Source organism: Alosa sapidissima, chromosome 24 (assembly GCF_018492685.1).
Source record: "Alosa sapidissima isolate fAloSap1 chromosome 24, fAloSap1.pri, whole genome shotgun sequence".
Classification (NCBI taxonomy): Eukaryota; Metazoa; Chordata; class Actinopteri; order Clupeiformes; family Clupeidae; genus Alosa; species Alosa sapidissima.
In genome coordinates, this window is record NC_055980.1 from 12,582,309 (window position 1) to 12,654,397 (window position 72,089).

The 72,089-nt window shown below is 42.1% G+C and overlaps 2 protein-coding genes across 2 annotated transcripts in view; both read right to left on the reverse strand.

The window, feature by feature from the left end:
• Positions 1 to 25,336: 25,336 nt before the first annotated feature.
• On the reverse strand, positions 25,337 to 52,643 carry LOC121699958 (carbonic anhydrase 1-like). Its single transcript, XM_042082531.1, has 9 exons — positions 52,550 to 52,643; positions 38,559 to 38,619; positions 35,628 to 35,648; positions 34,707 to 34,880; positions 32,364 to 32,521; positions 32,123 to 32,212; positions 31,097 to 31,175; positions 30,797 to 30,963; positions 25,337 to 26,103 (listed from the first exon to the last, which is right to left on the reverse strand). Exons 2-9 carry the CDS (start codon positions 38,617 to 38,619, stop codon positions 25,918 to 25,920), a joined length of 936 nt encoding a protein of 311 aa, XP_041938465.1. The 5' UTR covers positions 52,550 to 52,643; the 3' UTR covers positions 25,337 to 25,917.
• A 19,344-nt stretch (positions 52,644 to 71,987) lies between these two features.
• LOC121699956 (carbonic anhydrase-like) overlaps positions 71,988 to 72,089 on the reverse strand; it is a 20,886-nt gene continuing 20,784 nt past the window's right edge. The window contains exon 16 of the mRNA XM_042082530.1: positions 71,988 to 72,089. This exon is cut by the window's right edge and continues 682 nt beyond it. The gene's annotated coding sequence lies outside the window, so the exon portion shown is untranslated.

A 72,089-nucleotide genomic window follows, 5' to 3' on the forward strand; every position in this document is an offset into this window, starting at 1 on the left:
GGGAATGCATTACACCTTTGTGTTCGGTAAGGTCTGCTGTTTATTCTGATATATGGTTTGTCATGTGTTGCATGAAGAGTGTGTAGGCCTACGATATTCCACCGAGATGTATGGAGATGGGCGCAGAGAATAATTATTAAATCTCTTGAAGTTTTTTTTTTAATTATTAAATCTCTTGAAGTTTTTTTTTTTCTTTTTTCTTGCGAACTGTTTATCACAGCAAACAGTGGCTAGCTAGCACCGTTTAAAAGCTGAGAAAAGGCTCTTTCATGTGACATGTGTGATGAGTAGCCTACTTCTCGAGAAGTTCAACAGAGAAGAATGGGTGAATTTGGACGCACTTCATGCTTGTAGTGAAGTAAAGCTGAAGCGCTGCATGCTGCGCTGGAGTCTGCGGCTCACTGGTAGTTATTATAGGCAATTTCAAATCAGCGCGATTTACCCTTATAGGCTACTGCACATTACAAGATCTGTACGAGATGATCCGCAGCACTGAAGTGAGAAATGATTTAACTCTTTGTGTAGCGCATGTGAGCGGTTTTTCCCCCATTTCAACCTGAATATTGGTGGGGACATTTCAGTCGTAATTTGACATTGGTGTGGACACGTACTTCGGTCCCCACGCAAATCTACGCCCCTGGGCGTAACACTCACCCAGTCTCTCTCATGCTTTGTGTAAAGCCAGCTTGGGACTGCTAGCATGCACTGAGCGTATGCGCTTCACATGTTCGCTGGATTCCTTTCCCAGCCATTTCGTCATAAGATCCAGTTCTTGGGTAGCTGTAAGGTGAACTTCACCAGCTGCATTAGTGAACGAGGAACACCATGCACGGAAATTTTCTGGCTTATCATCAAATTGATACAGTCCGGAGCTAACCAGGTCTCGCTGTGCCAAGTACTGTGCTAATGGCTCCACCAGCGACGGCATGCTGAATGCAGGGATACACTGGGGAACATATGGCTGAGAATGCACATTTGTAGAGAGACTGACATTAGGATTCATCTCATCTCTAGTCAAATCAGGTGATTTTGAACAAGTATGAGTAGTTGTTTCAAACTTTAGGTTGTTGTGTTGGAATTGAGGAATGTCAGAATTGTCATGTAGTCCTACATGAGGTGGAGAAGCGACAGGTAAAACTGCTGATGGGCTAGGAGAATTCCAAAGGCCAATTTGAGATTGAACATATTCATTGATGCGTTTACATTTTACTTTGTCTGATTCACATTCTTCATTTACATTTAAAACTCCCTCAGCATTTTCCAGTACTTCTGCCTCCGCTTCTCTTTGTAATGTCAACATTTCCAACTCTGAGTCTAATCTTACAGATTCCAACTGATTTTGAGCATCTCAGGTGATCCTTTCTGCTTCTCTAGCAGCCTTTTCCATTTTCAATTTAGCAAATGCTGCTCTTACCTTGGCAGCTTTGGCTCTGGCATGGGCCAGCCTTGCTGATGATGTTGATGTTTTGCTGCTCCTGGATACAGACGACTTGCCACTTGTTGACATCTTGGCAACTCGAAGCCTTTTCCCTTTTGTGTTCTTATGCAGTGTGTTGAAACTCTGACTTAACACCAAGTTAAACCGTTGCCAATGAAGAGAGAGTCCGTGGTAAGATTGAGCATTTACTGACGTATGTCTTTGAATGAGAAAACACGTCACTAAATGCTCAATCTTACCACGAACAGTCAGAGTTTCAACACACTGCACAAGAACACTAAAGTATGCTTATATCACTGTTTGAATAATTGATATAATAAGCATTGAATAGCAAATGGCGGCCATCTTGAAAAATGGCCACCATATTGAATATTTTAGTGGCCAGCGCCTTTTTCCAAAATAGTGGCCCCTAAGAGAGTATCTATTATCGGATCGAAAGAAAAATAAAATAAAAAGTTTCCCCATTCAAAATATAGCATACTTCTTAATTTTGGTGTCATAAAATATAGACATAACATTAAATTGCCTAGTAGAGTGTCCATGTAGAGTGTCAATGTAGGCCTACATGTCTGCACAAATGAAACTGACAAAATGAACCTCTTGTGCGTAGGCCAGAAACAACTATATTTAAAACCACGAATGAAGAGATAGATGGATAGATAGATAGATAGATAGATAGATAGATAGATAGATAGATTTTATTGATCCCCAGGGGAAATTCAAGAAATGGTTAACGTTAACCAGTGGCGTAACAAACCAATGGTGGGCCCAGGTGCGAGAGCGCTACGCGGGCCCCATTTGATAGCCTAATCCACTGCACGGAAAAAAAAGGAAATAACTTGTTCTATTTCCAACAGATGAATATCGTAGCAAATAGTATGGCGATGGCAGCTTAAAAAAAACATTATTTAACTCAAATTTAACTCATCTCGCTAAAATGAACGTAGAATGTGGCCTGTTGCGCAAAGAAATTTGTTAGGCAGATGATCTGCTTCTCCGTTAACCGAAAGCTAGTTTTCATCTCCATTGCTGACGTGAAATATGTCTCCATAGTGTCAGTAAAGTGATAACATTATGCAGTTGCAGGTAGCCAGTGTTCACGTCACGGGAGTCAGAAAGAAGCTACCAAGACGGGCCCTGCTCTGTTTCTGTCCCTCCCAAACTGTGCTAAAATTGTGTAGACTATTTAACAGCCAGAATAAAAAAGGCTCTTTTATGATCCACACTACTTCTTACAAAATAGGTCTACTCCCATCGCCCATCTAGCTCTTGTGAAGTATGAACTTCTACAACACTGCCTACAGAGTACAATTGTCAGCAGTCAGTAACAGCATAATGTGACTTAATGGCCTGTGTGATTGGGATGTGGATTGCTCATTTATTATGAGTAGGCCTATAGGCTATGGTATGGTATTCTCTCTGAAATAATAAATACAACACATTGGGTTTGGCAAGAAATTTGACAATACTACTTTCACACAAGTGATGGCACCCCTGCATGGAGACAAAAGATTGTCCATTTTGCTTTTAGGATTTCATCTGCAATGGGAAAAAATGGAATGACATGTAGGCTATGCTTACTTTAGTGCAGGACTTGGACTCGACTTGATCAATAGGGACTCGACTCGGACTCGACGTGGATCAATAGTGACTCGACTCGGACTTGACTCAGATGAGTAGTGGACTCGACTTGGACTTGACTTGGAATTTTTTTTTAATGACTTGGACTTGACTCAGACTTGAACACTGGGGACTCGAACCTGGACTCGGACTCGAGGAATAGTGACTTGACTACAACACTGCTTAGAACCGATGACAGCTGATGATGGTGTGACAACAATAGATGCAACAGAGGATGGACCTGCAGACCGGTCTCCCTGCTGGCAAAAGCAACAGAATAGCCAGCCCTGAGGGTAGTGATAAAAATCACACCAAACAAGCTTCCTACACCCACAAAAGCTAGTATTAGCTAAGCAAAAACACATCTACTGCCACTTTGGTTTTCACTTGTCAATTTGAACACCTTTTGCACCTTTCACAGAGCTATCAATGTTCAATATATTCCAGTATTGGATTGCATTGCAAATTTGTTCTAATTGCTTGTGATGTATACTGGTCTCAGTGACACAAATATGTTTAAATGAGTCTCTGTTGGTTTGACATGCAGAGAATAAGGTTGTCATAAATTGATAACTATAGTTCAAAGAGTGCATGTTTATCGTCAATGTCTTTATAAATCCTTTAAAAGTCTACCTTAAGTGAACAGGCTGCTAAGACATATTGAACCTTCAATATAAGATCCCTCCTTTGTCCATTGAACATGAACATCGAAAAAACATTTGTATTCTTTTGCCATTTTTTTCTCCTTATCTCTCTTAAAAAAGGTTTAGGAGAAACGGGTCAGAATTCAGTAAATTCTGAAAATATTAGGAAAAATAGGACGAAGAAATCACAAGCTCGACTAGCATTCTATAAAGACCCATTTAAGTTTGTTAAGTCTTTATTCGTAATGCAGAAGAGTGGTAGTCTTTTGGAACCTAAGCAGAAGCTTGAGGAGTATTTAGAGGGAGTGCACAAAGATAGGGAGAGGTTCAGAGAGATGGTACTTCCTGCGGATATCCCACCTATTGGTGAATTAAGTAGCCAATGCGACGATAGTCCACCAAGGTGGAAAGAGGTGCAAGAAGTAATAAAACGTGCAAGGGCCCTGTTCAGCCCCGGGACCTAATGGAGTGCCCTACCTTTTGTATAAGAGTGCACCAGATGTTTTAAGATTTCTATGGCAATTAATGAAGATAGTTTGGAAAAAGCAGAGTATTCCCAAGCGGAGGCGGAGGGCTGGGGGAATATTTATTCCCAAAGAAAAGGACGCAGTGGAGATTAATCAATTTAGGCCAATTAGTCTACTGAATGTTGAAGGGAAGGTTTTCTTCAGTGTGGTGGCACGGAGACTGACAAATTACCTTGAAAGGAATAAACTAATTGATACCACGGTGCAAAAAGCTGGAATTCCTGACTTCTCCGGGTGCTTAGAGCATACCAGCATGATTTGGCACCAAATTCAATTAGCGAAGCGTGAAGAGAGACCTGCACGTTGTGTTCTTGGATTTGGCTTAATGCTCTTGGGTCTGTGCCGCATAGTCTGTTGTGGGAGGCCTTTGATTATTTCAGAATCCCAGGTAGCATTAAAAAGCCTAGTAAAAGCATACTTTCTGGATATTCAATTATGTTTTACTACAGCTGATTACACCACAGGGTGGCAACAACTTGAGATAGGAATCATGGCCGGATGTACCATCTCCCCACTTGCTTTTACAATGGCAATGGAGGTCATCATTAGGGCCTCAAAATGGGTAGTGGGTGGGGAGAAGTTGCAGGGAGGGCCACGCCTCCCCCCGATTAGGGCTTTCATGGACGACATGACAACCTTGACGTCAACCGTTCCATGCACCAACAGGTTGCTGGATAAGTTAAATAGTAATCTACAATGGGCCAGAATGAAGGTGAAGCCAAGTAAGTCTAGGAGTCTCTCAATTGTTAAAGGGAAGGTAATAGATAAGAAGTTTGCTATAAATAAGGAGGTGATTCCCACAGTTCCGGAGAAACCAGTGAAGAGTCTGGGAAGGTGGTATGATGCAAGCCTTAGTGATAAATCACAGGTTGAAGACTTGAGACAGGTCACTAGGCAAGGTATTGCAAAAATTGACAAGTCAGGGCTGCCAGGTAAGCTCAAGCTGTGGTGTTTGCAGTTTGGTTTGTTGCCTCGGCTAATGTGGCCATTGACAGTTTATGAAGTTCCTCTGTCAAAGGTAGAGAGGTTGGAAAAAATGATCAACTCCTTTGTCAGAAAATGGCTTGGAGTCCCACGCTGCTTAAGCAGTGTAGCCTTGTATGGGAAGGATATTGTAGAGTTGCCAATATCTAGTCTGACAGAGGAATTTAAGTGTGCTAAGGCAAGATTGGAAATGACTCTTACTCAGTCCAAGGACCCAGTGGTGAGGAAAGTTGCACCCACAGTTAATGCAGGGAGGAAGTGGAACCCAGAGCAGGCAGTTAAGCAAGCTCAATCAGCATTGAAGCATAGGGATATAATGGGCCATGTGCAGCACGGGTGGGGGGGTCTAGGGGTGGGTGTAAGTAAACCCTTGTGGAGTAAGGCTTCTGCAGGAGAAAAGAGGAAAATGGTAGTGGAGGAAATGCATAGACAGGAGGAGGCTGTAAGATGTACTAAGGCAGTGTCGCAGGCAGAACAAGGGCAGTGGGTGAACTGGGAAGGGGTGGAAAAAAGACGGATTAAATGGAAAGATCTATGGGGCATGGAAGCTGGTAAGATCAGATTTATGTTAGGTGCTACATATGATGTGCTCCCATCTCCCAAGAATTTAAGTCAATGGTTTGGTGAGGATGATAAATGCATACTTTGCTTGTGTGTGGGCAGTCTCCACCATATCCTATCAGGGTGCAAGGTAAGTCTCACCTAGAGGCGGTATACGTGGCGTCATAACCAAGTATTGAAATGTGTGGCAGCGGCAATAGAGGATAAAAGGAGAGAAGTCAATTCATTAGCAGCTAGTAAAGGGGTAAGGCAAATTAACTTTGTACGTCAGGTGTAAAACCGGCCAGTTGAAAAATGGGGCGGGCTGGGAAATGAAGGTTGATCTTGGCCAGCAGATGGCGGTACCTCCACATATAGTGAGTACCAAGCTACGACCCGACGTAATTCTATGGTCGGATTCAGAGAAGATAGTTTACTTCATTGAACTCACTGTTCCTTGGGAAGACAGAGTGGAAGTGGCCAATGAGCTGAAGAGAGCTAAATACACTGAAATAGCAGAGGAGGCAGCTAAGCGAGGTTGGAGTGCACGATTAAGGCCTATTGAAATCGGTGCACGTGGGTTTGTGGCCAGATCTGCTATTGGCTTGCTGTCTGAATTGGGCATTTGTGGTCGAAGTCTAAGGCAGGTGGTTAGTAACATGTCTTTAGCAGCAGAACGGGCAAGCGAATGGTTGTGGGTAAGGAGAAGTTACCCTTCCTGGGGCGCAAGCTAAGGTAAGCTAACTGGCTCATTTGTTTTGTGTTTGTGATGGACTGTGCCTAGGTTGATGGTACTTGGCTAAGGTTTTTTTATGGTTTATGGTTCAGTCCGCATCAACGGGACGGACCAACCTAGCCGACTTAGACCATGCCTAGGTTGGTTAAGGGTATTTGGATGTTTGTTGTGGTAATATGGCGGCCAGGGCTGTAGTCAAGACCACCTTTGTCGAGTCCAAGACAAGTCCAAGACCAGGACTAGTCGAGACCAAGTCAAGACCGAGTCCAAAAAGGTTCGAGTCCGAGTCAAGACCGAGTCCAGGATAGGAAAAAAAGTCTTGTGCATGACAGTATCAAGACAATCATTTTGGGTTATTATTATTATTATCTAAAAGCAAAAACAGTGTGAACACACCCAGGATTTGTAAGTGTAGCCATTCCCCTTCTCCAATATTATTATAGGGCTGTCAAACGATTCAAAATATATATTTTGAAATGAATTAATCTCGATTAACCGCAATTAATAAGTTCCTAAAGACTAAAGCTTCAACATAAATCACAAAATTAATGAGTAACCACAAAGGTAAAAGTAAAACACTTTTATATTATTTAAATGATAATACTGACACAGTAATTGTGTTTTAAAGTATTCATTTCTTAAGAAATACTACACATATGATGCTGTTTAACTCATTTGTAAATGGTGCACTGTTACTTTAAGCCCATTGTGGCCACGTTCTCATAATGATCTTTTTTTTACCAGCTCCATTGAAATATAGCTGTGAGCGACCGAGGCAGCCAGCCCACCAATTGGGATGTGAGCTTGGGGTTGTAGGTGGAAAAGGAGGTGCAGGAGAGGTTTTCAGCGTGCAATTTCTATGTATTAAATAACCAAAAGAAAAACTTGCAGGAATAGCAATCGGCTATTATTTAACAAAAAAACACTTTCAAACAAACAAAACAAAAATAAGTTCCGTATTCCAGTTCAGTATTCCAATTATCAACAATTGCAGAGCATAAAGCTACAGTAAGTCTCTACCTCACAACAGGAGAGCTGCTCTCTCTTTGCTCTCCAGGGGAACTGAGCTACCCCTCTTAAATAAGCCTACCAATTGGCCTAAATTAGCCCAAATGGGGATATTGGCTCAAACCACTCAACTAGGTAAACACTTTCACTGGACATTCACTATTATAACAAAATAACTACCTATTACAAATATATACACAATGACAATGGTGCATATTACTATGAAAATACAGGTTAATTACCATAACCAATATTCCCCACATACATAATAATAACAACAAGACGACAAACAGACAAGGCAAACACCCCTCTATCATAATGCCCCACTCCCTCCCCCTGTGGGATGTTGGTAAAAGCACTGTCCCAACGCGAAGCGCGCTTCCGCAATGGGACAGTGGCTGGGAAGCCGAAGCACCAGGAAGTGTTGTGAGTATGGTGAATGTTAACCGGTTCACAGGCGTTGTACAGTGAATGCAAATGGTAAATGGAATGACAGTGGGTACCACACTATGTGTTTAAGTTACCGGGAACAAAGAAAGACAGAACTAAAGGCAAAACTAAAGAAAAATCGCGGCAGACCAAACATTTGGTCTGACGCATGAATGAACGCCAAACTGGCGGCAAAACTCCCGACACTAACGATTAGACAAAACTATACACCAAACACACTTTACACAACATGAAACAATACTTCAAACAAACACACAACATCGTTTATACGCCAGGGAGATGTGGCGGGTGACTGTGTGCGTATGGGTGCATGTACTGTATGTGTGTGTGCAACCGAGTGGAGTCTCCCTCTCTCGCATTTCAAGAGTGCACCGAAACGTCTTTAAAGTCCGATATAGGGAGAAGGGGGAAAGTTCAACTTCTCACATTTCCCTCCACCTCTGAAGTCTCACCACCAGGGTGGCGAGACAAGAAATCCGCAACCACATTTTGCTTTCCAGGCCGATACTCAACCTGGAACCTGTATGGCTGCAGAGCCAGGAACCATCTGGTAATCCTGGCGTTAGAGTCTTTCATCCGGCCAAGCCACTGAAGAGCCTGGTGGTCAGTTTGTAGCAAAAAGTCTCTGCCGAGCAAGTAATATTTGAAAGTGTCTAGGGCCCATTTAATGGCCAAACATTCCAGTTCAACAGCAGCATACCGTGTTTCACGGGGGAACAGTTTGCGGCTAATGTAAGCCACAGGCCGCTGGTCCGATCCTTCCCCTTGGAGCAAAACCGCCCCCAGTCCAATGCCAGAGGCGTCAGTCTGGACTGTGAACGGCTGGTCAAAGTCTGGGCTCTGCAAGACTGGGCCCTGACACAGAGCCCCCTTCAGGTCATTAAAGGCCCTCTCCTGCTCTGCCCCCCACTGCAGTTGACCAGACCCGGATTTCCGAGTTAGGTCCGAAAGGGGTGCAGCGCGAGAGGCAAAGTCTGGCACAAACCTGCGGTACCAGCCCGCCAGACCCAGGAAGGACCGTACCTCCTTTTTAGTCTGCGGCTGGGGACAGTCCCGTATGGCTTGTACCTTGTCGGTCTGGGGCCTAATCAGCCCCCTACCCAGCACATGGCCCAGGTAACGGACCTCTGCTTTGGCAAAGTCACATTTCTTTGGATGCACTGTAAGTCCAGCTCTTTGGATGCGCTGCAGCACATCGGAGAGATGGCGTAGGTGGTCCGTCCAGCTGGTACTATAAATTACAATGTCATCCAAATATGCTGCGGCGAAGGATTCGGTACCTTCAAGAACACAGTCCATGAGTCTCTGGAATGTGGCTGGCGCCCCCTGCAGGCCAAATGGCATAACCATGAAGTGGAACAACCCTTGTGGAGTTCTGAAAGCCGTGTAGGGTCTGTCCTGCTTAGCGAGGGGCACCTGCCAGTAACCCTTGCACAAATCAAGGGTGGTAATAAAGCTGGCCTTACCCAGCCGTTCAATTAGATCCTCTAGCCGTGGCATGGGGTAGGCATCAAAATGGGACTGGGAATTTACCTTGCGGAAATCAATGCAGAATCTGATCGTCCCATCCTTTTTAGGCACCAAGACGACTGGATTGCTCCACTCACTATAGGACCTCTCGATGACCCCTAGGGACAGCATCTCCTCCACCTCTTCTTTAAGCAGAGGCAGTAGACACTCGGGGATTCGATACATCCTTTGCCGCACCGGAGTGGTGTCCTTCAGTGGGATGGAGTGCTCCACCACCGTGGTGAAACCCGGTTTGTCTTGGCACAGTCCTGAGGGAATGATGGCCGCTAGCTCCCTCTGCTGTTGTGGAGTGAGGTGCGCCAGGTCAAGAGCGGCGGGTGGTTGAGTAGCTGGAAAAAACTGCTCTGTACTGTCACTGTCTTCCTCTCCAACAGTTTGCACCAGGAGCTGCAGGCTACCTTGGGTGACCCGCTCTCGCCACTCCTTCAACAGGTTGACGTGGAACACCTGCTTTGTCCTCCTCCGGCCTGGCATGTTGATTTCATATGTGGCAGGGCCCATCTTGCGGGTAACAGTGAACGGCCCCTGCCACTGTGCAAGCAACTTGTTCTCCGACGTGGGAAGGAGCAAAAGGACCTTCTGCCCCGGCTCGAGAGTCCGTTGTCTGGCAGTCTTGTCATACCAGACCTTCTGGCGATGTTGCACCTGTTCCATGTTGTTCCGGACCAGCTCCGTCATCTCCTCCATTTTCTCCCTCATTTGAAGGACATGGGAAAGGATACTGTTGGTCTGGGGTGCTTTTGGCCCCTCCCAGGCTTCTTTTAGTAAATCCAAGGGCCCTCTCACTGGTCTTCCATAAAGCAGTTCAAATGGGGCAAAGCCAGTGGAAGCTTGGGGCACCTCACGGTATGCAAACAGCAAATATGGCAGCCAGCGGTCCCAGTCTTTCCCATTGGCAGACACATACTTTCGGAGCATACCCTTGAGTGTCTGATTGTATCGCTCAACCAGACCATCAGTCTGGGGATGATAGGGTGTGGTCCTGATCCCCTTAATCCCCAGTAAACTATAGACCTGTCTCATCTTTTTGGCTACAAAGGCTGTTCCCTGGTCAGTGATGATCTCTTGGGGTATCCCTACCCTAGAGAACAGCTGTAGGATAGCTTGGGAGATGGTGGTAGCTGTCACTTTACGAAGGGGAAAGGCCTCTGGATAACGGGTAGCGTAATCACACACTACTAAGATATACCGGTGCCCTCTCTGGGTTCTCTCGAGTGGCCCAACAATATCCATTCCTATCCGTGTAAAGGGGACTTCAATAATGGGAAGGGGCTGGAGGGGAAATGGACTAGTCTTCCGCTTACTAGTCAGCTGGCACACAGGACAGGATTTACAAAGGTCTTGGATCTCTTTATACATTCCTGGCCAATAGAACCTGGCAGCAACCCTCTCAAAAGTTTTGGCAGTACTGAGATGTCCTGCCCAGGGGATGCTATGACCCAGGGACAGCACTCGTTCTCTCAGCACCGTAGGCACCACTAGCTGCTCTGGCATATTCCCCTCTGACTGGTGGTACAATAAGCCATCTCGCAACACATAGCTTTCTCCAGACAGGCTAGCTGGAACACCCGTTGCCACACCATCCACACTGCTAACTTTGCCATAGGCCTCCTGCAATGTAAGGTCCTGGTTCTGTAGCTGTTCCATGTCCTCAGTAATGTCTTCCCAAGCTCCACCCCCTATTTGAATGTCCTCCCCATCCTGTTCATTCTGAAGTGTCCCCACTAGTCTCTCCCTTCGCCTTTGCCTGTGACTTTTCCTAGTCTTTAGCTTGGGAGGGGGTACTACCTCACTTCCAAAAAAGGGCATCTCTCTCAGGGAACCTGCTTCTAGGGGCTCTTCTGTCTGAGCTTTTGTCCGAGACCTAGTGACTACCACATTGACAGGCTTATTGGCTTGCACCAACTCTGGCAGTACCAAAATATCCTGTCCTAAGACTACTGGATGACTTAGTCTCTCCACAATTCCAACAGTTAGTCTATAGGTCTGACCATGCACTTCCACATATACTTTGGCCACGGGGTATTCATGTTCATCCCCATTGACACAAATTACTTTTAGGGTTCTACCAGATATACAGTCCTTTTTGTCCACTAAGTGGGGCTGAACTAAGGTTTGAGAGCTCCCTGTATCAATCAGAGCCCTCGCCACCTTACCACTCACTAGCACTGGGACAGTCTGTAACCTACCCATAACCCCCTGTTCTTGCTCCTCGCACCCTGGGAGACAACAGTGGCTACTACCTATGGGCTTTCTCGCAGGGCAGTCAGGCTTAATGTGACCTTCTTGGCCACAATGGTGACATATGACACGTGAGCGCTCTGGTGGGCGTTCTTTGGGGAAAGTGGCATGTCTAGGGGGCATGTAAGAACTTTTATCCCCCATCCTACCTCGTTCACTCGGTCTAGGACCACCCCCGCCACTAAACCCATCTGACCTACCACGGGTCAGGGGCCTGGAACTGGTCTCACTTCGGAAGTTCTTTGGACCTCTGCGGGCAGCGACAAAGTTCTCCACCAGTTCTGCAGCCTGCTGGCCAGTCCGTGGGTTGTGCTCTTTCACCCACACTCTGACATCAGGAGACAGAGTACGAAAAAACTGTTCCAAGATGAGGGCTTCTCCTATTTCTTCAACCGTCTTGTCCTCCGGTCTAATCCATTTACGAAATAAATCCTTCAGACGCTGGTACAGTTCTTTGGGGGACTCCCCAGGCCTGGCATCTGGCTCCCGAAACCTTCTCCGGTAGACTTCTTCATTTATTTCGTACTTTCCCAGGATTGCCTCTTTTACCTTGTGATAATCCATTGAGTCATTCATGTCCATGGCCACATAAGCACTGCGGGCTTTGCCACTCAGGTACGGCACTAAGTACACGGCCCAGTCCTCCCTTGGCCACCGGTAGGCAGTCGCAAGCCGTTCAAACGTAGTTAGATACTGCTCGATATCTTCCCCTTCTTCAAACTTGGGCACAGCAGCACGCGACCATGCTACTGGAGCGGCTGGATTGGCTGGCGGTGCCGGTGAAGCTGGCGGCTGAGCAGGCAGTGGTGCTGGTTGCAGCGGCGATGGTGCTGGTAGCTGCGGCGGTGGCGCTGGTGGCTGAGCAGGCAGTGGCGCTTGTGGCTGAGCAGGCAGTGGCGCTTGTGGCTGAGCAGGCAGTGGCGCTTGTGGCTGAGCAGGCAGTGGCGCTGGTGGCTGAGCAGGCAGTGGCGCTTGTGGCTGACGGCTTTCATCAAAGTCATCGCGGAGCTGGTTTAACTGGACCTGCACACTTCGCCAGCGCTGTTCCTGCTTAAAAAACTCTCGCTCATGGGACTTCAAGGATTTCTGCAACAGCGCATACAATCCGGCCATGTCCGTCTCTGCTGGCACCTCTTCATCTGGCTTTGGCTGCCCAGACACTGTTGCTCCTAATGCTGCCTCTAGCATCTCTTCCTCCCCCTGTGGGAGCTCCCCCTGGCCAGCTCGTACTAGCCGCCGGAACGCCATCCTCTGCCAAGTATGGCTTTGTTTGATACCCCGTCCACGTTTTCCACCTCGTCCTCGTTTTCCACCTCTCTTATCCAGTTTCTCAGGCTGCGCTACACATCCCACCGCTGCCACCAAATGTGAGCGACCGAGGCAGCCAGCCCACCAATTGGGATGTGAGCTTGGGGTTGTAGGTGGAAAAGGAGGTGCAGGAGAGGTTTTCAGCGTGCAATTTCTATGTATTAAATAACCAAAAGAAAAACTTGCAGGAATAGCAATCGGCTATTATTTAACAAAAAAACACTTTCAAACAAACAAAACAAAAATAAGTTCCGTATTCCAGTTCAGTATTCCAATTATCAACAATTGCAGAGCATAAAGCTACAGTAAGTCTCTACCTCACAACAGGAGAGCTGCTCTCTCTTTGCTCTCCAGGGGAACTGAGCTACCCCTCTTAAATAAGCCTACCAATTGGCCTAAATTAGCCCAAATGGGGATATTGGCTCAAACCACTCAACTAGGTAAACACTTTCACTGGACATTCACTATTATAACAAAATAACTACCTATTACAAATATATACACAATGACAATGGTGCATATTACTATGAAAATACAGGTTAATTACCATAACCAATATTCCCCACATACATAATAATAACAACAAGACGACAAACAGACAAGGCAAACACCCCTCTATCATAATGCCCCACTCCCTCCCCCTGTGGGATGTTGGTAAAAGCACTGTCCCAACGCGAAGCGCGCTTCCGCAATGGGACAGTGGCTGGGAAGCCGAAGCACCAGGAAGTGTTGTGAGTATGGTGAATGTTAACCGGTTCACAGGCGTTGTACAGTGAATGCAAATGGTAAATGGAATGACAGTGGGTACCACACTATGTGTTTAAGTTACCGGGAACAAAGAAAGACAGAACTAAAGGCAAAACTAAAGAAAAATCGCGGCAGACCAAACATTTGGTCTGACGCATGAATGAACGCCAAACTGGCGGCAAAACTCCCGACACTAACGATTAGACAAAACTATACACCAAACACACTTTACACAACATGAAACAATACTTCAAACAAACACACAACATCGTTTATACGCCAGGGAGATGTGGCGGGTGACTGTGTGCGTATGGGTGCATGTACTGTATGTGTGTGTGCAACCGAGTGGAGTCTCCCTCTCTCGCATTTCAAGAGTGCACCGAAACGTCTTTAAAGTCCGATATAGGGAGAAGGGGGAAAGTTCAACTTCTCACAATAGCCTATAGCTAGTCCACAAGCTCTAATATTGTTTGTACCACATGTATTGTACAATATTAATGATAAGCATGATATTAAGTTGGTATAAACAGTTTTCATTCCTTTGGAAATAGAAGCATGTAATGACATGATGCTAGCTAGACATTTTCTGTTTGCAATTAAAAGTGAATGATGAGCCTGAGCCAGTCACCTAGCTATCTGAATGGAATGTGTTTCAATCGGCATAATATGTGCTTCATGTAAACAAATTATTGAAGACTTCAAGACTCACCAGTTCCATTACACAAAGGCAAAGACAACTCTTCATATTTTTGTCCATTTTTCAAATCACAGTGAGTGCAGCCTACATACATGTTTATAACTGGTCAGTAGTGGAAATCGGATAAATCGCAATCTCCTCTAACCTCGTCTTTGTTGCCTTCCTTTTATAAGTTTCTTATATTAAAAAGGAGATATCAATTATCATCAACAACGACAAGCCAGCTGGAGCCTGCCAATCGTTTTCTCTCCTTCTCGTGTGCGTTCAGACACGCTCTTAATTAAATGGAGTAGCATACGTTCAAGTTGGATCTTAATGGAGAGGAGCCGAAAAGTATCATCTTTATGTAACTGTTGCAGTTGGTGCATTTTGACATTGTAAACGTTATCTAAACAAGAATGAAAAGCAGTTTGCAGTAAAGCTACTATTTGGCTAAATGTTGGTTCCTCTTTATCTTCAGCTAACTCCACAGACAGTAAAATAAACTCAGGCTTGCGGTTTTAGGTTTTGCGGCTTCCGTTACGTGACATCAGCCCCCCACAAAGGTAAACACTATTGAGTTAATATTTTGTAACGCATTATGTATTTCAAAATGAATCGCGGCGATTAACACGTTAATTTTGATGGCCCTAAAGACACCTGGACTCGGTCGAGACCAAAAGCCATATTTGGCAAGACCAGTGGCCGAGACCGAGACAAGACCAAGTCCAAATACTAGCGAGTCCGAGACAAGTCCGAGACCATAGAAAAACGGTCTCGAGTCCGGACTCGAGTCCAAGACCGGACTCGAGTACTACAGCCCTGATGGCGGCAGCATGGGGCGTAAGCTAACTGGCTAATTTGTTTTGTGTTTGTGATGGGCTGTGCCTAGGTTGATGGTTGGTTGGCCAGGGTTTTTATGGCTATCGTTCAGTCCACATCAACGGGACGGACCAACCTAGCCAACCTTGACCATGCCTGGGCTGGTTAAGAGTATTTTGGGTGTTGGATATTTCAATGTGGTAATATGGTGGCAGCATGGAGGGGAGTGTCTCCAGGACGCTGGTTTCACTGTTAAGCCTTCATGAGGTGTCGTGGGCCTTACTTAACGAAACATTGGTGAATGAGGGTGCCCACTTGATAACCTCAATGACATGCCGCATACTATATACTGCTGTTGGATGGGCCATTTGTATTGTGTTTGTGACCATTTGTTGGCGGATTTGTGGGTAGTGTGCTTTTTAAAGTTAAACTTGAGCAGGGGCTACTGAATGTGTTTTTACCTTGGATTTTGGCACAAGGGATTTTAACATCTAATCCTGTGTATTAATGTAATAATAAGAGCTGATGGATTTCAGTAAGAAAAAGCAAAGAGCATTTTTTTTTTAAATGTTGGTCTTGGTAGGTTAAATGCAAAGAATATAAGTAATAATAAAATAAACTTTTACCAGATTATCTTCATATGCATTAAGCAGCTTTCACTCACCATGCCTGTCTGGTGAAGAATGTGTTACTTCCTTTTTGTGGTTGGTGGTGGCAAGTTCATGAGCACCCATGTTCATGCCCCCAGACTGTAGCACTGTGGCTGCTGGGAGCTTTAGCTGTTTGCTGCAGCAACTCGAGGTAGAACCGATTGTTTTCAGGGTTTTTTGTACCGACAAGAAATCTCAAGAAAAAGAGATCTATGTGAAAAATCGCCGGAATACTCTTTTAAGTCGATGAAGTAAAAATACATTCGAGACTCTACCAACTAAAGGAAAGTAAACAATACATGCTACTTTGCGTGAATGGGCCAGCTTCTGCGACTGTACGACCTACTACATCACCTACAGTGAACCTGGATGGAACAACCTATGTACTGGTGTGAACCTGAATGGAGCAATCTGTTCGACTCAACTTTTTTTTCTGGTACTAAACTTCCTTCTTCCTTCTCTTTTCCTTTGGTACTCTGGCACTCCCTTGATGCCTGTTCCAGGAAGATAGCCCTAACACCTACACAACTAGATGTACCGCAGAGCGGTACAAAATATGACCGCCGCCCAGTCCAGCACATTTTTTCCACAAAAATAAATCACACTGAAAGGCCTATATGATTCTAACTGTCTCACTAAATTGCATTATCCACACTCAATTCTCCCTGGTATCTGCTAGACAACAAGTACCAAAACATGATTAGTTGTAAAATGTAAAATTAATTTTATACAACCCCACCCATATCTTGCCTGTTCATAATTCTGAGAAATTCTTGAATTGTGTGCGTGCACACGTTTATGTTTATGTGTGTGTGTGTGTGTGTGTGCGTGCTTGTGTGTTTGTCTGCGTATGTGTGTTTGTGCATGCATGCGTACATATGTCTACTGTGTGAGTGTGAGTATGTGTCATACGTATGATTACTGTGAATGTATGTATGTGTGTGCGTGTGTATCTGTTTATGCACATGTGTGCACATGGAATGGGTTAACATGACCCCTGGAGGCAAACATACAGAAAAAATTGGTCATCCTAGGCCCTACGGTTCTCAAGATATTCACAGAAAACTGTGTCTGCCCTACCCTCCTTTCGGGGGGTCCAGTCCAGCAGGGGGGGCTACAGATCAAAACGAAAAACGATGGTTCCATGCCAAGTTTCATGTACCCCGGTCTTTCAGTGTCCTGGGAATTATTGACGGAAATTTGGACATGCGAAAAAGAAAAACAAATCTAACTAAACCAGGTATCTGGGGCTACAGATCAAAACGAAAAACAATGGTTCCATGCTATCCTTGTGGGGTTACATGCCCACCAAGTTTCCTTGTTGGTGTACGGAGCATGGCCGGAGACAGTTTTCTGTGAATATCTCGAGAACCGTAGGGCCTAGGAGGTCCACCTTTTTTTTTGTATGTTGGTCTGGGGTATGGGGGCATGTCAACCCATCCCATTACCACTTATTTCATGTATAGCGCCACCTAGTTAAAAATTAAAAAGCAAAAAATTAGGTGTTTTCATCACAATATCTCTGGCGGACAAGGTCAAAACCACACGAAATTAAAAGTGTAGGATCATTATGACACCCTCCGAATGCAATCCATGCAAGTTTTGTGTACTTTCGTTCATGGGGGGCCTTACAATAAAATAATTTGTGTGTACATTTAGTGACGTACACCAACAAGGATTCCCGGGACACTGAAAGACCGGGGTACACAAAACTTGGTGGGCATATACCCCCACATGGATAGCATGGAACCGTCATTTTTCGTTTTGATCTGTAGCCCCCCCGCTGGACTGGACCCCCCGAAAGGAGGGTAGGGCAGACACAGTTCTCTGTGAATATCTTGAGAACTGTAGGGCCTAGGATGACCAATTTTTTCCGTATGTTTGCCTCCAGGGGTCATGTTAACCCATTCCATGTGCACACATGTGCATAAACAGATACACACGCACACACATACATTTACAGTAATCATACGTATGACACATACTCACACAGTAGACATATGTACGCATGCATGCACATGCAAACACACATACGCAGGCAAACATACAAGCACGCACATACACACACACACACACACACACACATAAACATAAACTTGTACACGCACACATGCACACAATTCAAGAATTTTTCCCGTCATCTACTTCCTGAATTTTTGGTCATTGATACCCGGGACACCGAACCACCGGGGTACATGAAATTTGGTGGGTATGTAGCCCCACTAGACTTTTACGGAAAATTTTCATTTCGTCCATTTCGTCCGGGACCACAAAAAAAAATTAGGTTATGTGTACATTTAGTGACTGTACACTCATTGGCCTGTAAATGGCGTTGCACACATATACACATGCACACACACAGGCACCCACATACTATCGGTATTAGAACGGCCGATACATAATTACAAATTCAGTAGGATTAAAAGAAAGCCAAAATAAATATTCATCATCATGGCTGCATTTTCAGTATTGGCGATAAGTAGTCGTTTGTCCACTAGATGGCGCATCGTTGCAGTGAGACGTAATTTTGTTGGAAGTTAAAAGTGGGTTGGAAAAACAATGGACGCTTCCTACAAGGACTGTAATTTACAGCAGCTAACATCTAATAAGGATAGGACGATGTTCACATGAAGTGTGATTCCCATTTCTTCTTGAAGCCGAAATAAAATCTGAGGATGTTTATCGGACATGCTTGGTTTTTACTGCATGTACGTTAATCTTGTAATATCAATAAGGACCTAGGTAATGTTACCGTTAGCGTTGGTTGAGTGATGGAGGCCCATTTGATTGATTGCATTTGTAGAAAACTATAAATGCGGTTATACCAAGCAAATTGATAGCAGCACTGTTTGTATCTTTCGACTGTCATTTATTGCACGTGCTACAAAATCATTCTGTGCAATGGAAGATTTACCAACGTTACACCGGTCTGATACAGTTTTGCCTATACATGAGTGAGACTGAGACGCCTGTTTATTTTGTTTTAAGTGCGTGCAGGGTGTGAGAAGGGAATCGATTCCAGCTTGGTAGTTGTAGTCTGTGAAATTAAAAAGCACGTGTGTGTGAAGTATCCAAACAATGACACTTTCATTTCATTATGGCTGCTTTAGCAACACACCTTAAGCTACTGTGTAGTAGGTCCCTTTTAGAAGTGGCTACTTCATTCGCGCTTTCCTTGACTCATGGAGCTGCGTGAATGTTATTACAACCTTTCGCCACGATATGGCAGTTCAAGTCCGCTTGATACTGTAAGGCGTAAGCCATTGGTTTCCAAAGGAGATTTTATTTGTGTCGCCAGCATAGCCTATTGACAATTTATGTTGTAAATAGGCCTACCTTATAATCCTACCTGTAGCTTAGGGAAGCTAACAGCTTTCTATTAGGATCTAGTTTGTTAGTTACCGTTTTGTCATAACTCCCTGATGCATTTTTGCATTTAGAATAGCCAGAGCGTGTATATCTCAATCGGAAAATTAAACAATATCGGGTGCCTATGGACTAGGCTGGGTGAACCCAGCCTGATCTGCCCGCTATTTATTTTTTGATTTCTTAAAAGATTGAGCTTGGTCTGATGAAAGCCAGACTAGCCATGGACCTCAGTTACACAATGCAAGGGAACATGAATCAGCCTATATTTGCACGAACAATAACGGACAAAAGCTCTTCAACTTTGGCCCGTTAAAATGTGTATGAACAGTCTAGCGACGCATTTCATCATGGCCCATTTGGATATGTTAGTTATTTACACCACTGGTTAGATGTAGAACAGCATTTCGTTTCAGACTACTGTTACTTAATTTGTGCATTAAGAATAACGTTTCAGACTACTGTTACTTAATTTGTGCATTGACAATAAAGTATTACATGAACTAAAGATGACTAAAATCTTATGTAGAAGAAGAAACATTCACAAAAAATCCATCCATCCAAAAATGACTTTTTTTTTCATAGCTGTTGAAAACGGCATGGAACTGACAGAGATGTTGTTGTTTATAAATACATAAAAAATAAATAAATAAAATAAATAAATAACATTATGCTGATACCTTTTGCTTTTCCCAAATACAATGTAGCCTACAGGTGTAAGTGACCTTTCATCAATCCAGTTGCAATGGATGAACTGTGATGAACTGCCCTACTTGTGATTGTTTAGAGATTTTAAAGGTTTTATAACAATGCTACATCTTCTTTGGCTATTCTACAATCTATTCACCTTTTCAGCACCAGTAGGCTACTTTCTGTGCAGCCGCACACACACACTCAGGCATGCCAAACAAGCATACACCAAAGTTTCAAGAGTGGGGGATGGAGTAAAATATGGAGACAAATTGAAGTGTGATTTATTTTCGTGGAACGGATGTACAGGACTGAGCGGCGGTCATATTTTGTACCGCTATGCGGTACATCTAGTTTTGCTATAGGTTTGGTCAGTGGCGTAATGATTTTTAAATGGTGTAAGATAGCGATTTTGGATCATGCGCCAGACCACACCTTATGCCACACTCCTGAATAAGCCTTGCGTTGCACTTTGCACCACATTGCGCTGGGTGTACAATATCATTTTTATAAATCATATTGTTATGTAGCATGGTCATATTATACACCATTTTAAAGATGTGTAGTGTTTTTACATGATCAAATGCATCTTACTATGTCTCAATTCAAAATGAACCAATACAAATCCATGTTTCATCCAATATAACTTGTGTAGATGTATAGTCCATCTTATTCACTCCAATTTAATTGAAATAGAAATGGCAAAGATTTATATTTTTGTGTAATTATTCCATATTTAGTGTGGTCATTCCATATCAGAGCCCCTGACATACAATCCAAATGAAACTTCAGTCAAGGGCGTAGGTTTGGTCTCAGCTTTGGTGGGGACACATCCCCAACTCCTGTTGTCACAATACCAACATTAGTGTTTCAATACCAATACTAAGTGAAGAATCTCAATTTCGATACTTTTGCAATTTTTTTTAAAACTTGATTTGGTTTGTGTGATTTGTGAGATCATTCACATCAGTGGCAATCATAGAATTTGATTGACCCTCCACACACACACACACACACACACACACACACACACAAAGTGATGGTTGTCAATTTGTTACATTATAATATTACTGTCTCTGAATTGTAAGGCATTACACTACTATTGTATTACTTTTGAGTTACTTTCACCAAAATATCTAGAAATATGAATTTGGAATTCTAAATGCAGTTTATTATGCTCAATGCAGCTCATTGCACTTCTAATGGAGGGTGATGTGGTACAACATAATGACTGAGCTAGGCTTAAGGCTACAGTAGAATGCAATAGGTGCAGTGATGGCTCATGATGCAATACAAGGAACAATCATAGCCAGAATTTTGTTAAAAGAAGACAAAAGGTCAAAGTCTGGTCAATTGTGATAGAAATGCTGTAACTTTAGGCTTAGGCCTACTCATTAAAATCAACAGAGAGCCCACTACCTGTATATTGTAACCCAAAACTTAAAGACATGTCAAGATGGGCTACACAGTGCAGCTACTGGCCATTTTGGTGCCCTAACTGGTGAAATACAGTATTAACCTAAGTATGTCATTATATGGCCAACTATAAAGAGGTAATCTGCCTGTTCCCAGGGATGGGTAGTATTTCTGAAACATGTAATATGTGTTTCAAATGCAAAATAGTATTTTGTCATTTGTATTTTATTGGGTTGAAGGAAATGGCTCTGTATTTTGTATCAAAATACTTTATTGGTGTGTATTTTTATATTTTAAAAATACTGCAAGCTAATCATCGCAAAGTGTTGTGCTAATGCTGGAAACAGGCAGGGATGGGCAAAAATACATCAGAATGTATTTCTAAATAAAATACCTAATACCCTCATGTTTAATGTATCAAAATAAACTACAAAATACAGTAGGCCTAACCATACTACATATGTATCAAAATAAAATACTGTATTTTTGTATTTAGAAAATACTCAAAATACTTTTTTCAAGGAAGTATGGAAGCACTGCAAAAAAAGCTTCATCCCAAACATTTAGCCTATTAAAACTATATAGTAAAAAACAAAACAATTTGGCCCCTGTCGTATACCTTATGCAATTTCATGTAGTGTGATCAGAATTAAGAATAATTCAAGAATTTACATTTAGTCATCTAGCTGATGCTTATCCAAATGACTGACAGAGCGTTCAATTAACCACATTATAATCAATAGACCAAAATCATAATTGTGTATCTGTGCCAAAATTCATAATTCAAGTCCAGTGCAGAACTGAATAAGAAAATCATACGGCTATGTATCTTGAAGTTCCAGTATGTGAGAGACTTGACGTGCCTTAATATCTCCAACCTCAAGTATGCAGCTAATAAGGAAATAGAATTGTTATTTAATTGGTGAACAAGGTGACAAGGTGAACTTCTTTCCACTGTGGAATGCAGTAAAGGATGCTACAAGGAAGGGAATTCAAACACACTCAATACCTTACCATCTATTGATGTCATTGTGGTTGAGATATGACATTTTTCTGTTAAAGACTGGCATGGAGACAATGGGACATGGTTGCCTTTGTCAGTGTCCTTATGTGAACTTGCACAGGTCAACTTGCTCATCTTTACTTGCGTACCACTTCACACCAGTGCTTCAGACCAGAGCTGATGCTTCAGCAATAGCCGTCACTGAAAAGCTGTAAGTGTTGTTGAACACAGCTGTTCTCACATTAGCTGATTGCGATAAACATAAACCATTGTTGCCTAATTAACAATTATTCATTACACCTGTCTGTAGTATCTACTTTTTTTGTGTTTTTCACATATAGTATCTTGCAGTATTTTTAAAATACAAAAACACACCAATAAAGTATTTTGATTTTAAATACAGAGCCATTTCCTTCAACCCAATAAAATACAAATGACAAAATACTATTTTGCATTTGAAACACATATTACATGTTTCAGAAATACTACCCATCCCTGGGAACAGGCAGATTACATCTTTATAGTTGGCCATATAATGACATACTTAGGTTAATACTGTATTTCACCAGTTAGGGCACAAAAATGGCCAGTAGCTGCACTGTATAGCCCATCTTGACATGTCTAAGTTTTGGGTTACAATACAGGTAGTGGGCTCTGTTGATTTTAATGAGTAGGCCTAAGCCTAAAGTTACAGCATTTCTATCACAATTGACCAGACTTTGACCTTTTGTCTTCTTTTAGCCAGAATTTTGTTATGATTGTTCCTTGTATTGCATCATGAGCCATCACTGCACCTATTGCATTCTACTGTTGTTAGCCTTAAGCCTAGCTCAGTCATTATGTTGTACCACATCACCCTCCATTAGAAGTGCAATGAGCTGCATTGAGCATAATAAACTGCATTTAGAATTCCAAATCCATATTTCCAGATATTTTGGTAAAAGTAACACAATAGTAGTGTAATGCCTTACAATTCAGAGACAGTAATATTATAATGTAACGAATTACTTTGAAATGACAGTAATACATAATATATTACGATTTTGAAGTAACTTGCCCAACACTGATTAAACCACATGTCACTGCTTGACTAAAGGAAAAATATAGGCTACTGAACATGCATGGAGATTGTCATAGTTGACAGAAATTACTATACTGATTATATAATAACCTATAGGTCCAAATCTAAATGTTTGGGTTCAGTTTATGAAGTGTTGCTACAGGATACTGTGTGTTTGTTATTTATGGGGGGGGATTTTGGTATCGGTGTGTGTGTGTGTGTGTGTGTGTGGGGGGGGGGGGGGGGGGTCGTCGGTCCAGTAGTGGGCCGGTCCAGGAGAAAATTGCCAGGGCCGAATTTTGTTCCCAGTCCGACCCTGCTTGACAGAGTGTGTGATGATCTGATGTGGCGTATGTGTGTGATTGGGGATATGTGTTGGGTTGGGTACGGTCTGTTTGTCCTTATATTGAATAGTACGAAGTGACACGACCGGGACCCGGTGACAGAGGCAACCTGGTCAGAAAAGGTCAATTAGTCGTCAATCATGACACCTAAGTGACTAAGAAATCAGGCAATAAAAATAGATAGAGTTGGGTATCACATGCATAGCAGTGATATCAGAAGCCATGCGAGTTGATGATTCGCCCCAACAACACTAAGACAAGGGCCCCCAGCACCAAGCCTTTGGGCACGCTTGGGCAGTGAGATGCGTACATATATCCTAGCCATGACACATTAAACGATCTCCAAGTGAGGTAGGATTCAGACCAGGAGTGTGCTTTGCCTGTAATGCCCATGTTTGGGAGTATGGATGGATAGCAGGGTGCGGTGGTTGACTGTGTCAAAAGCAGCTGATAGGTCAAGCAGGATGAGAACTGATGACTGAGCTACTGCTCTGGCAGATGTTAAGGCTTCTGTCACAGACAACCGAGCCATTTCAGTGGAGTGGCCACTTTTGAGGCTGGACTGATTAGGATCAAGGTCATTTCATGAGAGAACTTCTGTGATTTGTTCGGAAGCCACCTTTTCTACATCTTTTATAGAGCGGCATGGGAGGAGTGAGACTAGGGATGTCACGGTATGAAAATTTAACCTCACGGTTATAGTGACCAAAATGATCACGGTTTTCGGTATAATCACTGTATTTCTAAAAGTGTGTTCAATATGTTCAGAAAGCACTGATAGGCCTACACAAGCTGAAATGGTTTTAAAAAGTGTCCCATTCACTTTTTTCTTCATGTTTAATTGGCTATGTCCTTATAGCTTAACGTACCCTACCATAACTTGGAGTTTGCTATTTAATTTCTGTTATTTGGATGCAATGAGTGAGACCAAAGTAAGAGTTCAAAATAAAAAAACTTTAGGCTACTGTATTCTCCTGATAATGAGAGTGGAATGGATTTAATGTGGACGTGAGCATAAAAAGACGCAGAGTGGCTACATGATACAGTGCACATTTTGCGGTGAAAAAGTTCCGCCTTTAAAAATCAGGTGTAGCCTTATACGAAACGTAGTTAAAACCATCAATTAGACAACAGAATCAGTAGGGTACCAGTTTTGTTTCATTGTACCAGGCCTACTGCATGTCAAAAGCAGGCTCTGATGAAGCTGGGAAGGATTAAACACACGGTTTCCACACCGCGGTAATCAACAGTGATAATCATGATGTTTGAAATGAAAACGGTAATTATTATAGCCAACATTTTTATCGCGGTTTACCATTATACCGGTAATCGTTACATCCCTAAGTGAGACCGGGAGAAAGTTCTCCACCTGGGTGGGAGCAAGGGAAGACTTCTTAAGCAGGAGCTACCCGAGCCAGTTTAAATGCAGTTAGAAATGTACCAAAAGCCAGTGAAGCATTAATTACATGTGTGATTGCTGGTGTGATTATAGGAGATGTAGGGAGGCAGACAGAACAACTGCAAAAAACAAAAAAATAATGTCTCAATATTTATTGTTGATCATATATCATCTTATTACAATGTCCTTGAAGATAGTACCATAATTTATTGATATCAGTGAAGAATACATTTGTTTACTTCTTTCCTCATTTAAGGGCCGGTCACACCAAGAATGATAACTATGACCCCAACGGTATCTTTGTCATGTTGTTATCGCTATAGTTTACGTATGGACGTTGTCATTCATGTTAGCTAGAGCGATACTTATGTGATCGTTATCCTTCTTGGTGTGAACTGCCCTTTACAATATTAATGTTCTACAAACTGCATATTAATCAATATGATCAGTTTACAATCCTGTTCCCACTTCCATTTACAAAACATCAATAAATAAAAATTCTAAATATATACTCTAAAACCCGAAGTAGTGATTTTGGCCTTACACTGTATTATTCATGCCAGACATATCATACATTTTACTCCACAATTTATTTAAGGTTTATCTATTTGTATATATTTTAAAATCAGCGTTTAGCAGCACTGTTTTGGAATGATTGGTGCTGTGTGATATGGTGCAATGAAATATGATAGACAAAAGATATACAAATGCAATCATTCTACTGTATCTGGTTCATCCACAGAGTAGCAAAGAGGGACAACAGGACCAGAAGGAGGGAGAAGAGGCATGAGGGGGGAGAAGAGGAGTGATTCTCGGTCACGGTTGTGTACACGTGTCGGCCATTTAGTGGCTGTACAGGCCGGGATACGTTATTCAACCCAGTCATTTTGGAAAACTTCTTTATCTGAGAGAGAGAGAGATGTAAATGATGAGATGCAGATATAGTTTATATATATTTTATTATAATCTCAGATTTTGAGATTGCTTTTTCATTTCGACATTATGAATGAAGTGAAATTATATTTTGTATTGAGCACCCTCACCCTCTGGACACCAGGAATGGAAATGTTTTGTCTAATTCTGATTAGATCACATTTTTAGAATTCTTTAGGTTAATGACCTCAAATTAAACAGTATAATCTAGTATGGTATGATAGCACAGTGAGACACACACACACACACATATACAGTATCTTGAGCTCTATTGAAATGTATGAGGCCAGTTAATCTTGGTCAAGGTCTTGTGCATTCTAAAGGCAGACAGACACTACAGAGGAAATCTAAAAACCCAGTCAAACCACTTGCACTGCAGCAATAATAGACTGGCATCAGGCCACATTCCATCCAGCTGACACAGGTCCTGTGAAACTCCCATAAAGGCTATTACAGTACCCCTTGCTACTGTAACCAATCCGTTGTCTGTTGGAGTGCAGATACTTGTCACATTCCTGCAAGGGGCCTACGGAGAGGTCATGAGACAGTACCTTCCCATCACACTACTGGAGACAGATACACAGACACACAGCACACTTTCAAACACATTGACCTGGCAGCCATTTTGAAAACTTTGAGAACGCCTTTGAGGCTCATTGAGGGGTACAAAAACCAGCAAGTTGGACTTTTTTTCCACTCTCGATGAAGTAATGTGTCTTTAGGAAAACGGTGAAAGGTTTGACCCCTAAAAGATTTCTTTCTGTGGGACCAGGTACATTTAGGTACACAGCGGTGTGTACACCATTGCCACTGGTAGAAATTCATGGGCAGCCGTGGCCTACTGGTTGGCGCTTCGGACTTGTAACCGGAGTGTTGCCAGTTCGAACCCCGACCAGTAGGCACGGCTGAAGTGCCCTTGAGCAAGGCACCTAACCCCTCACTGCTCCCCGAGCACCGCTGTTGTTGCAGGCAGCTCACAGCGCCGGGATTAGTGTGTGCTTCACCTCACTGTGTGCTCACTATGTGCTGAGTGTGTTTCACTAATTCACGGATTGGGATAAATGCAGAGACCAAATTTCCCTCATGGGATCAAAAGAGTATATATATACACTTATATATACTTACTTACACTAAATTCCCAGAAGGGCTGAGTGTGTACACATCAGGCGCGTTCTGACGTTCGGGGTGAATAAGGCGAATAGACTGGACTTTATGCATTTTCTCTTTTTTTAATGAAAATGACCAGTGCACTATAGTATGTGTGACCCAATTTGGCCTGATTCCCCCATAGGAATCAGGCCAAATTGGGTCACACTCCTATTAACACCCTCGTCTCCGTTGGAGCCTGAAATCACCCGGTAATATTAAGAGTGTCCCAGTCTGCCCCCGTGTGTGTGTGTGTGTGTGTGTGTGTGTGTGTGTGTACACGGGTGGACACACATGTGTGTTCATGTGCTGGTGAATACAAGTGTGTGCATGTGCGGGAGGATACAAGTGCGTGCGTGTGTGTGTGTGTGTGTGTGTGTACACGGGTGGACACACATGTGTGTACATGTGCTGGTGAATACAAGTGTGTGCATGTGCATGTGTGTGCGGGAGGATACAAGTGTGCGTGTGTGTGTGTGTGTACACGGGTGGACACACATGTGTGTACATGTGCTGGTGAATACAAGTGAGTGTGTGTGTGTGTGTACACGGGTGGACACACATGTGTGTACATGTGCACACGGGTGGACACACATGTGTGTACATGTGCTGGTGAATACAAGTGTGTGCATGTGCATGTGTGTGCGGGAGGATACAAGTGTGCGTGTGTGTGTGTGTGTACACGGGTGGACACACATGTGTGTACATGTGCACACGGGTGGACACACATGTGTGTACATGTGCTGGTGAATACAAGTGAGTGTGTGTGTGTGTACACGGGTGGACACACATGTGTGTACATGTGCTGGTGAATACAAGTGTGTGTGTGTGTGTGTGTGTGTGTGTGTGTGTGTGTGTGTGTGTGTGTGTGTGTGTGTGTGTGTGTGCTCATGAGGCTGTGCTTTCCAGACCACATATTCCACACACCGGTCCTGTTCTGCACAGACACTCAGCCTAATCTCTCTCACTCTGCCATTCAAAATACAGCTTTGACTGTGACCCCACTCAGCAGGGACAATGTCTCAAGCTAATGCATAGCTGTGCTTCCTTTGTCTGCAAATGTACCCTCAGTAGTAAATCCCCCTTGAAACTCAAAATGTCAGTCATAAAGGTCTTCTAATCCTGACTGATCTTAGAATGTATGTAAAAATCACAATGAGTCACTCATTTGATGGAGGCGATACCGTGTTGCCTGTGTGTTGACGCAAACGAGTGCTGGTAAGCATGTGAGATCAGAGGTATGATCAATACCCACATGTAGCTAGAGACAGGGTGGGGGGGGGGGGCAAAAGTACACCCTGTACCCCAGTAAGAAAGACAAAGCAAAAAGAAAGTGGAATAAAGGAAGAAAGATCATGTGTGGAGTGTCCAAATCTGTAAAACTGACAGACCTGCACTACTTGCTCCTTAAAACCATTCCAACCATCCAAAACATCTCTATGTTAGGTCTTTTTTCAGCCACCAGATATATTATTACTGATTCTAAGGAGTTTTCTGGCAAGCAATTACCCTATGTCAATGTCCACATCCTGTTACAAAACACCAACAGGGTCACAGCTAGGTTGTCTTATCTGATGAGAAGTTTAAAAACAGAAAAAAAAAAACAGAGTAGGACATGCCACCTGATAGCGTGACACCCCACATGTGAGCAGAGAGTGAGCCAGAGAATGAGGAAGGAAGGAGCGTGTGGCGCGTGGCAGTGTGGTGTGTGGCACGAGGGAAGCCCGTCAATAAAGAGGCTTTGTGACTGATCTGGCCATGTGAAATGTTTTCAATTCATTCCTTTTTTATTCGGAAAATCTTGACGGAGTCTGATATTACAAGATTGATCATAACTACGGCAGATGACAATTTTTTTTTTTTTATTCACTTGAAGACTGCGTTGATCTGTACTTGATGTTTACGAGGGACGGTCTCTGCTTTTCCCAATGTCCCGATGAAATAGCCTAGGCGTACAATATATGCGCACGGTAGGCCTAGGCTTTACCTTGACACACGCACACAACAGACATAGATTTTTCATAGAAATTGATTGCTTTTAATTAATTTCAACATATTATTGATTGTAATAGTCCATATTTCATTTCAATTTCACAATACAAAAGAAATAGACTAAACGATTTAGTCTGTGCCATTCTCAATTTCACAACGTAACTCATTTGAACCAGATCACAGTCTCAGATAGGCTATCCTCAGTGTCAAACACAATAATGCATGTAGTATAACTTATACACAGGGGAAAAAGCACTAACTGGCAGAAATTATAAGCCATTGCAGCCAAACTATGTTCTAGTATTGTTGAACCGTGGAAAATTAATAGACGAACAATTTTGGAGTTTGCACTGAGATGTTGTCGGGTAGCCATTGAATATTCCGACATCAGAGATTGCTAACAGGTGTTTCAAAATATCTGGGAACTTTCCGGAGCTCTGAATGGCAGAGGATAGCTACAGATCAGACAACACAATCATTGTAGGCTGCATTATGGGCCATAATTTATGGCTTTGTCAATCAACATAAAAGAGGTGAAGCGCAAGTTCAACAGCAAACAGGACTATTCAGCACATATCAAACCATATAGACCTGGTGATGAATTTCCATTTAACTGATGGGTGGTTGAGTTTAACTCCATTACGTTTCTAAAAGGAAGTCTCACAATACTGTAGTCATTTAGCAAGGCATGACCAGGAATATAATACTGGCAGAGATTTTACTCACGGATGCATCACATATACAGACTCTTGTGTAACATGACCTTTCACTTCAGTAAAGCCACCTGTCGCTTTATGTTAATCTTACATGACAGTTGAAATTCCTGTAAAACAAGAAACTCCCTCACATCCAGATTAGAAATCTCGCTACACCACAGGCAGTGGCATGTGATAAAACAATGTGTTGCATAGATAGCACTGCGCTGATGAAACACTAGATTGGAAGAGTTAAGAGTTTACCTTAGCTGAACACCGCAGTGGAGGGGGGGGGGGGGGGGGGGCATATTGTCAGTCTTTTCATGCACGGTAGGGTTGGAACTGCAAATTCATGTTTACTCACTTGGAAAAATAAACATTCATCAACGATAGGACATACTTTGTGCATACAGCCGCTGATATCATATCTCCAGCTGACTTAATGAAATAGATAGTTCCTTTGGAATATTCATGCTTACTCATTTGGTAAAAGAAACATTTATCAACGTTGTGATATAATTGGTGCATACAACCGTTATCATTTTGACTGCTTAGCAACTGAAACAGGTAGGCCTCACTATGTAAACACTGTCTGCATGGCTTGCCTAAGATATTTTTTTTTTTTGGCTACTCACGAATTTGTGTATTGTTAAGAACAAATACAGGGCTTTGATGTTCAAAAGTATAGCAATATAGCAAGAGAGAAAATCATAAATACACTTCACAAATGTGAACCTGTAACTTGGGAGATCAATTATAAAATTGTACCTTATCAAATCTAGCATATGCTTAACATATGCCCCCCACCCCCTACCCCGAAGTGCGACTTACCAGATCTTCACTGATGCGGATTGGCTGTTGAAAAACAGTCCAAACCACAGCCTCATCACATCCAGGCCTGGTCAGTGAGCCATTGTAACGGTAGTATTTGGTCAGGTCGACGTCCAGCAGTAAGTCATGAATGGAGATGTTCAGTGCGGAGAGACTTGCGTTATCACCTAAATGGGAAATAGGAGGGAGACCATTCACCAACCAAGATTACATGACTATCGTACTAGGTCATAAGAAATGAATGTTTTATGTTGATGATTGAACAACAGATTAAAGCAATATCATAAGCCCATGGCTCACCCTTGTTTGGTATTTCTGACACAAAGTCGGAGAAATTCTTCCAGACTTCAGGCATGCCTGTCGCATCCCCTTCCATCACCTATGGTCAGAGTAAATCTCATAGTTATGGGCCCTGGGATTGTACCCTCAATGGGGCCTGCACAATGAAGAAAAAAATGTTACAGTTCCCTGTTGGAGTTTCTTAAGCTTTCTTGGGCTTCTTGGTGGCTTTTTAAAGAGGATTTGGAAAGCGGTCATCCCCATCTGCTCTCTTTCTATGTACAGAATAAGATGAAATATTTTCAAAATAGTTGAGCATTGCATTTTTCCACCACAAAATAGGCTAATAATTTCATTCATTGCCCTTAGTGACAGAATTCACCAGTAGGCCTACCACGTTTCACCTATTTCATTTGCTGCTGTTGTCTTGTCAACAATGGCACGCAAGTCATAGTGCAATGGATGCAGTTGATGCTGTTGGAGCTACATTAGTTTGCTTTCAGTAGTGGTTAATTTCTTAGTTAATTTGTTTATTATGATTTTGCTCACATTAGTAATATGTATTTTGGTGATATTCTTTTGCTCGTTATTTGTTTAGTTAATTGTTTTGATTTATATGTGTAGTCTTTATTTTTCCGTTAGTAAATTAAACTAAAATATTTGGTTTAGACACCTGGGGGCAGTAGTGGGCACAGGTAAAGGTGAATATAGGTAGGAAGTAGCAGGAGGCCTGTATGCACCTGGGTGGTGGGCACATGGTTTTTTACCAGCGCGAGAGATGCCGTGTATTGTTTGCTGCAGCTGGAACTAAATAAACTAGCCAAAAACCCGAATCCAGCCTGGAATTGATTTTATTTCTTGCCTGCGTACATTACCTGCCCAGGGTGCCAGAAGTTGTCGTTTGATTTAAGTTTAATGTTATTTTGTTAACAAACGGCCACTACAGATGCTATGCTGTGTAATTTTCACCTACTTTGTCTACAAGCAATTGAAGCATATTTTAGCAACACTGACCCCATGTGGTACTAATATGTTACTACAACTTACATCAATAAAGAATCCCAGCACTGAGAGGCCCTCCGGATCTGCTTTGGCCTGAGTTGTGTTATAGCCTTTCTTCAGACTGACAATATGCATCTGAGAAGACACAAACACACACATACATGCGTGCGCATGAAAAGTCAAAGAACAGAAAGTCAAACACGCCAATATTTGGCATACCTCTTCTACCTCATACACTCACACACACACACACTATAATAATTGAAATGTAAGCCTCCTCTCTGACCTCCATGGGGTATCTGTGGCCATCGATGGAGTGCTCCGACCCAGGAAAGTGCTCGAGGTCCTCCCGTCCCCAGTGGAAGTGAAATTGAATTGTGGAGTACTCGTGAGTGAGACCTCCGCCACTGACCTCCACCACACCGGCCTCCAGCTTACACTTCACTATACCAGGCAGAAAGACAGAGGGGAGTTGGCTTCAGACATGGCAATGAAGTTTGTTTGCTTGTTTGGTTTGCTTGTTGTTGTTTGTATTTTTATATGACAGAGAATAGTGTACTCTTACACCTGACAAGGACACAAGGAGCCTTTTTATCAGTGTAGTGCTCCCCTCTGATATTTAAACAGTCAAGAGTGGTCTGGCAATCTGGACGTTATGGAAAAGTCCAGAACGGCCGTGAATCCAACTGCCATAGGCCTGTCTGAATATGCTTCATCAGTCAAGTAGCCTAATCAGTGTCTAGCTCTCCAAATAAATGTTTCACCCATGTCTATGCTATCAATTATCAGTAATTTGAAAAAGAAAACTAGCAACATTTCCACCATCGCGTTCTCACGATAGGAGGCCAATGAAAAGGCTACAGTGTCACCCTAATACTTGTCCACGAGCGTCACCCATTGAGAGTAAAGCGTCACCAAGGTTGCCAACTCTTGATGACAAATGTCTCATTACCTCACGCCACACATGCCTTTTTGCATGCCAACCTTCTAGTCTAAGCGAATTACCCGAAAAAGGGTCAAATGTGGCAGTAAATAGAGCAAAAGCATATTGGTATCATTTGAATCATTTTATGTAGATTAATTGCAGGTGCCTACAACACCAATCCTTACAGAGAAAAAAATGCAGAGCTTCGAATGAACCATGCAACGATTACTGCCCAAAATCTTATGCTAGCACATTTGGATGTAGCCAATATCTCCCATGCCGGTGGAAAGATACACATCAAACCTGGTATATTATTACTCACTGATTGGGTATAGGCAGAGAATGTCTGGGGAGAACCGCCACTCTCGGGAAACTTCCGGTTTCTGAACTGGTTGCAGTTCTGGTTCTGGTTCCACATGAGGGCGCTCGCGACTAAGTGCAGAATGAATGGAGGTCTATGGAGCTGTACCCCTCAAATCCACTTTTCTCAGGATATAATTTTTTGCCCAGAAATTTGAATGTTTCATGCAAAAGAGGGGGCAGAGATAACACACCGCTGAGTATTATATTTTTTGAGTCACTTATTTGTTCTAAAAAGCTTTTCAAATGAGTCAATGACGTCATTCATTAGCAGAAAGCTAGTGTGTTGTGGGCAACAACGACCCAACCTGTAAGAAATCGAAAGGACGCAAGTACTCGTTCATTCAACTTTTGACCTATAATCCATATTGATCTTGCAGAAACCACAATCCAATCGATTCGATTTTTCAACGACAACCAGGTGAAAGAGACATTTCGCCGTCTAGCTCCATAGACCCCCATTGTTTTCCGTAAACTGGCTCTGTATACAGTCTATGGTATAGGCTACTGAAGGTCTTGGGGTGAAAGGTCAAGTCAAATTAAACTGTGCCTATACATTTTCAACCTGTATAGCCTACACAAAAAAAAAAAAAATCTTAAATCGACAAGAAATCAACATGTGCGCGATAGATGATACACATCATCCGTTTCACTAACAGAAATTGGTTCCAACGTCGTCCCTGCCTCTCACATACACATTTGCACTTTTGTTGGTAATGGCGCTTCAGTTTTATTTGTTGTCCTTGCGCAAAACAGACAGGTTGTTGCCTCATTATTGAATGACAAAGAATGAGTCGCATTGTATACTTGTCTAGCTTGCTACCACAACTACCATATTATTTGTAATAGGTCTAACCCGTCCATACACATCTTGATACACTGTGCACCAACCTGATCAAGTTGTAGACTTTGTATATGTGCAATGTCTGTTAGTCTTAAAAAGATGAACAGATACTCAAGGCCATTTATTGATAGATCCCAATTTACCATAATGATATGACGTTCCTGTTGGTTTAGGCTACTTATATGAATGAAGGTACAAGGCATAATAATTAATCAATAATAATGATTTTTGTCAAATCTGACTGACTATTTTGCATGTGATACATTCTCACAATATGATTGTGCCAGTGTGCCAAGGTATCATGTTTGACTGTGTGTGTGTGTGTGTGTGTGCGAATGGTAATTAGGGCCCATTTGGAAGAAAGTCCAGGGGCTCTTTTTAGTCCCAGTCCGTCCCTGCATGCACACTTGTGTCATATGGCAGTGCAAATTTAGCGCACACACAGACTGCCCTTACCTGCAGCCATTTCTGTGAGTTTATCTGAAGTGTACATTGTTTACCTGAGTATCCATTATTGAGGAGTAGTTTCATGGTTTGCTTATTAGTAAAATTGACCAGGTTGAATTCCTTCAGGTCGTTTCTGCCCTTGACGTGTTCAGTGTTGATGTTGATTGGAGACTGCCTGTCCCTATTGCAGTTGGGATAATGATCGCCCCAGTAAGAGGGAGTATTCTCTATACAAGTAAAACAACGGAGGGAATCAGAGACAAACTCACATCGAAGTCACCTTCTCTACCAAACTAGGTGCACATTAATAACAATTAATCACCATCACTAGCCCAGACATGTGTGAAATAAAGATGCTTTATTGCAAGTCATGATTTTGTTACATTCAGGAACTGTTAATTCATGTTATCCTATTCTTAATTAATAATCAACCATTAACATAAGTCTAATTTAAAAAGAAGCAGTATTAAAATAACTTACAGCGTTTCCCACAGAATTGAATTCTATTTGTGGTGGTAGGTGGGGGTGTTCCCAGTTTTTGAACAAATTTGCACGTCGTGGTTATGATGCTAACGGATTTAATCACGATTTAGCCAGTCGTCTTCTCTGCCAACAACAATACTTGCAGGATTTGTAATGTTTTCTTTAAACGTGCATGCAGGTTTGTTGAAGGACAGACAAAAGGAGAGGCTGTGCAAAGGTGCACATAGCTCTACAATGAAAGGATTCCATTCAGTTTAAGTAGTACAACATAGAAAATCATTGTGTGGTGGTCAGTGTTGATGTGGTGGGCCGCCACAAATAAGTCAATGTATGGGAAACACTGAACTGACTTAAGTGAATGGAACCATGCTTTAAAAATATTGTAAAAGGAGTCAGCATATAGATTTCAGTCAGAGAGTAAAACTAGTGAAGATAGACTTGAATTTTAGAGAATCATGGCAACTGTACAAAATGTTTCAAAGTCAACATACCACATCTTGTATAACACCAATCTGGGAGAAATAGAGAAAAGAACTTAATTTTGTAGAGAGTAGGCTATACATACAGAATTCACTGACAAATGCTCTCGTATGAACTCGGAATAAACAAAATGGGATTGTGGAGATAGTTTTGTGGCTGTCATGTGACAAGCAGTCTACTCCAGGGGTCCCCAACCTTTTATGTACCATGGACCGGTTTGATTCCCATTTTTTTTTTTTTTTTTTTTTTTCACGGACCGATGTGGGGGGGGGGGGTTTCCATGTTCCGTGTTGTGCATGCATTACTTGAAAAGAAATACCTCCAGTTATGTATGAACAGTGAAGGTAACGAACTCTTAAAAATGTGAAAAACGTGAACTTGAAGTGAAAATTGAACAATATGAACTATGAAAATTAAACAACTTGAAGCTACATCTATCAAGTGTGAACATGCTTAACAAAATATGGGAACAAAACATGGGAACTAAACGTGCATTACAAATATAAATCAGTGGGAGCCCTGTGCTTGTTTTCCTGCAACCAGAAGGTTTCATCTGGGGGTGATGGAAGACAGTGACCCCCTCAGTGTGTTTGAAATGTCCAGTCGATTGCGCAATTTGGTCTTAGTTGCAGTCATTGCCGAAAACCTGGCCTCGCATAGATACGTGGTGGGAAATGGTAGCAATGTTTTCAGCGCTTTTACGGCTATCTCGGGATATTCTGCTTTGGTTTTCATCCAAAAACCCGCCAGAGAGGTTTCCTCATAGCCTACACACTCTTAAGACCACCGTCATTTGCAATTTCGATCAACTACTCTTCCTCCTGCGCTGACAAGTTAAGACTATTCGGGATACTGACAAATGGGTTGCGGACCCACTCATTGGTTTGCCGTGGATCTTTGGAGGATGGGAAGTAACGCTCAAACTCATTTGAAAGCGCAAAAAGGTGATCGTGCACCAGCTGCGAGAGAAAGGGCCCTGCCTCAGTCTCTCCCAAAACCCCCACTACTGTTTGAAACATATCAAATACACCCCGATCCACTCGTCGTACCCACAAATCAAGCTTGGCTTTAAATGCAGCGACTTTATCTGCCAGTTTAAAGACAGTAGTCATTCTCCCCTGCAGTGACAGGTTGAGGTCATTAAGCAACCCGGATATGTCACACAGGTAAGAGAGTTTTGACACCCAGCCCTCATCACTAAAATATGCAGCTAACGGTGACTTTTTCTGTAAGAAATCTCTGCAGCGGCTCTCACAACTCAAACACTCTGGCCAGTGACCTGCAACCAACTAACTTGGATAGCGTACCACGGTGAACCACGGCCCGGTTAGGAATGTCCCGCGGCCTGGTGGTTGGGGACCACTGGCATATAGCATCACCATATGGATTAAGCCTAGTTCTAGACCGAAAGAAAACTTCAATGAAAATCTCCACTGAAAATGTATTTAAGTGCATTTAACTTTAATCTACTTTATCACCCGGAGAGAAGAAATACTCTTCTCTGATTGGCTGGTGTGGTGGCTATTGGCTATTAATTCTGAATAACAGGACACCGTTCCACATCAATGCTTATGAATGGTAACTATAACAACCATAGTAGCACTACGGTTGCAGGCATCGCAACAATGGAATCAACTGTAAACAAGCTAACTGTCCATGCTATCGCTGCTATATGGCCAATGGAAGTTGTACAACAAGCTGAACTTGAGCTTCTTTTTAAACGAAACCGCGTGTTTCCTTTGCAACCGGGTGATAAGCGGGATAACGGCCTTCGAGGTGTGTCCAGTTATACGGAATTAATGGACTCGGGCGGAGGCAACTCCCCAACGCGCAGTTTTTTGCCACTCGCCCTCGTCCATTAATTCCGTAACAGGACACCTCTGCCAGAGAGGGTTCAAGCGGAGCGAGAGGCGCAAACGTTCGACAATTTCCGCGTTCGATTATTGCAAGGGGGAGGGGGGGAAAATCCCCCTTTATGCAGACCAGAGTAAGCCCTTGCTGCACTAATGTCAATGGAGACTTGTGGAATTTTACCAATAAATTGGTCATTTTGTCTTTCTGGATTTGTTGAGGGTTTTTTGGAAAATTGTGTCATAATCTCTAAGTGTTTGGGATCATTTCAAGCCTAATAGTGTAATTTTTTAGTGTTCGGATTTGTAATAAAATAACTTAATATTAGACCATGCTGCTGCCAGTTACTGTCCGGTTGTTATCATGCTAGCTAGCCTCTTAGCTAAGGTAACATTTTAAACGGAGAAGTGTAATTTCTTTGAAATGACAACTAGCTGAATAACACTACTGACATTAGTTAAAGTGGATAGTTTATGCTCAAGCGAATTTGCAACAGTATATTAAGTTTAAGCGAAGTCCTTCAACTACTAGTCACTTGTTAGCGCATAGCTGTATTGCCATAGCTACTACCATCCACTTGTATAGCATTTTAAGCTAGCGTTAGCTAGCTAGCTAGCTCAGTTCACATGACTAATTAAATTATTCATATCATGTCCTTAAGAATGATTAATTGGTATCATACATGATTATGGACAATAATACTGTGAACACAATTATGTTTATCTGTTGTTATTGCTTATTAAGAGAGAAAGTTTATTTAGTGACGTAGGGTGACACTCCCACTTATGCAGACCGGAACTGTCCCGTTTTGCTCCCATAGTAACAAATTACGTTGCTCTATCTTGCTAGTAATCAAGGATCTTTGCCTCTGCGGCAGTTATCCCTTACTTAATTAGCCTAAGCGTAATTCACTTGAATCTACCACACGATATACATCCATTTCATAAAACGTATGGCAATTTTAGCATAAGATATCTGGAAGGTATGACAGAAGCATATAATATTTAAAAGAGACATTTAGATTGTGTACATATTTTAAGGAATTAGAGAATAAATGCTTTAAGGGATTACAATGACTTAACCCTCCTCACCATCTGAAGCTCCAACAAGGACAACCACATTCACAACCAAGAGAATGACTGACAAGTTCATCTGGGGATAGAGAGAAAGAGCAAGAAAAGTATCAGTGTTTGTGTGTCTACATCTGAGCCACACACAAACCTCCTATTTTACTGGGAATTGAAGAATTGACACTGAAGTACTTAATAATCTTAGTCTTTCTTGCCATATTCCCCCCAAAAAAGTGAATCAATCTTCAGAGAAAGACAAACTTGCCAGGTTGCTAGGTTACGGGGACGCTGGCGAGACACGCCGCTCCGTCTGACATGTTTTTGTTTGTATTTATGTAATGTTCGTAATTTTATGTAATGTTCTGTTATTTTTTTGTATTTATTTTTCTAAATGTAATCACTTTTTATTTATGTTATTTTCGATCGTTTTTTTGTTATTCTTAGTCCTTTTTTGTGATTAACAAACTCGGCTGACACCATCAACGTCAAGTTAACGTTAACCAGCTTCCATTGGGCTGATGAGCGCCTTGGCTAGCCTGCCTTATATCTCTGAAGTCCCTCATCCATCCGTGACGCTGCACATCCAATGTCTGGACGGAGGGATTGCTCAGCAAGGGTGCCTAACTTCAATCTGCAGCTGCCATGACCACCGAGCTGCGGCTGACATGCGAGCTGCCATGCTAGCATATACCGGTGCCTGGAGTCTGGATTGAGTGCTAAGAAACTCTGATGACTGCGTCAACCATGAAACAACAAACGGTCACTGTCTAGGACCACCGAGCTGATAATCAGCAGGGTCGCCCATCACAAATTCGGACTGTCTAGTCCTTCCAGTGCTCTCCAGACTGCCAGTGAATTCTCCGGGTTGGTCAGTTATAAAGAACTTTGTTGGTGTTGCATCGTGAAGACACAGCTGTGCGCAGTTTTCACGCGGGTCATCTTTGCCCTTGGACATTCAGCCGGTTGGAAATTGGACTAATTTTATTTTTATTTATTAATTTGTTTGTTGTATGTCTTGGTGTCACGGGTATGCTGGCGACTACGCCGCTCCGTCCGGCATCTTTTGTGTTTGTCATTTCTTAAATGTATGTCTTGGTGTCACGGGTAGCTGGCGACTACGCCGCTCCGTCCGGCATCTATTGTCTTTGTTAGTCTGTGTCAATGACAATGTCTTATATGTGGAACGCTTTGGGTTGCACTCTGTGCATGTTAAATGCGCTATACAAATAAATCTGACTTGACTATACCTTTTTTTTTTTTTTTAAATGGTCTTGAGCACACCGAAGGCCCAAACAAATAGAATCCAAATGCCATGACACTATAATAGAATCACAATGACCTATTCTTGATAAAGTTCTGACCAACCACTGATGTAGCTAGTACTGTAAGGGAGGAGAGAGATAAAGGTGGAGGGGAAGACAACACTGTGTGACTGAAAAGACACAGGCAGCCCTCTGATGAAGTGAAAACACAGGAGAATAGGGGATCAATAGGGGCCATGAAACCAAAATGTACAGCTGACACCAGCAGACATTCTCTTCAACCTTCAAGGGGCCTTGAGAAGACTGATACCACTTGTAAGCTGGTATAGAAAGTTCACAATTGAATGTTCCTACTGTCATGATTCTACCCGAGAACCAGGCTCACTGAAAGTATTAAATCTTCTTCAGAGCAACACCTTTGTTTGCCCATTCTTACTGGCAACCTATATCTTGCTTTTTTATAATGCTGTGATAATGTCCATACAAATTTATGCTCATCTTCCTTGTTCCTGTTAAAGTTTACACTTGACACTTAAGACAAACTTAGAACCAGTGTTGTAGTACTCGAGTCCGAGTCATTAGCTAAATTTAGAGACTCGTGACTTGACTTGGACTTGAGCACTGATTGACTCGAACTTGGACTCATGCATTCGCACTCGCGATGACTCGTCGAGGACTCAACTTTTTTTTGTTTATATATATATATATATATATCTCAAGGCTATAATTGTAGTATGTCATTAGGCTATAATTTGCTATATGATTTTAATATCTAAATGATTTGTAATGCTAATTTTAGTTCAAGGGAATGTTAGGCTACTGCTTTGTGTCATACATCGCAAGTCACGTCATGTTCACATGCAAAGCAAACTAACGTTAACACCAAAATGCCTGGAGACATGGCTGCCGCCATTTATATGCAGTATTGCCAGGCAATATTAGTTTTCATACATGGCATTACCTATGATTACACTCAGCCTAGGCTAAACATCACACACTGCTGCTGGATAGCTGATCATCGTGACTTGGGCCTAGTCCACACGTACCAAACCAATCTTTTTTTCCTCCGTCTTTCCTGGAACCGTATCAAGAATATTTGCGTCCAAACGGATCGATCTCAACACGACTCAACACGTTACTTCATATCCCAGGCCTATAGGTGGCACTGTTTCTTTACAGAAATTGACCAAATCTTGCGCTGTAGGCTATACAAACAGACAGAATAGGCTACGAAGAAATGGCTAGTGCAAGGAAACCAGAATTGTTTGTGTGGACTTATAGTGAACTGTCAACTGTAAAACTAATAAACTTAATTTTTACGGTTTGTGAAGGGTGCAGTCCCATCCATTATTTGGCTAACGCAGGTAAAAAATAATTTCCTTCACTTTCTTTGGTTGTAGGATAGTCCGCGATTCACATTAGTTTTGGTTATCACCGCAAGTGCAAAGGCTAGGCGTACCCAAGTTCTAGGCCATTCCGTCGCCACATTTATAATATTGCTATAATACCTTTGTTAGTAACAGTCGATACTTTTGCGCAGAGGCGGACAGAGTACACAGCTTCCTTACTTGAGTAAAAGTACAGATACCCCTGGCTAAATTTTACTCAAGTACAAGTAAAACAGTCAGATGTCTACTTAAGTAAAAGTACTGAAGTACTTTTTTTTTTTTTTAAAGTACTTGAGTATCAAGAGTACAAGAGTAATTTTCTAAAATTACTAGATTTTCTAAATAATGCATTACTACTGCCACAGTGCTTACATTTAGGTACAGAAATGTCCTACATGGAGTTATGAAAAATGTTAATACCTTGGAGAATGTAAAAGGAATTGAAAGTAAAATCAAGTCATTTCCATCTTTTTACCATGTTGCCAGGGACGGGCTGTATTTCAAATACAAAATACTATTTTGTAATTGAAACACTTGAAGCGAAAACTGTCATTAACTTGTTCAGCAAATTGAAATAGTCTGGCGAGGTGGGCCCACGGGTTGGCACATTCCCGGCATCCATAACCTGCTGTGTCTTCATCCATTGTTTCATCCATGGTGTCGTCTCTTATCTAAATCTGACCATGGAGTTGACTTTGGCGAAAAGCTAAAGGTGATTGCTGATAGGCTGTCCCAATCAGTGGTGCCTGCACAATCCAATCACGTTTGAGAGTGAAATAACAAATTGAGGGTTTTTTTTTTTTGTTTTTGTTTTTTTAGAAGTAGTAACGGGTACTCACGGTTATGGATAGAAATGTAGTGGAGTAAAGAGTACAATATTTGCCTCTCAAATGTACTTGAGTAAAGTCATGAGTACTCCCCCAAAAATGATACTTAAGTAAAGTACAGATCCCTCAACATTGTATGTACTCAAGTACTGTACTCAAGTAAATGTACTCCGTTACTGTCCAGCTCGTCTTTTGCTTGCATCAAATCGCGCAGTCGCATTTAGCGCGCATCCATAGGCTTAACATGAGTTCTAAGGGTCTTTGTATGCTCATATCTGACTTCACTTTGAATGCATTTATTTATGTTGTAAGACATGTAAAATAAATTAATGACACCGGAGCAGAGACGGTTTCAGATTTTTCCACTCTGGGACCAGGTTTCAAAAAAGTGCGGTTTCGGGCAGTGCGTTTACAGAATTCGTTTGGACGCTCGGCCAAGACAAAGCAAAACCTCTGCGTTTAACCCAAAAAGGGTCTCCATGTGGACGGGCCCTTGGTGAACAGTGTTTTTCCTGACTGACGCGAGAAGCGAGGTTCCATTCATTCATTTTCATTTGGGGCGTGCCTTGCCGTGCTTCTGTCTGTTAATTTGCAGCATAGTGCAGCAGATTAATGGCATATTTCAAGAGAATCAAGGGCACGGGAAGGGGGGTGCTGAGGGTGCTGCAGCACCCCCTGCTGGCAGGAGATATATTTTTTTAAATAATTACTAATTCGCTGTCTGACATTATTTATATTTTTGTATGCGAAATGATTAGTCAGATAGCAAAAAAGGGTTACGGATAGGTTTGAATATAGGCTACTAAAAATTAACAGTTATAGAGATCAACGTGAACGTGAGTCAGTTACTGTAAGAACCGTAGCGTGGTTTCATCTATGTGATAGCGATCAAGTGTAGCCTACGGTTGATATAGGCCTACATATTCTATGCGATTTACACGTTTAAAAAAAACATGGATAAGCTGAAAGAAACTTTATAGTAGGGGGGCCTATGTGTAATTTGGGGGCCTGTGGGATTCGCATGTTAATTTTTGGAGAGTATTATATCTTTGTTCTAGGGGTTCTTAAGAGTTAAAAAAAACAAAAAAAAAAAAAGTCTCAACATGTCATTTTTTTTGAAGGACCCAAATCAAAAGGTCAAATTCAGAAAAGGTCAAATATGGTGTTTTGTCCATAAACCTCACATTGCTGGTATTATAGCATTGGGTTTGGTGCCTACAAGGTGTGCAAAAGTGGGCCACATAAACAATACAACATTATAAAACATTTTTAGGCTGATTGATCTCTTTAACAAGAAATTGTGCCAAAAATTCTCGAAATTGTCCGCTAAAAAAATAATACTTCAATATCAATACAATCAATTCATGCCTATTAGTGTGCTTGAGTGTAGGACTAGCCAGCTCTGTCAGTTCTTGTCTACACCCATTCAGAGCACAAAGTGCAGAGATCTCTGTTTAATCAAGTTTAATAAACTTTTACATAGTACCAGCTGAAGTCTGTAAGGCCTTCCGTAGCTTATGTAAGTGTGATGAAAAGAAAGGGTAAAGGATCAGATAGACAAACAGACAGGTGTGTGTGTGTGTGTGTGTAACAGAGAGAAAGAGAAAGAGAGACACTACCAGCATGGATGGATTATGAACTTTCAGGCCCCTGGGCCCAGATGTATTAAGGGCCACCCACTAATTGTTGCGGGGGACATTTAAAAAAAAATATTTGATGTGATTTCCTATATTCAGGTGCATTTTGGGGATGGCCAATACTTTAATTCAATCAGATTCATAATCTATATGTTGATATGATGTGTTGATATTGAGGCAATGATTCCATGCAATGGCTTGGGCCCCCTGACTCCTTGTCTCCCCTGGGCTTGGGCCCAGTAGGCCCATGCAGTAATCCATCCCTGACTACCATTGACAGTTGGCTGATAGCTGGCAGTGATAGAATTTAGAATATCGAATAACCTGAAGCACATAGTGCTCTGTTCTTCATGGTTGGTGATATTAGTGACCTTCTAGCCTTCTACATTTGAGCAAGCACATTTTCATAGTCCATGGTGGCACAGTCTAGTTAGGTTATATTCTGAGGTGTGTCTTTCTGTTAGTCAGGTGATGGCACACCTATAAAAGAAAACAGAAATCCAAAAGAAACAGATTTTGGGCTATGTATCCAGTGGCAGATATGTGTGGACTGGTGAATGAACCATCACTAGAGACATATGCCAAATGTCTTGTTTTTGTCCATTAGAGAGTATAGAGATGGGGGGGGGGGGGGGGGGGATCACAGATCAGCCAACGATTACATTGTTGCAGTGCAGTTATCTTACAAGAGAACAAAGCAGTTTGGCACAGGAACTGCTACAAATCCACCTGTAACAGTGAGCATCTGCAGCATGCTAAGATTCGCTACTAGAAATCATGTGAAGCAGGCAGGACTTCAGAAAAGACGTGGTAGACCATCTTCTGAACCTGCAGCAACACCTGCAACTGCATCAAGTCCATCTAGAGGGACTTTGTACACTTGTTCAGCAGCAGCTGCTGCCAGCATACATAAGTGCTTCTTCTGTCAGAAGCAGACAAAAAGAGTCTTCATGAGGTGTCCTCTTTCAATGCAGGCAACCAACCAAGAACTATAAGTAATATTTTGAAGTCAATGACTTAACAGGTAGTGTAAAGATGCTAGGATGGGGAAAATATGTTCATATTTTTTGTGTGTGTGAGCAGCTGCATTTTGAATAAACTGTTAGCTCTTTAGACAGGTATTATTACAGCCAGCATAATAGCATTGCAATAGCATTGAAATAGTCTATCCTTGAGATGACAAAACATTAATTTCTTGGCATCTGGTAAGGAGAAGGACTTCCTTATCTTTGAAATGTTCCTTAAATGGTAAAATTAAGTTTTGGTGATCTGTTTTATGTGATTACTTAGTGCTAGGTCCTGGTCAATTATAACTCCCAGGTTTTTAACACTTGTGGATGAGGTCAGTGGAAGATCACTATATGTAGCCTGTGATTTGGATAGGATATCCCTCTTCTTTTTGAACCTAAAACAATGAATTCTGTTTTATCGGAGTTCAAAAGCAGGAAATTATTCATCATCCATGTCTTTATAGCTCTTATACATGTGTCAAGTTTGGCTAACAGGGTTAATTCATCAGGTTTTATGGAGAGGTATAGTTATGAATCATCTGCTAAACAACAGGGGCCCCAGTACTGAGCCTTGAGGCACTCCATATTTTACCATAATCTGGGTAGATGGTTTATTATGGACCTGTACAAATTGTTGACTGTTAGGAAGGTATGATCTAAACCAAGCGAGTGCCCAGTCTTTGATGCCTATCAAATTTTCAAGCCTAAGTAGTACGTCATGGTCTATGCTGTCAAAGGCAGCGCTGAGGTCCAGGAGGACCAGTATAGATACAAGGCTAGGTTTTTTGTGGGAGAGCTTAATAACAGATGTCTTAAACGACTGCGGTACATGCCCTGACAGAATTATTTATAATCTAGAGCAAAACATTATCCAGGAAGGGGAGACCAGTCTTCAGAAGGTGAGTACAAATAGGGTTTAGTAGACTAGTTGTAGATTTTGATGAGGACATTGTGGAGGTGAGATCTAATATGTAGTGTATATGTAAATGAATTAAATGTTGTTTGAGGTCTCATCTGTGATTCAGTGATTTTGCTATCTTTCAGCAATGAAGTAGGGCTGGGCGATATATCGGTATTACGACTACGACCGATATATTTTTGAAAACGATATGTAGTTGAGACAATATCGTAATACCGGTATTATGTCAAATAATGGGCCATTTTATCAAAGCCACTTGCTCTGTGTTCAGACCATTCAGATAGCCGCAGCTCTGCTGAACTGTGTGTGCGTGTGCACGTTCTCCCTCGCAGCACTAAAAAATTTCAAACATGACGGACACCGAGTCAGATTTTGTTTACCTTGATCAGAGGTTGGTGCTGATGCCTATTCCGTCGGCACATCAACGGCTAGACCGAGAATTCTCGTTGTGAAATCAAAATTCCACTGGAGCTCCAAGCGGTTTTGTACACGCAGATTTAAGTTACAACACTGTTTACAGCTCTTCGACTTACGGTAAAATGTAATTTTTGGTACATAGCCTAGCTAATTTAAATACACTGATGAATGCTTGCGTTTAGCGATATACAGTAGCAGATCTAAAGTCCTCAGGGAGACAACCTACACGCTGATTTTATTAAGAGGATATGCACGCGGGGACTCGCGAGCAGTTAGGGGCATCATTTTTTATGATTCCTGAAACCAGGCGCGCCTACAGGTGTACGTCCGTACGCACTGTGCGTACCATCACTCAACAACGAGAGAAAATTTACCGTGTGTGTGTATAGTCACACCATATTGGCCTACCATACCTTTCCAACTATGCACAGTATCCCATTAGTTGCATGCCATCAGGCTATTTACAATTTTCTATTAAGTAAAGTTAGTGAGCACTTCAAAATGAACGCGCACACATGTTTGAGCAGGAGAGAATACGCACGCAGGCACGCATAGGCTACTTGTTTTCTTTTACTCGGCTTTCTATATGGTTATCAGCACACAATGTTGAGCTAATTCAACTCAATACTCATCATGGATATCACAAGTTTAAACAACGAAAACAGAAAGGATGGAGGCAGCAAAGCTAGAGGAGCTATTCAAGATAGGCAAGGTTGGCTAAGCAATTGGTGTGCTTGTCAGAACGACTGCATTACAGCTGTTTAAAGCCAGACGTTACAGTACGCTATAACACAACTAAAGGTAGCTTTAGCCTGTATAGGGATGTATAAAGTTGCCCAAATGAATAGGTAATTGTAGACGTTGTTGCATTATTGCATGTGGATGTTATGCTATGTATGCACGAACATAAAGGAAAAATACTGTCCACACGTTTTTTCTTCTGGGTGGGGGGGGGGGGGGGGGGGGGGGGGGGGGGGTGATGGGTGTGCGTTAGAGTGTGGCTACCCGACCCGAGCCAGGTTCGGACAAATATTTAGAAATTGTAGTCGGGTTCGGTCCGGACACATGGGGGCGATATGCATTGGAAGCTTTACATTTAAATTCCTTATTATGTTGGGTAACCAACAGGTCTGCTTTACATGATGCAAACGTTTATTTTTTGAGAATAAAGTAAAATGTAAAAAAGACCTAATAGCTTTCTTCCTGTGTGCAAGATGTTTATCATGACAACGCATTTCAGGCATGCAGCCTGAAATGCACACGCGTTGTCACGACTGCATAAACAAATGGTTATGCACATAAGCACAGTCTTGGGTGACATTAAAAAAAAGTTGTTAGCCTATCAGGAGATTTTAAGATTATTTGCGTTGCATACTGTGGTAAAGACATAGGCTACCGGTAGGCTATAAGGTCGTCTCATTCAACTGGATGAGGATTTCCTTGAGTTGAACCAATTAACGTCGATGCTGCATATCAGTGACAGAGGCACTGTAGTTTCAAAGACTGTTGCAGTTCATTTCACGACTTTTCATCAATGGTAAGACAAGAATTCTATTTCAATATGCTATGTTTGCTTGGGCCTCTTGTGTTAATGTGCGCTGTGTGTGACCTGCGTGCGTGCACACTCATCTGATTCTGTAGACAATTTGTTGTGCGTTACGTTTAATGGGCTAAAAAGACAGGCTATCCACAAATGTATAATGCTTGTGTTGATGGTTGTCATAATTTGTAACACTCAATCTGAAAAAAATCCACCAGAAGTCACCATTTAAGGAGTCATTTTTTCAACATTTTCTTTTTTTTTTGGGGGGGGGGGGGGGGGGGTTCCTACGATCAACAGCACCGCTGCTGGAAAAATTTCTAGGGGAAACACCGATCATTTGTGCCTCATTCATCTTTACAACAGAGAGAAACTCCACCTCAGAAGGATTGAGAAAGAGTCAGAGTGAAATGGTTCAACCAAACATCAAACCTGGGACATTTTCCCTGAGGCCCCTCTCATCGTCAGCAAACTAAGTCAATACCCTCCTGTTCTGACCAGGCTTGTGCAAAATTCCAGAATTGAATTCAAACTGCCTCTTTAATTCCAATTCAATTCTTGAATTTCACTTGCATTTCAATTAGTGCTGGGCGGTATGACCAAAATGCTGTTTACAAAGAGCCACTCACTTAAGGTGTTTTGTGTTTACCCTCACTATGCCTTGAGTCCCATCTGAAACACGGTTTCACGGTATATGACGGTATTTTTCCCCCCCATGCATAATCAGATGTTCACAGCATTTTCTACAGGTTGAGAGAGGAATTGCTGCAGTACATTGACTAAGGATGGTCTATTTTACTGTCATGATGTAGAATAGCCACACTACTGGTAATGCACTTTTGCATGGCCCCAGAAAATGATGCTGTTTACAAAGAGCCACTCATGATTCTAATGAAGAATCTAATCAGAATGCAAAGACAATTGCAGTCAATACAGAACTTTTACTGTGCCAATTTCACAAACATCTTGTATCAAACCAATACAAAAAGTGGTGCAATAATTATACTTTTTTGAAAATTATACATACAATTTAAAATAAAACCTCTCTGCTAATATGCTTACTCTGTCAAATAGGCCTATCAGAAACATGCCTTATTGTTATTGTGTGGTTTATATGACATTAGTGGTAGGCTAACATTAACTTCATGTGGATGTGGATGTCTTGTTAGCCTGCCATGAGCTTCGGTTCGGTTCGCTAGGCAAAACATTAACAAAAAAAGTTTGTTTTGGTGCACTGATGACAAGTCAGGATCATTTCTAACTAGCCAGCTAGTATTGCTCAATGCATGTCGAACATGCTTTACTTGCTACCTGGATAATTTCAGCGAATATTCTTAAGGTGAGATGAATGATAAGGAACATTAAACTTCACTGTGTTCAGTGGGTTGCTAACTAACGACATCATCTACTAGCCAGCTAGTTACAGCTGTTGAACAATCTCAATAGAAAGTAAATCCAGTGACGGTAAATCCAGAAAGGGTTAAAGCGGAGCTGGTAATCAAGGATCTTTGGTAAATCCCTTTCAATGCAGTATCCCTTAACGTTTTTCCTCAACTAAAGAAACAATTTAAGGTATCCTGTGCAACACCCTTAAATAAACCCCTTACCTAAGGAGAAATTAAGCCTTAAGGGTCATACTTCAGGGGAAAAACTTATGGTGTTTTGTGTTTACCCTCACTATGCCTCGCAGTGGCACCATGCGTGCGTGTGGGGAAAAAAAAGAAAGTCCCATCTGAAACACTGTCGCGCGGCGTTCCAAATGTTGTGTAATCAAATACACCGGTATGGCAGTATATTAAAAATTCATATCATAACAAAAATATACACCAGTATACGGTGTGAACCGGTATACCGCCCAGCACTAATTTCAACTGAGGTAGCAAACAGGAAGCAGAATTGCAATTTGAATTGTGCACAACCCTGGTTCTGACTGATAGTGACCTGGAGATCCTTGAGAAGTTTGTGGTCCTGCTGTATGATCGATCAAGCAGACTTGACATGTTTGCCCGAAAGCAGAGGCCCTATGAAGCCATTCCTCCAACGAGGGCAGCTCTGCTTCAACACACTAAATGTGCTGCATATCAGGCAGGCAGCATATGGGGTCAAGCAACCCAGTGTCAGCCAGGAGCAGAGAGTCCTGCTGGCTGGGGATGGAAAAAACTTTGTGAACAATGGGGGGGGGGGGTCTTCTGGACAACAGCTAGCCAAGTGTGGCTGCAAATCAGAGTGCCGTGGAAGATGCAAATGTTTTAGATTGGGGTTTTTACTTGCACAGAACTGTGCAATTGCAAATGTGAATAAAAAAAGTAACTTTGCAGTGGGCGAGAGCCGATTTCCTGATTCTGGACCGTGATGTATATGTACACCTTCCTGGATATGTTGCCCCCAATACAACACTTGCTGACTGCCAAGCAGGGAGGCATTGGCTACCATTTTTAACAATCTTTATTATGACTCGGCAGGGCACAACCTCTCAATCTCAGGCTGGACACTCTAACCACAAGGCATTTGAGCTGGTAAAAATGTGAATAGAACTTGTTCTTTTTTTCAATCCTTCCTTTTAACTCAGTCCCAACAGAGTACACTATTAAAGCAACACCCACCTTGATGCCTTGAATTTTCGCGATTGCCTTTTTCTAAAAGTGTGGCCATTGTGGCCCACTTGGAAAAGGTCTCCATCTTGACATTTTTATTGGCCATCCAGTTTTTCCAAAAAGTGGCCTTAACAGAATATTTGTGGCATATTTTCTGTATCACTTTTTGGAAACAGTGGCAATGAACAAAGGAGACCTCTTGAAAAATGGTTTCCATCCTGAATTTGAGTGGCACATACCTTGAGTGTTCCTTGAAGAGTATTTCTGCCTCATGTTATGCTTGCATGCATGAACAATTAAAATGATTAATATTCAACAGGAACCGTGGCCATCTTTAAAAATGGTGGCCATCTTGAATTTTTGAGGGACAAGCATCTTTTTCCATGAACATTTCCTTTAGAGAGTATTTGTATTAAATTGTAGCCTGGCTAGCGCCACCACTTCTCAATGAGACGTGGTCTGGGAACCAAACGTTCATTTTCTCGTATTTGAAAAAAATGCCCAGATCCGTTTATTGGGTGCCACGGATGTCTATCAAATGCGTCTGTGCATAGCTCATCATAGTCTTGCTTTCCCCCCTGTTCTGTGATTGGTTCCCTATCTCAGGCGAAAATTTGCTCCATGGTCTCCAGGCTGCCTTAGCAGCGTGAATCAAATCGCGCGCAAGGCAGCATGGGAACACCCAGGCTAATTAAATTGTATGTTTGACAGATAAACTGACTTAACACAAAGTTAAACCGTTGCCAATGAAGAGAGTCTGTGGTAAGATTGAGCATTTACTGACGTGTTCTCCTTCAAAGACATGGTGAAAACTGAACAAGTACAAAATACAAAAACATTCAGTGTGTGTTCTTACAACAATGTAGCATAACTTTGTTGCTTTAAACAACGAATCTTTCTCTGGTATCCTGGAAGTACTGAGCAACACGGAAATGTCATCAGTGCCTGCCTTTCAGCACAATGAAAACGTGCTGGTGTACATGGCTGGGTACATTGGCAATAAGGTGGTGGGCAAATTTGGTGACTGTAATGCATGTTCACTTTTCACAACAGCAGCTTCCATCATCACTGATTTGAGGTACACTTTCCGAAAACAGAAACAATACACTGACCTCACTTTGGGGGAGAAAGGCCTAAAAGTGCCCAGCACCGAATTAGTAGATTTACTCATAGCCCTGGAGTCAAACTTTAGGAGAAACATCAACTCAGTCATCCACACAGTTGGTCTGGGAAGGAAGCTATTGAATAGCGGCATGGAGGTGTACAACAGTGAGTGCAGGGAAGTTGTGTGTAACAAGGAAAAGTGCAAAAACACTCGTGTACATGATTAAATTATTCCATAGAGTCAGAATTCATCACATATTACGGACTCAAAATCGACAACCGTCACAGCCCAAACTAGCCTAGAAATCTAGACGCGCCCCTAGCGCTAGTCTAGCAACTCTCCGTTGGCTTGTGAGCTCCAGAAATCGAAACTTAATCAGGCCTTTGAAATCGTGTATAGAGTCGTTTGGTGGGCTTAACATAATGATTGATGGCAGAGTTACAACGGTTTGGCTTGAATTCCCTGCTACTTGAAAACAAATATCCTATTGCGTCCTATTGCGTGCAGAGGGAATTTGAAAGACAACTGATTATCCCGCCCCGCGGACTGAGCACTGCGAACGGGGAGTGCCCAGACCCTACATTTTAATGTGGGTCTGGCTCGCCAGGCTAAGCCCAAACAGAAACGCAACAGAAATTTTTTTAAGCCAAGTCATCTTTAAATCTGTCAATTAAATCTCTCTTTATGTAGCAAATGTGCGTTTTACAAAGTTCTTACCAGTTGAGATTAATTACATTTTATTTGTAATAAATGTGTGCACTTTACTTGCACAATGTTTGCTTTGTTTTGTGTAGGCCTAATGCCAGCAGAAAAGACGTGGTGATCTACTCAATCACCAATTTTATTACTATTAAATATTCTCTTGACTAAATGTGTTGTCCCTTTCATCTATTGACTGTTGATTTACTTTTTATTACATTCGTAGGCTGGAATGCCTCGAGTGGCGGCAACAATTGTGTTTAAATGTAGCGTGCTTCAGTCTCTGGCAAGTTCTGGCAAGGCGGCAGGCGACTAAGCAGAAGAGCGACGTGTGTTGGTTGGACACGCAACAGTTGTATACATAAGAAACACCCAGTAAATCCGTGCAAATAGTAGGTTAAAATGTTATCTCCCGTCAGGCCTAGGCTAAGCTACTTTCAAGATGATTGTGGCTGAAGCAAGTCGGACTACATTTGCGACATGAACATAAAGACCTGCTTGAGTAGGCTATATAAAGGCAGCATATTCATTCATAGCCTATCACGAAGGGTAGGCCTCTGACTCTTGGTGGACTTTAAAACGCCTAGATTAAAAAAGTTAAAGCAGATACATACCTTCCAATATCGCCTGTTTTCCGTTGTAGCCTATGTTGACAGCTGCTGGACTGGACGGTGGAAGAATAACGCTTTTTTTTTAAACTCTCAATTAATTACTGTGTGTCACCTGACCCTGGAGTTCGTTAGGGCCATACCATTGGAGGAGGGACCGCTCATAAACTCCCCTTAATTGTTGCAAATATAGTTGCGACTTCCGAATAGTTTTTGTGAGTGCTACTTTGTTAATATTTGGGGAAACTGGAGCTGCGACCGTTCTACATGTAGGCTGCTGAAGTGCCGCGAGGGCGCAGCAAATGAACTTCAGAAACAATATCTTTATAAGCTCATGACATTCAGACTGGCACAAAAAGTTAACGGCCCACCGGGAATCCTCCCGAAGCTCCCAATAGCCACTCCAGGGCTGCATTCAAAGCATTAAATAGGCTAATTTAATTTACCACATATTGCAACTGCATGGTTAACTATAATAGGCTACCACGAGTATTAAAGCTGGTTCCAAGTTAGGCTAGTCATTTAATTAATAGCTTTATTTTGTTATAAAAGTCTAATTAATTAGAAACGGATCTATAAGCATTATTTTGTTGTGCATTATTCAACACGCCGTTTTAGTTTAGGCTATAGAAATATTAAAAACTAGTAAACTATTCAGCTCGCTTTAACCACTTTTGAGTTGGAACCTCTATGACAGTGTTGCTTTCAGTCCAAGATGGCGGAGCTGCAGCTCAGTTATGGGGGCGATTGTTGCAATGGAGCGTTCTATTGAGTTTCGCCTCTTGTTACTTCTATACTCTTTGCTATCAACAAGGAGTCTTCACGTTCAAATGTCAACAAACAGATTAAAATAATGCAACTGCAACACAGTTGTCAGCCTCTTTATAATAATTAAAGATAATTAATAAATAATAATAAATAAACAATAATAAATAATTTAATAAAGGAAATAACTATACATGGGTTTCCCGTTTAGCCTACCAACAAAACTAGATGCGCGCGCAGCCGTGGGGCAGAAGACGCTTGGTGGCCGTCCACAACGTTATAAACTTAACCTAAATAGAGCATCACAGTCCCGCCCACAGGAGTTTCCGGAAGTAAGAATTCAATGCAATTTCTCCATTGACAATTTGGGTATAAGCCATAAAAACTTAACTGCACATGGTAGACTCAAAACCAGCTACGGCTGTACTAAGCGATTGTATATGGTCATATAGAGTTTTGAAATAAATGTCTTTTAATCGCGATGTCTTGGATAAGTACTTCATTACCCACAATCCTGAACAATCCCACAGTGATGCCTCTGATTGGTGGAAAGGCCGTTATGATCATAGTTTGAAACTTTATCAGCGAAAATTATTGACAAAGACGGCGGAGTCTTTTACTGCCTATGGCGAAAATCTTAATGTGAATAAAAACTTTCTAGACGAACATTGGTACTTGTATCAACAAGGATTGTGGTTTGTATAGGGGACGCTGTGGCCCACTGGTTAGCACTCTGGACTTGTAACCGGAGGGTTGCCGGTTCGAGCCCCGACCAGTGGGCCGCGGCTGAAGTGCCCTTGAGCAAGGCACTTAACCCCTCACTGCTCCCCGAGCGCCGCCGTTGAAGCAGGCAGCTCACTGCGCCGGGATTAGTGTGTGCTTCACCTCACTGTGTGTGCTGTTTGTGTTTCACTAATTCACCGATTGGGTTAAATGCAGAGACCAAATTTCCCTCACGGGATAAAGAAAGAAAGAAAGATATCACACGTACTTAGTCAGGGCCAATACACCATCAAATAGAACACTGTAAATGCTAGTTTAAACACTTAACTTTTCAGGTAGCCGATAGGCTAATCATTAGCCTTTCAGACATTAGAATGTAGCCTACATGCTGCAACACAGGTATGAAATATAATGTTTTAGTGACCTTGTTGTTTCTATGAACATGAATTGTTGTTTATAGGAAACATCAACTTAGTCGAGGCATAAAAAGGCCTGTATATCCTCATTAAGTATTTAAACTTTTGAACTAGCTAGCTAGCTGATAGCACATGCAAGCTGGATGCTACCACCAGCTAGCAGCTAGACACTTCAGTAAAATGGTTAGCAAACCGTCCATGCCCCCGTAAATATTTCACTGTTTCAAAGACGGAATCAAGAGTGTCCAAAGGGGTGAAAACCACTTTAAATCGGGTCACATTATTGACTGTTGTGTGTCCGAGGGTTAGCTTGTGGGTTTTGTAAGGGCCAGCATGAGGGACAAGACCTACAAAGTTGTGTGGTGAGTTTTGCAGGGAGGTTGGTAATGCTAGTTAACATTAGCCTTCATACTGTACGAGTCATATCATCAATCATTAACCTAGAAATACTTCTTCGTACATTTAATGAATATTTTGTGTAATAATTCACAGCAAACTGAATATGGCGGTCCAAGAGCAGACCATGCACCAGTCCATGCATCAGGATGGCAGTCAGATACGAAGCACTGCACAATGTTGCTAACGTTAACGTTAACCGATTTCACACACACACACACACGATATAAAATACACGATGGTAAAAATAACATTCAATACCAAAACACTATTATTTGCCCGATTACTCCTGAAATAACTGCTATTAACTGCACATTCACTATATAAAAATCACTGTTTGTAGAAAAGGGTTCGCGTGCTGTCGCCGGTTGGAAATGATTTCGCGCTGGTTCGTGCATTGCTTAGCCTATATATTATTCAGTAAGGCGCTGTGGTTTATGGGATGAGTAGTTCCTTCTCTTTCTCTTTCTCTTCGTTTTTTCACTCGAAATGATATGTTGTATGCTTATGAGTTACTCCGTAGCTGATTAGCCTAAGACATGCTCTAAAACTCTTTAGATACGGATTTTTCCAAAACGTCAATGGGAGAAATGAATGGGAAATTTACTTCCGGAAACTAAGCTCTCTCGGAGGAGGGGCGGGACTGTGATGCTCTATAGTCGGCTGCTGTAAGCTACAATCGGATTTTTTTGTATACCCTTGTTGTCTCAATGATAATAACATCTCATTTCAGACTATATTTCAAAGTTTGCCATTCATTTGCATTATTAATATAACATCGTATTTTGTCATTTTTGGCAAAGACCAGGGCTTAATTTGAACACGCCGGAACATGTTCCGGCACCTCCAACATTGGATCGGGAACCTTTTTTATTGGATCCGTCAATCAAGTCAATATAAAAAATAAATTGCCTAAACGAAAAATAAATAATTTACTGTTTTTTGTAGTGTTCAATGTTGATATCTTTCTTATTAGTCTTTAGAAATAGGGGAAAGACCAAACAGGATACAACAAGCTAATCGAGGATTTGACAGTGCTTTATCCACAATATTGGTCACAATATTGAGAGAAGTTGAGACGCTCTGCCAGCAGTTTTGCATCGATAGCCCGCGGAATGTCATCAGGGCTCACCATGTCCTCCCCATTTGCCTTGTCGGCCCGCCGCTTGCCCGGTTCAACCCCTTTTCTTTACGTGAGGTCATGGATTTCTAAAGGACATAGGTGTAGAAAAAGAAGCAGGGTAATGGAGGCCGGGGGTCTGGATGCTGCTATGGGCCATTTTGGACAAGTAGGCCTAGGCTACGGTAGGAAGAAATCGCGCTTCCACGCTGTATCTAGTTGATCATTGATTACTGGGTGTGGGTGGTCATCATTGCATCATTGCAATATATAGCATACTTTAGAGCCTCCCATATGAGAGGCATGAGGTGGGATGAATTCCCAAATGCATCCTTGATTACTGAGGTACTTCTGCACTGTTTTATCCATTCCAAGAGCCTTGCACGCTCCAATAAAGTTGGTGCCGCAATCAGAATGGAGCTGTTTAGCAGGGCCTCTGAGAGCAAAGTGGCGGAGAGCGTTTATACAGCTGGAGGTGTCCATAGACTCCGTTATCTCAATGTGTACAGCTCTTGTACTCATACAACTGAACATAATGGCCCATCGTTTGTTCTCTGCCTGTCCTCCTGTTTAAACTTGCCTGTTTAAGGAAGTCTTTAACATCATTTGCCCTGTTGTTTTGGCCATTATCAACAGCTCTCCATCTACTGCAGTGGTCCCCTCTAGTTCTAAGCATGCAATTGTCCAACCACTACTTAAGAAGCCCAGTCTTGATTACAGTGACCTGAAAAACTAGGCCTGTTTCCAAATTACCTTTTGTTTCAAAGATCCTGGAAAAAGTTGTTCTCTCTCAGGTCACTCCTTATTTGAATGCTTTCAACATCCTAGATAAATTTCAGTCAGGTTTTAGAAAACTTCATAGCACTGAATCTGTTCTTCTTAAGGTGCAAAATGATATTCTTTGCTCAGTAGATAATGGTTCTTGTGCCGTCTTAGCACTTCTTGACCTTAGTGCTGCTTTTGATACCATTGACCATAGAATCCTGTTAAAATGTCTGGAGGTTTAGAATTAATTTAGATTAAGTGTTAGTATAATTTGTATTTTTGTAATTTGTATTTTAGTATATTTTTATATATTGTATTAAGTGTTAGTATAATTTGTATTTTAGTATATTTAGCATATTCTTTATCTTCTACTGTCCTTACTGCTTAGTTGTGTTTTTATATTATATACTTTAATGACTCTTTCTGCTGTTAAAGAATGTGTTTGTGTTGTATGTATGCTGCTGCTGAGACCTTGAATTTCCCCTGGGGATCAATAAAGTATCTATCTATCTATCTATCTATCTATCTAGGTTGAAGTTGGTCTGCAAGGGGTGGTGTTGAAATGGTTCACATCATATCTGAATGATAGAACATTCTCTGTAAGATTAGGTAATTGCTCTTCGTCCATTGCTCCTATCAAATGTGGTGTCCCTCAGGGTTCCTTTTTAGGCCCTCTGCTATTCTCCCTTTATATGCTGCCTCTTTTAACAAACATAACATTCAATATCACTGCTATGCTGATGACTCTCAATTCTATCTGCCATTAACAGCCGAAAATTCCTGCACCTTGGAAAGCCTGTTTAACTGCCTTAATGACATAAAGAGTTGGATGGCTGCAAATTTCTTACAATTAATTGAAAAGAAAACAGAGATAATTATTTTTGGTCCACTCAGCTCTGTTCCTAAGATAAGAAATGCACTTGGGCCACTGGCTGTAAATTGCCACAGTGAGGTCAGAAATCTAGGTGTTTTCCTAGATTCCTCTTTGAATTTCAATAAGCAAGTCAGTAGTGTGGTTAAGGGAAGCTTTTTTCAACTAAGACAAATAGCTAAATTAGATAGATAGATAGATAGATAGATAGATAGATAAATAATGTAGATAGATAGATAGATAGATACGTTATTGATCCCCAAGGGGAAATTCAGGGGGTCTCAGTAGCATACAGACATCACACACAACATGCACATACAGCAGAAATGGTAAATATAAGTATAAGTATAAACATATAACCAAACTCCACTGTACAATAGAGACAGTAGGAGATAAGACTAACAAAACTTAATACTAAATATATATAAATTAAATGTAAAAAATCCAATGTGCTTGAGGGTGATCAAGCATGAGACGCTTGTAGTGACAGGGCCTGTAGTTCTGTGTGCATGGTGAGGTGTTCAAGAGAGTGAGTGTCATGGTGAAGGTGCAAAAAGTAGTCCAACATTAGTCCAACAGTGCAACAGTGCAATAATAAGGTCTAGAGACTAGCATAAATAATATGGACAAATAGGAGAGTAAAGTATAATGTAGACAAGGTAATATAAAAAACTATAAAAAAAAACTATGTCAGTGCAAGAACAGGTTGAGGTAATAGGTAATAACAACCAATCTGAACCAATCTACCCTTGCTAGACTTCAATTAGTCCAAAATGCAGCAGCTAGGCTTCTTACTGGAACATAAGTCCTGTGCTGGCCCAACTCCATTGGTTACTTTTTGTTTTCAAAGCCCTAAAAGCCCTAAATGGAATGGCACCACAGTATATCTGTGACCTTTTAAGTCCCTACTGTCCTTCTAGGCCACTGAGGTCTTCCTCACAACTTCTTCTATCAGTCCCAAAGGCAACCCTTAAAACTAAAGCTGATAGAGCTTTTTCTGTTGCTGCCCCTAGACCAGGGGTCCCCAACCTTTTATGTACTGTACCATGGACCGGTTTGATTCCCATTTTTTTTTCACGGACCGAGGGGGGGGTCCATGTTCCATATGTGTTGTGCATGCATTACTTGAAAAGAACTAGCTCCAGTTAACAGTGAAGGTAACAAACTCTTAAAAATGTGAAAAACGTGAACTTGAAGAAGTGAAAATTTAACAACTTGAAGCTACATCTATCAAGTGTGAACATGCTTAACAAAATATGGGAACAAATGGAACTAAACGTGCATTACGAATATAATCAGTGGGAGCCCTGTGCTTGTTTCCCTGCAACAAGAAGGTTCCATCAGGGGGTGATGGAAGACAGTGACACCCTCAGTGTGTTTGAAATGTCCAGTCAATTGCGCAATTTGGTCTTATATAGTTGCAGTCATTGCAGAAAACCCAGCCTCGCATAGATACGTGGTGGGAAATGGTAGCAACGTTTTCAGCGCTTTTACGGCTATCTCGGGATATTCTGCTTTGGTTTTGATCCAAAAACCCGCCAGAGAGGTTTCCTTATACACACTCTTAAGACCACCGTCATTTGCAATTTCGATCAACTGCTCTTCCTCCTGCGCTGACAAGTTATGACTATTCGGGATATTGACAAATGGGTTGCGGACCCACTCATTGGTTTGCCGTAGATCTTTAGAGGATGGGAAGAAGCCTAACGCTCAAACTCATTTGAAAGCGCAACAAGGTGATCGCGCACCAGCTGCGAGAGAAAGGGCCCTGCCTCAGTCTCTCCTAAAACCCCCACTACTGTTTGGAACATATCAAATACACCCCGTCCCCATTCGTCTCCACAAATCAAGCTCGGCTTTAAATGCAGCGACTTTATCTGCCAGTTTAAAGACAGTTGTCATTCTCCCCTGGAGTGACAGGTTGAGGTAATTAAGCAACCCGAATATGCCACACAGGTAAGCAAGTTTTGGCACCCAGTCCTCATCACTAAAATGTGCAGCGGTGACTTTTTTCAGTAAGAAATCTCTGCAGCGGCTCTCGAACACTCTGACCAGTGACCTGCTAAAGATGCTTGTTTTTTGTTGCTCATTCTAGCAGTTGTGACACTACCATTCGCCAAGAACTGATCAAGTGAAGTGAGCTGACCTGAGGCTGCGCAGCGCTGAAGGTAATATGTAAAGTGTTGAAGGCGGGACAGACAGACGTAAGAAAATAGACCTTGCAAAATGCAAACATGCGTGCAATCAAACAACTGCATATAGGCCTAGGTAGAGATGCACCGATTGCAATTTTCTGGGCCGATACCGATTTCCGATTTTTCATAGAGTTTGACCTGCCGATACCGATTTTAGCCGATTCCGATTTCATTTCTTCTAACCATTTTACAGCACACACACAAATAGTTATTTTCTATCTTTTCTTTGATAGAACATGTTAATATAGACGTGTAATCAACTTATCAATGATGAAATGGCTGTTAAAAAAAAATGGAACCGGTGAGCAGACAGATTCTTTTTCAAGTCTAACTTCAGATGCAGTAGGCTATCAAATTATGGATTAAGTTAAGTTATGGAACACCCATTTAATGCTTCTCACATCCAATATCCAACTAAAGATTTAAGAACAATTTTCATGATACATTTGAACATACTACCATGTAACATATTTTCATATGCATTGATGAATTTATGGGAGGGCGAGGGAAAAGTGGTAGCAGCCTAGGCTATCACGCAAACACAGGGGAGAAGTGCTAATAGCGATTAGGTGCTCCACCATATGAAAACAGTGCACGTCTGTTTTGCGGTGAAAAAATTAAATCCAAATTCCGGTTAAATGCATCAATTAGGCTATAGAAACTTTCAGAGACGACTGATTCAGTATTCAGAGCATCAGTTTTCTTCATTGTAGGCTACTATGTCAAAAGCAACTTTAACGTTTGTTTGCCTTTCTAATAGGCTATCGTTTGTTCACTTTCACGACATCCACTTCTCGATCTGCTAGACTAGGGTATTTTAAGGCATAGCCGCAGTCTACGTGCAGTAAATAGTTTTTTTTTTTTCAGTGGAGTAGAACTACTAGGGCTACTGTATGTCGCTGCTTGTTGACATCTTTGATTATTTTTAATATCGCAGTCGTTTATCTCCGTTCAGCAGGCTTGTGGTTCAGCTGTGGGCACGCAATTAGCGGCAGTGACGGGCGGTGATGAGCGATGTTTACGTAGCCTAATGAAGTGACAGCTTAGTAAATTCCACGCAGTAGGCCAATGGTAAAGCACAGCGTTTGCTGCATAGAAAAACTCACTAGCCTATTAGCGCTTTCTTTGTAGCCCTACATCCAGCCCTGAGTGTTGGCAAAATATGGGAACAAATGGAACTGGTTGCTAGCTTCTTCAAACTTTACAAACTCAGCTGGGTGTTGTTACAATTGCGGCGCACGAGTGTATTTGACCGGCATAAAATCGGCATGTCTCAGACTGACCGGCCGGTCGCCGGTCATGGCCGATCACATGAAAATCGGCCGATTCCGGTCACCAGCCGATCTATCGGTGCATCTCTAGGCCTATGCCATGTAAAAACGTGACATTATTGCAAATTAAATTGAGTTTAGTTTGCATGCATTTTTTTTTAAACTCATGTCGTATGCTACGGCCCGGTTAGGAATGTCCCACGGCCCGGTGGTTGGGGACCGCTGCCCTAGACTCTGGAATAATCTCCCTATAGAAATTAAGTCCTGTCCCACCATCAGTAGTTTTAAATCACATTTAAAAACCCATCTATTTTCTTTGGCCTATAATGTCCATTAATTTCTCCCCTTGTTTGGTTTTTTATTTTCTATTTTTTAATCTTATTTCTATTTCTTTTCTGCATTATATTAACTGGCATCTAACTTTATTGTACATCTTTCTCTAGGCCTATAGTAGTAGTAGTTTCAGTAACCATATGTTTATTTTTATCTACAATCATAATCTGTTTATTATTATTGTTTTCATTTATTTATTTATTTATTTTTGTCATTTATGTCATTATTTTTGTTTATATTACTGTTTATTGTATTTCTGAGCACCTTGGGTCAATAACATTGCGTTTAAGTGTGCAACTCAACTGGTGCGTCTGGTTGTGACTATTCAGGGACCAAACACATCAAGGCCCACATAAGTGAAAGGAGGGCAGGTTTTGAGGCGTTCCAGAGGCAGGTCTGCCATGCGTTGTTCTCCCAGCTTCCCTCGTAGTTTGCGATAGGTTACACATTTGTGGAGTACTGAATTGATTAGCGTCTTGCCTCCCAAGATCCACAGACCTGCTGATCTGATTGCTCCCTCTGTCAGGTGACGCCCTTGGTGTTTCACCTGCTCATGGTGATGACGCATAAGCAGTAGGGAGATGTGACTGTCTTTAGGCAGAACAATAGGTTCTTTTCTGCAGCAGAAAGTTGAGAGTGATTGAGTCTGCCTCCAACGCAAATTAAATCATCCTCCAAGATTGGGTTGAGTTTCTGCAAGAGGCTGTTTTTAGGGATTGCTTTGTTGTTATGTAGAGCTAACAGTTCTCTTACGAAAGATGTCCTTTGTGTTGTCTTAAAAATGATGTTCCTTGCTTGAGATATTTCGTCTGGAGTATGTGACAAGTTACATTTGTGCCAGCCTTTGCATGTGTTGTTTTCATTTGACTGTTTGTAGGATCTTGCCACATGGATGAGGTATGCCACTCTATTCAATAGGGAGTTAAAAGTGGAAAAGCATTGGAAGCGGTCAGGGGTGAGAATTGCTTTTGTTAAATGGGTTGTACACGTTTGCACCTGTGGTCGGACAGAGGAAGGAAGGTCCAGTGAACCAAGAGGTCTGCTCCAGTTGTGATGGGGGTAAAGATCTTGAAGCGTGGTCTGCAGGATTTTCATCTGTGTGTACGTAGTTCCACTGTTCGGGCTTTGTGGACTGACGGATGCGTTGAACTCTGTTGTGGATGTACACATAGAAACGCTTTGATTCATTATAAATATAGCCAAGCACTACTTTACGGTCTGTGTAGAACGTGGTCTTTTTCAGTGGTAGGTCCAGTTCGTCTTAAATGAAGTCGGCCATCTCTACTGCTAGGACAGCAGCACACAGTTCAAGTCTTGGAATTGTAGGTGCAGACTGGGGTGCAAGCTTTGCCTTACCCATAACAAAACCTATTTCAACTCTTCCATCTTTTTGAACTGCCTTCAGATATGCTACAGCTCCAATAGCCTTTGTTGATGCATCAGAAAACACACACAATTCAGTGTACACTGCCTTTGTGAGTGAAGTTGTTGTATACATACGTTGAACATGAAGCTTTTTCAGGTCTTTCAGAGAACTTCTCCAAGCTTCCCATCTGCTTAATTTGTCTTCTGGGATGGGTGTGTCCCAGTCAGACGTTTCATAATTGAGTTCCCTCAGGAGGGCTCTCCCTTGAATTGTGACAGGTGCCAGCAAACCCAGAGGATCAAAGACACTGTTGACAGTGGAGAGAACTCCGCGGCGGGTGAAAGGTTTTGATGTGGTTGACACAGAGTAAGTGAATGTGTCAGTTATGATCTCCCAGAGCAGGTCTAAACTCCGCTGTGTGGGTGCAGTGCCTCCACTCAGGACTAGGTCCTTGGTTAGCAATCTTCAGGTGAGAAGGCCTTTGTGACTGTCTCACAGTTTGAGGCAAACTTGTGTAAATGGAGGTTTGACTCTGCGAGCGAAGCTGGTGTTCGTCGCAGCAGGTCGACTGCCTCAGCTTCAGATGGGACGGATATCAAACCATCATCAACATAGAAGTGCCTCTCCACGAAGTTGACTGTATTTGCACCATACATACTGTGCACCTTTTCTGATGGCTCTTCGCAGCCCATAGGTAGCCACAGCTGGAGATGGGCTATTGCCAAAGACATGGACCTTCATCCGGTGCACAATGATTTCCTTGTTAATGTCATTGTCCTTGTACCATAAGAAGCGGTGGTCGTCACACACCAAAAACAATGAAACATCTATTGGATGTCTGCCATAATTGCTACCTTCTCTTTCCAGAAGCGTAGGAGGACGCCAAGGAGGGAGTTATTCAGGTCGGGGCCTGAGAGGAGTACATCACTGAGAGAGACACCAGAATATTTAGCACTGGAATCAAAGACTACTCTGATCTGGTTGGGTTTCTTTGGGTGGTAGACTCCAAACGTAGGAAGATACCAGCATTCTTCCTCTGTTTTCAGTAATGGTGCTACCTCTGCGTGTTTGGTGCTACCTCTGCTTATTAAGTAATGTACTGTTCCTGCATTTTAGGTTTCCTTCTCAGGGTTTGTTGCAGGGATGCAAACCGGTTGGCTACCTGCCCTTTGTTGTTCGGCAGACGTTGATGTGATTCTCTGAATGGTAGAGGGGCAACCCAACTGTTGGCATCGTCTTTGTAAACATTTGTGTCCATTATCTTTAAAAAGATAGTGTCTTCCACAGATGGAGCAGGTTTGTTGTCATTCTCAGTTTGGTTGAACACTGTAAGTCCCATCATTTTTTCAGTTGTGCTGCTAGGCTTGTTAAGGCTGGGTTGCATCTCCTGCACGTGCATGAAGCTTGTGCAAGGTGGAAAAATTGAATGACGACCACTGTTCAGCACGTTGGTCTTGAATGCATTAACGCATTGCATTGATGGCTTATGTGCATTACCCAGACACACCTCTCCTATAACTACCCAACCGAGGTCCAAGCGCTGAGCAAAGGGAGCATTGTGTGGTCCATTGACCTGCTGACTAATCTTGTGTGCTCTAAGGACATCTCTTCCAAGTAGCAGGAGTATTTGCGTCTGAATCCAGTTCTGGGATGTGCTTTGCAATGTGATGAAGATGAGGCTGGTGAAGAACTGCACTAGGTGTTGGAATCTCAGACCGATTGTTTGAGATCTCTTGACACTCAATGAGTGTAGGGAGAGACATAAGAACTTTGCCATCCAGTGACTCGATCTGGAATCCCTCTGCTTTCCTTCCAGATGTCTCTATGGTGCCAGAGCATGTTCTGAGATGGTAGGAAAATGGCTTGCTATCTACACTGAACAGCTCAAAAAAACTCTGGTCTGGCTAATGAGCGGTTACTCTGATCATCCAGGATTACATAGGCTTTTATGACAATGTCTTTAGCACCCTTGGGATAAACCTTTGCAAGGCAAATCTTTGAGCATGTACGGTTCCACTGACCTGTCCCGCAAAGCTTCTGTGCAGCTTGTTTCGATGACAGCAGTGTTGAGGTGATGATCTCCCTCCCCGCCGTCCTCTTGTGACTGTGAAGGAGCCTTGACCACAGGACGTGATGGGCCGGGATGCATGACCGCATCATGAAAGGTGCTACCGCATTCAGAGCATTTAATAAAAGCGTTGCAATCTTTGGCCAGATGAGAAGATGACGAACAGCATCTGAAACATATTCCTTTTTCCTTGAGCAAGGCCTTTCTGTCGTCAAGGGGTTTGTTTCTGAATGTTCTGCATTTTTTGAGAGGATGGGGTTTGTTGTGTACTGGGCAGGTCTTGTTAGGGTCGATGTTGGTTGTAGACACATCTGTTTTGTGTACTGAGATAGATTTGTTGGTGTTAATGTTCTTCATGGTGGATTTTTTCTGGTTTGATGGGTGTTATGATACCGGTTTGGAACATGAAGCTGGGGTCATTTCGCTTCTTAGCCTCACAGCACACAAAGTTGCAAAAATATTCAAAGGGAGGAAAGCGACCGTGGTTCTTTTCTTTGTACCATGACCCAGATGACACCCACTTTTCCTGAAGCCCAAATGGAAGCTTGTCTACAATTGGTCCAATTCCACGTGAAGTATCCAGGTATGACAAGCCAGTAAGATAGCCATCTTCTTTGGCACCTTGTACCTCTGTAAGCAAGTCTCCAAGCTCCTGTAATTTGATGTGGTCCTTGGCTGGGATTTTAGGAAAGCTGTCCAATCGCTGAAATAGGTGCGGAGTAACCAAGGGCTCCCCCCCCCCCCCACATAATCTGATTTTAATATGTAGGCTTTATTTAACATTTATTTTCTATTAGGTCTGTTCCGAAATCATGCCCATTTAAGCACAGCTCAGTTTTAAGAAACTTAAATACATGCATGCTTAGCATTTTGTGAAAAGAAATCATTGACAAACTCTTAACCATGAGCTGCCTGTGTATTCTCTGATTCTAATATTTACAGATATCTAGGCGATGTAAGCACAGCTCAGTTTTAAGAAATGCAGCCGAAAGACCATGTTGAATTTTGCTATAATTTATTTCAAAACCGGATTACTCTGGAACAGCTAACTATACACGGGAATGCATTACACCTTTGTGCTCGGTAAGGTCTGCTGTTTATTCTGATATATGGTTTGTCATGTGTTGCAAGAGTGTGTAGGCCTACGATATTCCACCGAGATGAATGGATATGGAGATGGGCGCAGAGAATAATTATTAAATCTCTTGAAGTTTTTTTTTTTAATTTTTCTCGCAAACTGTTTATCACAGCAAACAGTGGCTAGCTAGCACCGTTTAAAAGCTGAGAAAGGCTCTTTCATGTGACACGTGTGATGAGTAGCCTACTTCTCGAGTTCAACAGAGAAGAATGGGTGAATTTGGACGCACTTCATGCTTGTTGTGAAGTAAAGCTGAAGCGCTGCATGCTGCGCTGGAGTCTGCGGCTCACTGGTAGTTATTATAGGTAACTTCAAATCAGCGCGATTTACCCTTATAGGCTACTGCACATTACAAGATCTGTACGAGATGATCCGCAGCACTGAAGTGAGAAATGATTTACCTCTTTGTGTAGCGCATGTGAGCGGTTTTTCCCCCCATTTCAACCTGAATATTGGTGGGGACATTTCAGTCGTAATTTGACATTGGTGTGGACACGTCCTTCGGTCCCAACGCAAATCTACACCCCTGGGCGTAACACTCACCCAGTCTCTCCCATGCTTTGTGTAAAGCCAGCTTGGGACTGCTAGCACGCACTGAGCGTATGCGCTTCACATGTTCGCTGGATTCCTTTCCCAGCCATTTCATCATAAGATCCAGTTCTTGGGTTGATGTAAGGTGAACTTCAACGGCTGCATTAGTGAACGAGGAACACCATGCACGGAAATTTTCTGGCTTATCATCAAATTGATACAGTCCGGAGCTAATCAGGTCTCGCCGTGCCAAGTACTGTGCTAATGGCTCCACCAGCGACGGCATGCTGAATGCAGGGATACACTGGGGAACATATGGCTGAGAATGCACATTTGTAGAGAGACTGACATTAGGATTCATCTCATCTCTAGTCAAATCAGGTGATTTTAAACAAGTATGATTAGTTGTTTCAAACTTTAAGTTGTTGTGTTGGAATTGAGGAATGTCAGAATTGTCATGTAGTCCTACATGAGGTGGAAAAGCGACAGGTAAAACTGCTGATGGGCTAGGAGAATTCCAAAGGCCAATTTGAGATTGAACATATTCATTGATGCACTCACATTTTACTTTGGCTGATTCACATTCTTCATTTATATTTAAAACTCCCTCAGCATTTTCCAGTACTTCTGCCTCCGCTGCAGTTGCAGCAGCTTCTCTTTGTAATGTCAACATTTCCAACTCTGAGTCTAATCTTCCAACCTTTTCCATTTTCAATTTAGCCTCTTCACTAGCAAATGCTGCTCTTACCTTGGCAGCTTCAGCTTGGCTCGGGGTCATGGTGCAAAGGACCCTAGGGTGAAATTACTCCGAACCATCGCTTTAACACCAAGTTAAACCATTGCTAAGATTGAGCATTTACTGACGTATGTCTTTGAATGAGAAAACACGTCACTAAATGCTCAATCTTACCACGGACTCTCTCTTCATTGGCAACGGTTTAACTTGGTGTTAAGTCAGAGTTTCAACACACTGCACAAGAACACTAAAGTATGCTTAGATCACTGTTTGAATAATTGATATAATAAGCATTGAATAGCAATGGCGGCCATATTGAATTTTTTAGTGGCCAGCGCCTTTTTCCAAAATAGTGGCCCTTAGAGAGTATCTGTGCTTAATGTCATGCTTCTATACCAAAGTGAACGATTTTTTTTACTAATCTGCTGCACTATTATCGGATCGAAAGAAAAATAAACTAAAAGTTTTCCCGATCAAAATATAGCATACTTCTTAATTTTGGTGTCATAAAATATAGACATAACATTAAATTGCCTAGTAGAGTGTCCATGTAGAGTGTCAATGTAGGCCTACGTGTCTGCTCAAGTGAAACTGACAGACTGAACCTCCAGAAACAACTATATTTAAAACCACGAATGAAATGGATTACTGTTACTGTTCAAACGAGCGATTTGATAGCCTAATCCACTGCACGAAAAAAAAAGGAAATAGCAACTTGTTCTATTTCTAACAGATGAATATCGTAGCAAATAGTATGGCAATGGCAGCTTAAAAAAAACCATTTATTTAACTCATCTCGTTGAAATGAACGTAGAATGTGGCCTGTTGCGCAAAGAAATTAGTTAGGCAGATGATCTGCATCTCCGTTAACCGAAAGCTAGTTTTCATCTCCATTGTTGACGTGAAATATGTCTCCATAGTGTCAATGAAGTGATAACATTATGCAGTTGCAGGTAGCCAGTGTTCACGTCACGGGAGTCAGAAAGAAGCTACCAAGACGGGCCCTGCTCTGTTTCTGTTCCTCCCAAACTGTGCTAAAATTATGTAGGCTTTTTAACAGCCAGAATTTAAAAAAAGGCCCGGGGGAGGGCCTTTTATGATCCACACTACTTCTTACAAAAGAGGTCTACTCCAACCCCCATCTAGCAGTCAGTAACAGCATAATGTGACTTAATGGCCTGTGTGATTGGGATGTGGATTGCTCATTTATTATGAGTAGGCCTATAGGCTATGGTATGGCTATGGTATGGTATTCTCTCTGATATATCAAAAAAAATAACAACACATTGGGTTTGGCAATAAATTTGGCAATACTACTTTCACACAAGTGATGGCACCCCTGCATGGAGACTGTCCATTTTGCTTTTAGGATTTCATCTGCAATGGGAAAAAATGGAACGACATGTAGGCTATGCTTACTTTAGTGCAGGACTTGGACTCGACTTGATCAATAGGGACTCGACTCGGACTCGACGTGGATCAATAGTTACTCGACTCGGACTTGACTCAGATGAGTAGTGGACTCGACTCGGACTTGACTTGTTTTTTTTTTTTAATGACTTGGACTTGACTCAGACTTGAACACTGGGGACTCGAACCTGGACTCGGACTCGAGGAATAGTGACTTGACTACAACACTGCTTAGAACCGATGACAGCTGATGATGGTGTGACAACAATAGATGCAACAGAGGATGGACCTGCAGACCGGTCTCCCTGCTGGCAAAAGCAACAGAATAGCGAGCCCTGAGGGTAGTGATAAAATCACACCAAACAAGCTTCCTACACCCACAAAAGCTAGTATTAGCTAAGCAAAAACACATCTACTGCCACTTTGGTTTTCACGTGTCAATTTGAACACCTTTTGCACCTTTCACAGAGCTATCAATGTTCAATATATTCCAGTATTAGATTGCATTGCAAATTTGTTCTAATTGCTTGTGATGCATACTGGTCTCAGTGACACAAATATGTTTAAATGAGTCTCTGTTGGTTTGACATGCAGAGAATAAGGTTGTCATAAATTGATAACTATAGTTCAAAGAGTGCATGTTTATCGTCAGTGTCTTTATAAATCCTTTAAAAGTCTACCTTAAGTGAACAGGCTGCTAAGACATATTGAACCTTCACTATAAGATCCCTCCTCTGTCCATTGAACATGAACATCGAAAAAACATTTGTATTCTTTTGCCATTTTTTTCTCCTTATCTCTCTTAAAAAAGGTTTAGGAGAAACGGGTCAGAATTCAGTAATATCTTAATAAGAGCTGATGGATTTCAGTAAGAAAAAGGAAAGAGCATTTTTTTTTAAATGTTGGTCTCGGTAGGTTAAATGCGAAGAATATAAGCAATAATAAAATAAACTTTTACCAGATTGTCTTCATATGCATTAAGCGGCTTTCACTCACCATGCCTGTCTGGTGAAGAATGTGTTACTTCCTTTGTGGTTGGTGGTGGCAAGTTCATGAGCACCCATGTTCATGCCCCCAGACTGTAGCACTGTGGCTGCCTGGGAGTTTTAGCTGTTGGCTGCAGCAACTCGAGGTAGAACCGATTGTTTTCAGGGTTTTTTGTACCAACAGTATCTTAAGAAAAAGAGATCTATGTGAAAAATCACCGGAATACTCTGGTAAGATAAATAATACATGACACTGCCCATTGTCCATGTAATTGTGTCATTTAATCGGTGGAAAATAAAATCAAAAAAAGAAAGGGAAAAAACATATTTTCATATAGTAGTGGGTAAGATAACTGGCATGATGTATTGACTTCACTGAATGAATCAGTATTACACGACATGCAGTGTAAATTAAAGTATTTGCATTACTGAATGGCAGCCTTGTATCATTTGAGAAGGTAAAGGTTACTTTAACAATTCTAATGTATGTGAATCGTTTGTATTGGTGTGTATCACCAGCTAGACTGTTCACCAGACTATGTCCTTTAATTACAATGTGTGAAGAAGTCTGTCTTTGAAAATATTACTTTAGAAAAGGACCACCAGTGGGTGAGCCAATTGCCTTCACCTTTGACCTGAGAGTGCAAGAGTGGTGAAAGCCTTTGCACGGAAGGCGGGCCCGTTGCATGCACTGTTGAGGGGGGGCGATGGGAGCATGAGGACTGTGGGATATAAACACCATGTTAATCATGTGGACTGGTTAATTGGGGGACTGGACAATTGGGGAGGAATCCTTTTCATACAGGGTGTGTTGTGGTGTGAATGGGCCAGCATCAAGTCTCCTTTGGTTGTGAGTGTGTGTTTTTGTTTGTTTGCTGAGGTCTGCAGAGCTGGAGACAGCGTCTTAGAGGAACCGGCATCGGAGCGAACGAGAGAGAGACGCGAGACTCTACCAACTAAAGGAAAGTAAACAATACCTGCTACTTTGCGTGAATGGGCCAGTTTCTAGTGTGACTGTACGACCTACTACATCATTACTACATTTCTATGCACTAGTATGAAGGCCCTGCACAACAGTGTGAACCTGGATGGAACGAGGCCTATGTACTGGTGTGAACCTGAATGGAGCAATCTGTTCAACTCAACTTTCTGGTACTAAACTTCCTTCTTCCTTCTCTTTTCCTTTGGTACTCTGGCACTCCCTTGATGCCTGTTCCAGGAAGATAGCCCTAACACCTACACAATAAAGCCTGAAGGCTTCCAAGTATTTCTGAATACAATACATTGCTATGCTTACGTCTGTTTTTTTTGTTTTGTTTTGTTTTTTTAGGTAGGTAGCACATTTTTCCATATTGCAACCTATTTATTGTCTTAGTGAGACTGAGATCAATAAGGGCGAAATAGGACTAGATGATAACCCTTGTTTCAGATTATATGTTTTTGAATAGTTTGTTTTCCTGACCATGAAGCCATAATCATTTAAGGTCCTTCAAATATTATGTACTCTGAGCTCTGATTACTGCCATTTTACATGAAAAGTGATATCTGAAGTATTACAGTTCATTAGATGAAACACCGTAAAACTGAGGGATTCTTGGGTGTCATGTAACTATCTTACAATCGAAAACGTAGCCTGAAAAAAGCAACACTTACTCCAATAATGTCTGAATGAATGAATAAAAATTCTATGGATATTTATCCTGCAGAGAAGTTGTTTGGGGCTGCTTTTGGCTGCCCCAACAACACTAAGACAAGGGCCCCCAGCACCAAGCCTTTGGGCACGCTTGTGGCGAGGCAGTGAGATGCGTACATATATCCTAGTCATGACACATTAAACGATCCCCAAGTGAGGTAGGATTCAGACCAGGAGTGTGCTTTGCCTGTAATGCCAATGTTTGGGAGTATGGATGGATAGCAGGGTGCGGTGGTTGACTGTGTCAAAAGCAGCTGATAGGTCAAGCAGGATGAGAACTGATGACTGAGCTACTGCTCTGGCAGATGTTAAGGCTTCTGTCACAGACAACCGAGCCATTTCAGTGGAGTGGCCACTTTTGAGGCCAGACTGATTAGGATCAAGGAGGTCATTCCATGAGAGAAATTCTGTGATTTGTTCGGAAGCCACCTTTTCTACATCTTTTATAGAGTAGCATGGGAGGAGTGAGACCGGGAGAAAGTTCTCCACCTGGGTGGGAGCAAGGGAAGACTTCTTAAGCAGGAGTTACCCGAGCCAGTTTAAATGCAGTTAGAAATGTACCAAAAGCCAGTGAAGCATTAATTACATGTGTGATTGCTGGTGTGATGATAGGAGATGTAGAGAGGCAGACAGAACAACTGCAAAAAACAACAGAAAAAAATAATGTCTCAATATTTATTGTTGATCATATCATATTGTTTTATTACAATGTCCTTGAAGATAATTTATTGATATCAGTGAAGAATACATTTGTTTACTTCTT

Bases quoted from the DNA above. Each gene is read 5' to 3' on its own strand.
- LOC121699958 (XM_042082531.1), bottom strand. From the start codon at position 38,619: ATGAACTTGTCAGTCATTCTCTTGGTTGTGAATGTGGTTGTCCTTGTT. The intron at 35,649-38,558 runs GTGAGGAGGGTT...TATTTCTCCCAG, and splicing joins CCTTGTTGGAGCTTCAGATG to ATTGGTGTTATACAAGATGT. The intron at 30,964-31,096 runs GTGAGCCATGGG...TTTCCCATTTAG, and splicing joins GTCAGAAATACCAAACAAGG to GTGATAACGCAAGTCTCTCC.